General features: G+C 34.8%; 7 protein-coding genes across 9 annotated transcripts in view; 6 read left to right on the top strand and 1 right to left on the bottom strand.

Moving 5' to 3' along the window:
- Positions 1-3,072, top strand: part of LOC108487317 (uncharacterized) — a 3,490-nt gene extending 418 nt beyond the window's left edge. The window contains exons 2-6 of one of the 3 annotated variants that reach the window (XR_001871624.2): positions 749-862; positions 1,603-1,682; positions 2,172-2,296; positions 2,630-2,770; positions 2,850-3,072. Coding sequence is in view for 1 of the 3 variants with exons in the window: in XM_017791626.2 (XP_017647115.1) it covers positions 749-862; positions 1,603-1,682; positions 2,172-2,296; positions 2,630-2,701 (391 nt within the window). In the remaining 2 variants the exon portion in view is untranslated. Of the gene's footprint in view, positions 1-748; positions 863-1,602; positions 1,683-2,171; positions 2,297-2,629 lie in introns of all 3 variants that reach the window. The other 2 variants (XR_001871623.2, XM_017791626.2) reach the window with 2 other exon arrangements.
- Positions 3,073-26,704: 23,632 nt separating this feature from the next.
- Positions 26,705-27,326, top strand: LOC108488963 (SPX domain-containing protein 2-like). The gene is made up of 2 exons (XM_053020236.1): positions 26,705-26,990; positions 27,114-27,326. The coding sequence occupies exons 1-2, from the start codon at positions 26,790-26,792 to the stop codon at positions 27,324-27,326; spliced, it is 414 nt and encodes a 137-aa protein (XP_052876196.1). The 5' UTR covers positions 26,705-26,789.
- A 1,384-nt stretch (positions 27,327-28,710) lies between these two features.
- LOC108489629 (DEAD-box ATP-dependent RNA helicase 15-like) lies at positions 28,711-33,920 on the top strand. Its single transcript, XM_017794300.2, has 12 exons — positions 28,711-28,958; positions 29,088-29,201; positions 29,320-29,420; positions 30,038-30,210; positions 30,330-30,561; positions 30,667-30,785; positions 31,114-31,170; positions 31,502-31,686; positions 32,641-32,785; positions 32,872-32,955; positions 33,047-33,110; positions 33,499-33,920. The coding sequence occupies exons 2-12, from the start codon at positions 29,089-29,091 to the stop codon at positions 33,507-33,509; spliced, it is 1,284 nt and encodes a 427-aa protein (XP_017649789.1). The 5' UTR covers positions 28,711-28,958; position 29,088; the 3' UTR covers positions 33,510-33,920.
- Positions 33,921-36,452: 2,532 nt separating this feature from the next.
- On the top strand, positions 36,453-38,819 carry LOC108488725 (probable polygalacturonase At1g80170). Its single transcript, XM_017793013.2, has 9 exons — positions 36,453-36,772; positions 36,868-36,990; positions 37,080-37,217; positions 37,317-37,511; positions 37,577-37,784; positions 37,873-37,954; positions 38,037-38,145; positions 38,239-38,355; positions 38,436-38,819. Exons 1-9 carry the CDS (start codon positions 36,770-36,772, stop codon positions 38,667-38,669), a joined length of 1,209 nt encoding a protein of 402 aa, XP_017648502.1. The 5' UTR covers positions 36,453-36,769; the 3' UTR covers positions 38,670-38,819.
- An 864-nt stretch (positions 38,820-39,683) lies between these two features.
- LOC108488329 (probable polygalacturonase At3g15720) lies at positions 39,684-41,751 on the top strand. The gene is made up of 9 exons (XM_053020235.1): positions 39,684-39,815; positions 39,908-40,045; positions 40,121-40,291; positions 40,378-40,401; positions 40,489-40,696; positions 40,820-40,901; positions 41,005-41,110; positions 41,208-41,324; positions 41,412-41,751. The coding sequence occupies exons 1-9, from the start codon at positions 39,684-39,686 to the stop codon at positions 41,640-41,642; spliced, it is 1,209 nt and encodes a 402-aa protein (XP_052876195.1). The 3' UTR covers positions 41,643-41,751.
- A 20,297-nt stretch (positions 41,752-62,048) lies between these two features.
- Positions 62,049-63,742, bottom strand: LOC108488328 (uncharacterized). Its single transcript, XM_017792610.1, has 3 exons — positions 63,679-63,742; positions 63,312-63,535; positions 62,049-63,167 (listed from the first exon to the last, which is right to left on the bottom strand). Exons 1-3 carry the CDS (start codon positions 63,740-63,742, stop codon positions 62,049-62,051), a joined length of 1,407 nt encoding a protein of 468 aa, XP_017648099.1.
- A 5,214-nt stretch (positions 63,743-68,956) lies between these two features.
- Positions 68,957-70,474, top strand: LOC108488327 (uncharacterized). Its single transcript, XM_017792609.1, has 3 exons — positions 68,957-69,041; positions 69,140-69,712; positions 69,945-70,474. Exons 1-3 carry the CDS (start codon positions 68,957-68,959, stop codon positions 70,472-70,474), a joined length of 1,188 nt encoding a protein of 395 aa, XP_017648098.1.
- The last annotated feature ends 657 nt before the right edge of the window (positions 70,475-71,131 follow it).

Below are 71,131 nucleotides of genomic sequence, written 5' to 3'. Positions count from 1 at the left end.
ATGATGTTTGGCAAACACATGATCTGTTGCGGCTGTTCATGATCTATGAAGCCGGATTTATAGTTATTAGTAGAAACGAAAAAGAATGATGATGAAATGAGATAGATTCAGACAAATGATGTTGCTTTTGAGTTGATCATTCCACCATTTGCTAATGAAACCCTACCTTTTTTTTTTTCTCCTCTTCTAATCATTCCTGGGAAACATATTTGGGAATCTGAGCCTAGATTAAACCTCTGATATTAAACTCAGGAAACAATGTAAGAGAATACTATCTATTCCAAAGTCCAACTGAGGTCCAAAGTCAAACCAACTTTAAGAAAGGACCATTGTTTCAAAGGTCTTGGAGACTGATCACAACTTTTCTTGTCATCCATATGTCAGTAGTAGAGGTGTGTGCTTAGAAAGAGTAGCCAAAGGAACATGACCTGGTTATGTTTCTTCAAAGAAGGTCTGAAGAAAAGTTAACAGAAAAAGAAGCATTTGATGACATCTCCTCATTAAGTGGTTGCTCTTAGGACTTTATCCATGGTTTTGTATTTTTCAGTCTCAAGAATCCTACTAATTATAGCTTCAGTCCTGTGAGAGTGAAGTAGTTTGAACTCATATAAATTATTATTTGTAATTGTTTCTTTCAATTTTGATCTGTTCTTTTGAGGAATATGCAGTCCAACTTTCAAAGATTGATATTTTATTTCTTTTTCATAACATAATTGAGCATTACCTCAGGGATTATGTTTTATTGCAGCTTTAATGGAGTTCCAGCTGAGGAACGGCTGCATTGGAGATCTTTCCTAGTTAAACTGGGAGCAGATAATCTTAAAGGTGTTAAAAATGAAGAGCTGCTTGTTGCTTCTCACAAGTATGAATATCTTTCATCCATTTTACATTTCAGTATCTATCTTGTAGCTATAATGTATGTTTTCCGTCTCTAAATGCATTCTAGAATTATTCTGAGGAATGGATTCTGGAATGATTGGAAGGACTAAATCTGGCATAAATCAGGTCACACGGATTTTGCATCCTGTCAGCTGGCATTCAAATGATGTTTGGTATAACCTGGAAACTTGATTGAACCATGTGAAACGCTTGCATCTGCCATTAGCACAGAATTGATAGTTAATTGCTCAAGTCTTGCATGGACCGCAATGAGCACAGCATTCATTTTTAGTTCTTATGTAAATGTTTTAAACATGTAGCTAAAGTTTGTTAAGTTGCAGATAGTCTAAAGTATAAACAATGGTTCAACAGGCCTGATTCACTGGATTTCTTTCCCAAACTTCCATCTTTGCTCACGTGGCCTGGTAACTTTCATGAGTGGAAAAGCCATTTTGAGAGTAAAAAGAAACATAGTCTGTAGGATACGTTTTAAACTGGGCAATGGGTTCTTCTAATTCAAAATACAGCAGTAGCATAACCTTTTTGCTTCTGTCATGTTTTATTTTTTCCCACCCTGAAATTAAGTTAATTCCATGAGTTAATTCATCAGGGCCACAGGTTTCCTGTCTTTGTTGATTGTGGATGAATCTGTTTCCTAAACCTTAATTAAAGCCATCCTGAGATATCAGTTTAAATAACTGAACAAAAATGTTCTTTTATCAGGTCTGTTTACATTGTTTACACGGTGCTTGGAGATGTCAGTGTCTATGTTGTTGGCAAAGATGAGTATGATGAACTTGCATGTAAGTATATCTTGCCCTCTTTACATGTACAATCTTAGTTTGTGAGATTTAATAAAGCTACAAAACTTGAAACTTGACTAAAGTATGCAGTTTTCATGCTGTATGAGGTGAGAGAGCTTGAATGGTTCATAGGTTCTTTGAAAGAAATGTTCTGAATGATTTGATATTAAAAAGCACTGGCTTTTCTGTATTGTGACTTGCACATATCTCTCTGCTCTTAGTTACATAAGCTTCTCTGTGATGTTTAACATTGCTTGCTCATAGTGCGATCCATTCTTATGGTCTGTAAATTAAAATAAATATTGCTTCTTCTTCTTTTTTATCTTTTGAAATGTAATTTAGCACTCCATAGAATTAAAAAGAAAACAAAATTAACACCGATAATTGTAGTGCATTTGAAAGGGAATCAAATATATCATCTAACATGGTGCATTAGGTTACATACTTGAATTTTATTACTGATTAACTTCCTGAATGGTTTTGCTCTAGTGGCAGAGGTGATCTTTGTTATAACCTCAGCTGTAAAGGATGTATGTGGGAAGCTACCAACAGAGCGCCTTTTTCTGGATAAATACGGAAGGATATGCTTGACTTTGGATGAAATTATTTGGAAGGTGAGATCACAAGTTGGTATTCTAACTATAGTTTTGGCATGCTTCCTTTTGATTAGAAGCTGTTGGTACTATTTGTTTTAATTTGACTTGCACCACGTCAATGAGGCTTAAGAAAACTAATTATGATCTTTCATCTGGCCATGATTATTAAAACGCTAGAATTAATGTAGCATGTGGCAACTCACTTTCTTGTGCTGCTTAAGCACATCTAATATCTCTGTGCCAGGAAACTGTGACTTTTTGTGTGATTGTCAATGAGCATCCTTTTGCATTTTCTTCGATGGATACTGCTGCTAACGTTTTGCCCCACCCCTTTTCTTAAATATTCTCAAGGGATATCTGGAGAACACAGATAAAGACAGGATCAGGAGATTAGTACGTTTAAAACCTCCAACCGAGTTTTAGGCTGAGAACACCCTACTGTCACAACCCATTTGGAGGCAGTAGATTCAGGGTCCTGTACTCAACTGAAAGGCATGGTATATCCTCTGCTGTAGTATGTATTTACTATGCGAGTATTGTGTAATATCATGCTTCCTATTCTGCATTACAGATATTTTTCAGTTCTGGGTTGGAGCTTATGGAACTGTTAGATGGACATTGTGATATCCTCGCATTGATAGGATACCAGTGATTTTTTTTTTTATTTTTTTTATTTGAAGTTGTGACTTAAGATCAGTTTGAAGACATAATTGTACTTTATTGTTATTTTCATGACCTTACTAACTTGAGAATATATATAACACAAATAATTTGGTATTGTGCTTTCCCTGTAACACATATGTACATAAATTGTTACGTTGTTTCAACTGGAATTATTTGACACCTGCATCTTCATGAAGTGCTTATGAAATGATACCAATTGGGATTTAGGACTTCTCTCTATCTATAGGTTTTTACTTTTTAGTATTTATGATATTTAATTTGAAATTGGAATTATCGAAAATCGCTAAGGTGATACATTTTTTTTCTTTTATTACTAATTGATAGAGTTGAAAATAGAAATTGATTGTTTAGTAAAATGGTGGGTGGGTAAAACAGATGAGCAAGTAAGAAAAGAAGAAATTAGGGTAGAAATAAGATGTTTGTTTATTAAATTCAAAGAAATAAAAATAATAAAACTTCTGGTATAATAAATAAATAGACGCTAAAGTTATAATAATCTATAAATTTCAGATTAAAATTAAGATAATGATTATAGTATTTGATGTTTTAGATTCACTTCAACAAAAGGTAAAAGTGAATATGTAATTTATGAAAAACAATTGGAAATAAGAATTGGGTCTGGCTAAATGCACTTTTTATTTTAAATATGAAATTTAGAAGCAGATATTAAAATTATTGATTGTCAGAATGACAAAAGGATGGAAAACAACTGGTTTTAATTTCATTCTTTTAAATCACTTTTTATATGTATCACCTACCAAACCAATTTAATATCAAAATTTTTAACTTTTAAAATTTATTTAAGAGGCACACGTCAAATCATTATTTTAAATAAAATTTTTAGGTTAAATTATATAATTAATTTCCATATTTTTCGTTTTAAATAATTTAAAGAAAATTTCCTTTATTTTATCTTAACTTTTTTTCTAATTCTCTTTTGCTTCTCTTTTGTTTTCTTGTCTTCTCTCTCTCTTTTAACTTAAATTTTTCTATGTTTTCCATTTGTTAAAACTAGTTTCTACATTTTATTTTTTGAAAAAATTTTAAAAGGTAGACTATTTTTTTAATTTTGAGAAAAAATTATATTAGATTATTGTCTGCCTATTAATTTCAATAGTTTATTTAAGAACTGAAAATTTTAAGAGGTAATTATACCCTATTAGTATCAATGGTTCTTTTAGAAACTGGAAATATATTGTATGCCTATTAATTTGTTTTTATGATTTCTACATAATTTTATAATTTTCGAGTCAATTGATAAAATATATAATTATTGATGGTCAAATTTTTATTATGCTCACTAGAAACATGTCATTATTTTCAAATGTCGGTAATTAAATTATAGCTTTTGATGATTAAGTAATTCAAAAGAAAGCTTGATTAACTATATAATTTATCCATATTTTTTTTAAAGCATTACTTTTTTTTTTAAATTTTTACTGTTATTGAGTAAAAATCTTCATTGATTAGAAAAGGAGAAGGAAGAGAACGATATGGAAATGCAATGTGAATATCACGGAGAGGATCTCTGGGAGCAACCGGTTGGGGAGGAGAGTGAACTGACTGTCCGTGTTTCTTTTAAGGACATGTTGATTGGGTCCAAGAGATCGGTAGGGTAGGCAGTGCAAGACAAGGATGAGGATGATGTTCAGTTGCTTGAAGGCAACGTGATTGTTGGAACAACGGATGGTATGTCGTCGATAAGATTTTCTAATCGTGTTCATCAAATTTTGTATAAGAACATGTCAATGACGATTGTCATGAAACTTCTGGGTAGAAAGGTTAGTTATTATGCACTATCTAATAAGATCTATAGTTTGTGGAAGCCTTCGAATCCTATAACGAGCATGGATCTAAAGAATGATTATTATTTAGTTAAGTTGCAAGAGGAAGTGGATTACGCTCGAGCACTTACTGAAGGTCCATGGATAGTATTTGGCCATTATTTCACGGTGCAACCTGGGTCCAAATATTTTTCCACAAGTCAATTGTTCCCATCTAGTGTTAAGTCAATTGGGGAAATGATTGGTCGAGTCATCAAGCTAGATGATAACACAGGGAGTGTTTTGTGGAGTAGGTTTGTCTATTTGGCAGTTATGGTTGATCTCAATAAACCATTAGTATATAGGATTAAAGTGGATGATCGGGTGTAGAGAGTGGAATATGAATCTCTTCCTAACATGTGTTTTATGTGTAGCCACTATGGTCATATGAAAAAGTCATGTACGACTTTGTCTTTTCAGGAGAGGCAATGAGGTGATGATGTTGTACTGCATTCGGAAACATGTCCTTGTGGGCTTAAGGCTAATCACGAAGGAGTTGTGGAGTATGGTCTTTGGATGATAGTTGATCGGTGGTTAATGAGAGCTGATCGGAGTAAAGGATCCAGCAAGGAAGAAAAGAAAAGTGCGAATCTTCAGGGATCATTAAGGGAAAATAATTTAGGGGATGTTCAGATTTTAAAGCCCAAGATTATTGCTAAATCTAAGGGAAAAGGTTTAGCCATTTATGATAATCCATTAGGGGTGGTGAATCAATTTTGGATCATGATAATGTGAAAGGGGGTTGGGCTATGTGGCTTGGTTAATGCCTCTGAGATTATTAATAGGAAAGTTCATTTTATTGGTGGCTCGTCTAAGGGGTTTAGCGGGTCCATTGTTAGTTTTGAGATTAATAAGGGAATAGGCCAGATTGGGAATGACCTGATTCTTTTGGTAAATTTGAGGGAACTTGTAGATAAGGGAACTTCGATGCAAGATAAATCTTCTCGAAAAATTGAACTGACAATGATTGGAGGGTTTAGTTTCTTGGTGGAAAAAGTCATGAAAACCACGGATAATCATCCGGTGGTGGCTTTTATCGAAAATCAAGATCCTAACTTACATGTAGATGTGACGATGGTTAGTGACCATTTGGCGATGCCTTTGGGTTTTGATTCTAGGAAGTTGGTTCAGACGTAGGGGGCCCAAGCGTGTTGAAAACCTTCCTAATATTTTAAAAGGTAAAAGTGTTAAATTTAAAAATAGGGGTCTGTGCGATTGCCTATTTCGAAAGCAATGAGTTGTATCACTGATGGCATTGGAAAAGGCAATTTCTCTCTCGACTATTGATTTAGGGGATGGAAGCATATTGGCAGCTGATGAGGATATTACCGTTGTTTGATGTGAGATCTATTTCTTTCTTCTTCTTCTTTTATATTAATGCCAAATTTGTTTGTTTGGAACTATCAAGGTTGTGTAGGTCCTAAATTCATTAGGGTGGTTAAAGAGTACTTTGTTAAACATGAGGTTGAGATAGCAACATTCTTTGAAACTCGAGTCAGTGGACCTAAGGCAGATAAAATTATCGCCAATCTTGGGTTTGATTTTTCTCATAGAGTTCAAGCTCAAGGATTTTCTGGGAGAGTTTGGGTATGTTGGAGGAATGGTACTCAGATCTAGGTGCTTAATAATAATCCCCAATTTATTCACTGTTACATTAGGAAGCAAGTGGGTACTTAAGGGTTGTTTGTCACTTTCGTATATGGTAGTCTAGATAAGCGATAGCATAGGGACTTGTGGAACTAGTTAAATAGAATTACTCTCTAACACCCCCTAACCCTTATCCGTCGCCGGAATAGGGTTATGGATCATTACTGGACTTTTCAGATCATATACGAATGTTTCATACCATTTAACAAAAAATATTGTAAATAAATCATATTATCCCTTTTATGAGCTTTCGAGGCCCAAAATATGTGTTAGAAATAAATCGGGACAAAACCGGGTATTCAGAAAATTTTTTCGAAAACATCAAAAATTTTCATAGAATTAAGGGACACACGCCCATGTGTCTAGACGTGTGGACTCAAAATGAACCTTAAACATCAAGCAACTCAAAAACCATTTATTCAACCAATCCAAAACACAATCAAATACATTTAAAACATGTCAAATTACGAAACATAGATGTCTATCTAATGTTTCTCCATAAATTCCATACTTATATTATCAAAACATAACATCAAAACTTAAATTTAATCCAAATTATAAGCATACTAATTTCAATCAAATTTTACCCTATTCATGAACATTTATACTCTAATATAAAACATGCCATACTATAGTTTTAACATAACACATACTCATAAGTATAAAACCAACCAATATCAACTTATAAATCTTATTTACAATCAATCCATATAATACTTAACGTTTAGACACCCTAGGTACATGCCGACACAAAAAGAAACATACATCACTATGTTTTGAGTTCGGGATCGTTGATGGATGCTGAATCGGCAATCTGACTTTAACCTAACCTGCACACGGAAAACAAACCGTACACTGAGTATAAACTCAGTGGTATTTCTATAATCCGAATGCTTAAATGAAAAATAAATAGTCATACAATTATTCAATTCATAAATAAGGTAATTATAACACATTTAGTTTTTATCATTTGCTATCCAGATAGCTTTTCACAATATGAACACAAATCATTTAAACAACAATATTGTTCATTCATATTCAATTCATAAATATACAAATCACGTGTCTTTAACTATATTTCAAATCACCATTCAATATCAATCATAACACTATTTTATTTAATAACCCTTGTTAACATGACACAGACTCAGACGGATACACAGATACAACCAAAACACACCAGTTTGGCACCCAGTGCCTCATGGGATAATTCGAAGCAATAAGTTGACACCCAGTGTCTCATTGGCTATGCCGAAGTAAATTGGTACCCAGTACCTTATCAAATATATCCAAAGTAATAATTTGACACCTAGTGTCTCATCGATCGGAGTCGAAGTATCCCTGAACTCTTCCAATTCTATAGCATGCCATCTATATTCGACTTAGCCCGATGCAATTAATAGGGTTTCAATTCACTTTTTAAATGCCACAATTATCCAATAGTCAATTATCACATAAATCACAATTTCACATACATTCAATTCAACATAAAAAATGCTAACATTTACCTTATTTACTTACCATAAGCATTTGAGTCAAAATATAACAACAATTAATAATTAAATTCAGATTATAGAAATACAAACCAAAATTTCTGAGCTACTCCTCGTAGACTTTATCTTTTCCTTTCTTAGTCAAATTTTCCGGTACAGCGTTAGCTATGGAAATTAAAACAATTAAAATTCATCAATACAATACAATTTCACATTAAATATTTCAATTTTTATTCAACTTTTGCCTAAATTCCAATTTAGTCCCTAAACCAAGACTAACTTTATTTCTTCAAAACTAATTCCGTATTTTCATTCAATTTCCACTTTAGACTAAATTCAATTATCTAACTTCACTCAAATCTCTAAATTTTGAAAATTTTACAATTTAGTCCCTAATAGTCAAAACTTATAATTTATTTTACAATTCAATCCCTTTTTTCATTTCTAACTTAAAATTCTATCAATTTAATCTCAAATACTTAAATTATTCAACATGAGCAACATCTAAAAGTTTAATATTTTCTAAAATTTCAACATAGGTTAAGTAGTATTTAATACTAAGATTCTCAAAACATAAAAATTATAAGAAAAGAGACTAAATTAACTTACCAATTAAGCTTTGAACCCTTGAAAACCCTAATTTTTCTCCTTTCTTTCTCTTTTTTTCTTTCTTTCTTTCCTTCTCTGTTTCGTTTCAATGTTTGTTTCTTTTTCTATTTCTTTTCCTTTATTTTTTCAGTTAATATAATATAATATAATATATATACTTAACATTTAAGTTTTAATATTATAATATTATAATATATATTTTAACTCTAAATTTTATAAATATATTCATCCTTATGTCGCCTCATTTAATGCCAATGGTATAATTGCTTATTTAGTCCCTTAAATTTTTCTTTAATCTATAATTCAACTTTTATGCTATATGCAATTTAGTATTTTTTCAAATTACTCTTAATTCAAGTTAATTCACTTAGCCAAAACCTAATTAACTACACAACTAACTTCGTAAATATTTTTATTAAATATTTACGAATCCATTTTCTAAAAATGAAGACCCGAAAATACACTTTTCGATACTCGTGACTATCAGGTTGTTACATACTCGATCTGTCAATGGTCCTTGGTTATTGGTCAATGATTTTAATGCTATCTTATCCCCGGATGAGAAAAGAGAGGGGCGACCGATGTATTTGGGTTGTAAATTTTTCTAGGATTTTGTCCAAGTTAACAGTTTCAAAGACTTTCAATTCAAGGGTCCGCAATTTACTTAGAAAATGGGGTCAAGTTTGAAAGATTGGATATAGTTATTAGCAATGTTGATGGTTTTGACTCTTTTAAGATGTTTTGGTTTCTCATTTCCCTCATTTGAAATCAGATCACAGTTCGCTTTTATTATCCAAGGGATATCCTAAAATGAATCAATCGATTAAGCCTTTTCGATTTTTGGCTTCTGAAGTGCAACTTGAGCAATTTGTACATGATAATTGGAAATATGAGTAGGATATCTCTGCTAGTCTAGGTTATTTTTCTTTGGAGCTTCAGAAATGGAATAAAATAGTACATAGGCATATTGGTAGACGAAAGCAAGTTCTTGCTCATTAGGGGCGAAGCTAGAAAAAATTTTTAGGGGGGTCGGATGAAATTTTAATTTTTTATAGTTTATATCTTTATAATTTGTAAAGGATTAAATCAAATTTTTATAATTTTAAGAGGGCCAAAATGCAATTTTACCTTTACTAATTTAAATTTAAAAAAAATTAATGGTCTAAAATGCAATTTTACATTTTATGAGGGCCAAGGCCCATGCCAGCCCCCTGGCTTCGCCTCTGTTGCTCATCGAATTGGAAAAGTCCAAACTGCACTTGATAGGAAGTATTCAAGATTTCTTTTAGAATTAGAATTGGAGTTGCAAGTTGAGTATGAAAAGACTTGTAACGCCCCAAATTTTGTAATTTCGGCTTTTGGGATATTTGTTGTATTCTGCCCTATATTTGACAAATATATGCCTGCTTATGTGATTGAGTGCTTTGGGGTGTGTTGGGGAGGTCACAATCTCAAGTCCAGGCTTAGGCTAAAATTGGTTTTTATTTGGATAAAGCATGACTTGTGGTTAGTGAGCTTATAAGAATTTATTGGTAGGAACTTAACAGAATGGGCATATTGATCTAGTAGTTAAGTGGCAAGGGATTATGCTTGAGATCTTGAGTTCGAGTCGTAAGTGAGGCATTAATTTTACTGATAAGTCGTGCGGACGTTTGAGTTGGATTAAAACACTAAAGGAGGGGTAGGGTTTATGAGATGTTTGCCTAACCTGTTTTCTTTTTGGCTCTCTCTGTCATTTTTTTTCTTTCCAAAACCCCCTTGCTGCCGAAATTTTATTCCTTTTTCCCCTCTCATCCGTTTTCTTTCCTTCGATTAGTTTTGGCGTACTGCTAACGGTTCCGTCGACTAGGTAAGTATGGTTTTGTTAGATTATAAGGGTTCTTTTGGAGATTGTTTAAGAGAGATTTAAATTACTGTTTAGGGGGCACTCGAGGTTCTGTGGATCACTAAACGGGGTTCTATACAGTGAGTAATTGATGTTGTTCATTAAAGGTAAGTAGATCTTTCGTTTTGGGATTTGTCTATTCTGAATTATTCGAATCAATAGACTGAAATTTTGGCTTACGATTGTCAATAATAGATTCTGGAATGTTTGAGTTTGTGTTAGGCTTCAAACAAAACTAGCCCATGTCACACGGGCACGGCGGATACGGGTGTGTGAGGCTTGCTGAGCCGCGTGCGAAGCATGGGCTAGACTAATTGGGCCGTGTGGGCCACAAAGCGTGTGGTCCCACATGGGTGTGTGAAAATCTGGGCTAAGCCGTGTGATCCACACGGGCAAGGCCAAATTGGGCTGTGTGAGCCACACGGGAGTGTGAGCTCACACGGACAGGCTACATGGGTGTGTGAGCCAATAATTTGATTTGTTCTGGAAGGTTGCACGGGTCACCCTAATCGACTGTGACCTGTTAAAGGGGTCGATAATCGTTACTTAGGCACTGTTCTGTGGTATGATATTGAGATGTATGCATGCATGTTATACTTAGCATGGGTATAAATGTTGATATGATCTGAGTATAGTACGCATAATATGTTTACTGTTTGAAAGCATGTCATGACGTTATTTATGTTGCATTGCATTGGGTTAGGTTTGATATTGAAGAGAATAAAGACTGAAAGGCTCTTTAGTCGCTATCTGGTAGCTTTGCTGCAATCATTGATATATTTCATTTTACAGTACCTCTTTGTGTGTAAGGTTGGATGGGTTGATTTTATCCCCATACTTGGTGTGTAGGGCTGGGTGGGTCGATCTTATCCCTACATGGTGTGTTGGGTTAGACAGAGATGGTGTGCAGGGCTGGTGGGCATTACTGTTCTGATTGATATGCATGCATGTCTGTATGGGCTAAAGCCCGAATATATCTGATACTGTTCTGAGTGGGCTAAAACCTACACTGATTCTTTTGAGAGCTCAGCTCGATTATGACTGTTTGACTGCTATCCGTTTACATGCATGCTTTACTGTGGGGATGTACACAGTGAGTTTTCGAAAACTCACCCCTTATTTTATTTGTCTGTCAAGTAATCCCTAGCAGTAGGTGGATCAGTGCATCGGAGGGCTCGACGGTGACCACTGCTACATACACTCTGGTGTTAAAGGTTTTTAATGTTTTTATTATTTTATTTGCTAGAGTTGAGGGTAATTATGTAATTTCTGGTTTCATGCTATTTGGCTTAAGTTCAGAATCTTGAAATCCTGTTTACAAATTTTGGAACTGTAACTTTATTTGTTCTTAAACTTTCACAAACTAAGAAACGTTTTCAAGCAAATTAATCAATATATATGTTTTCTGAGTTAAGTAAAAGGTGGTAACTAGAACAATTTTTGGGTAAACACGGTTTTAAATACATTCTTATGTGACTTCGCTAGATTCGGCCATAACGTCTAGGCCGGGTTTAGGGTGTTACAAGACTCTTGATGAAGAAAAATCTTTATGGAGTCAAAAATCAAGAGTAGAGTGGATTCAACAAAGAGATCATAATACTAAATATTTCCATACCAAGATATTGAGGAAGAGGAAATTTAATAAAATATTTGCTTTAAAGGTTGATGGAGAGTGGTGCTCTCATGATTGGGTTCTTCAACGGGAAGTGATTTGTTTTCTAAGACCCTTTACTCCCTGAATGACCAAAGGCATGTTTTGTTTCCCTTACATAGTTTATTTCCAAAGATTGATTCGATTAGGTTGTAGGTTATGGCTAGGGATGTAACAGATGGGATTTGAACTTCTCTTTTTAGTATTGGACCGTTGAAGGCTCTAGGTTCGGATGGACTCCATGCTTTATTCTACTAAAGCTAGTGGGAGATTTTTGGCGAGGATATGTGTTCTTGGATCAGGGAAATTTTTGCTGGTTATCCCATTAATCGCTCTATTAATAGAACCTTGTTAGTATTTATCCCTAAAATAAAAAGTCCAAAATCCTTGTCCCAGTTTCATCCTATCAGCCTTTGTAATGTCTTGTACAAGATTATTATAAAGATTATTGTTACTCATTTTAAGCCTATGTTTCCCAAGCTTATTGCTCAAAACCAAGTAAGCTTCGTAGTGGGGAGGCACATAATGGATAACATAATTATTTTCCAAGAGATTGTTCACTCGATGACAACCAAGAAGGGGAAGAAGGGATGGATGGCCATTAAGGTAGATCTGGAGAAGGCTTATAACAAACTCAGGTGGGATTTTATTGAAGACACTGTTTCATACAAGTATCCTTTATTCGCTGTATAGGATCTTAATGGATTGCATTACTTCTGTGTCTATGTAGATTGCTTGGAATGGGAGTCTTTCAGAAGGGTTTAGTCCGATGAGAGGAATTTGTCAAGGATGCCCTCTTTCCCCTTATTCGTTTATTTTTTGCATGAAGAGATTGGGTCAGTTTATTCATAAACGAGTTCAAGACAATACTTGGAGGCCTATCTTGATTGCAAAGAGATGCACCTATTTTTTGCCAATGATCTATTATTTTTTTCGGAACCAAATGTCGATTAGGCACTGTAATAGCCAATTTTGGCCCAAATCACCTAAACAAAATAAAACCCAAATAAATAATAAAAGGTCCAGTACATTAAAAGTCCATTTACAAACAAAACAGGCCCATTACCCAGTTACAAGCCCAAAATAGATAAACCCTAGCCCATTCTTAACATTTTTCAGCAAAGAAAGGAACCCTAGCATTGTAGCCACCGCTCAGACCCTTACGCGCGCCACCACCGCCGCATGTTAGCCCCCTCCATGCGCCTGACACTTCTCTGACACCTGCAAAACAAAGATCTACATGCAACAGAGAAACAAACAAAAAGAAAAACGAAAAACACAAAAAAACAAAAAGAAAACAAGCCTTGTATTCGGCTATAAAGGCTGTAATCTATCTCCTTGTATGTTTTTTTATGCACACTAGCAAATCAAAAGAGAAATAAAACTGAAGTTTTAAAAGGTTTTACTTTGTTCTTTGTCTTGTTTTCTTTCTTTCGTTTTCTGTAGATCTTTGTTTTTTATGTTTATTCATTTATCTTCTTTTCTTTAAAAATCTATTTTAACAAAAAAAGAGGCAAAGCTTTTTTTTTTAAAAAAAAAAGGAGGGCGTACCTGAGGGTTGCGTTCTACCACCGTACACGGCGGTCACCGCCGTCGTCGACCGGTGATTGCGTTGGACCACCGAGCAGCCCTATAGGCCAAATGTGTGGGAAGTATTGAGAGGAGAGAAGATGCTTTTTTTTTTTAGTGTAAGGTTACAAATAATTTTTTTTTTTTAAAAAAAATTGGGCTTATATAGCCCCCTGAAACGGCGTAGTTTCAGACCCTCCCCACACGCCTCAAAACGGCGTCATTTTGGGGGGGTATCCAGGAGCGACCCGACCCGATTTAAAGGGGATCCACGTGTTTTTAAGGCCCAAATGGGCTATTTGCGATTTGGGTCCCTCCTTTTCGCAGCACCATTCGATTAAGCCCTATTTTATTTTCTTCGACTTCTAATTTTACCCTAAAATTTGCATGTCATTTCATTTTGGCCTAGGATGAAGCGCAGTGCATTGAGAGATCTGAGGTATTTTCTGTTTCCCCCTCACATTTTTAGCTTGCTGCGATTTGGCCCTTTGCTTATTTTTGTTATTTCAAATTTATACCCTGAATTTTGGTTCATTTTCAATCACGTCTTAAATTTATTTAATTAATTTATTAACCTTTTTTTAAAAAAAAACTCGTTTCATTATATGTTATTTTAAATATCTTATATGTTATTTACTTTACATCTATTTTAATTTATTTTAATGCATTGTTTATTCAAATTATTATTATTTATTCTAACTTGCTTTATATACTGTTTATTCAAAATTGTTTTATTATGAATTTTAAATTGCCTATATATATATATATACACACTTATTTCTAAACTATTTTATATATAATATTTATTTTAGATTCTTTCCCCATATTATATACATATTGCTTTTCAAATTTTATATATATATCGTTCTTTTAAAATTGTTTTGTATGCCATTTATTTCAAATTTCTTTTTACATATTATTTTAAACTTTCAGTATATAAATTTTAAATTGACTTATATTACTTATTTTAAATTATTTCATATGCCTTATTTTAAACTCTTTTCATTTATTTTAAATTGTTTTACTTTAATATTCTTTATAATATTTATTTTACACTTTTATATTTATATATATTATCTATTTTAAAATTTTATATATATAATCTATTTTAAATCGTTCTATACATAGTTAATTTTAATTTTTTTACATTATTTTGGAAATCATTTATTACCATTCTTGAAATCGTTTTACATTTTATTTATTTTAATTTACTTTATACTTTTTTATTTTTAAGATTGTTATATATATTATTTAATTCATTGGTTTTGATTATTAATGTTGGTATTTAATGATGTATGTTGTGTGATTATTGCTATTGTGTATTTTAATTTGTTGATTTCATTTTTTGTATTATTGCCGTTCACTTGTATAATATTTTATTCATGTATCATCGTTCCATGTCGCACTATATTTTTATTTTATATCATCGCCTCATGAATCAAGCCTCGTTGCATTTATCCAATAAATCGTTTTATTTTAATCCAAACAAATAATACACGTTGTTTAAATATCGTACTCGCTATTGTTTAAAAACAAAAAAATTTCAAAATAAGGTAATGTTTCGCGTTTTGGAACATCGAGGAATTGTGGCCTAACTTACGGGGTTTCGATTTTCTCATTGATCCTAAATGGCCAAACATCCTTTCGAGTTTTAAAATACATGGAATTCCAATGAAAATTAAAGACAAACTTGCACTCGGGAGTTCATGGTATCGCGTCCTAACTTACGGGATGTGATACTCTGATATCTCGAGACGAGGAAATCTTTAGCAATCATTTTGATCTAATCGACGTTAATAAAAAAGGAGATCGTATTTTAAATCTGTTCCCGATTTTCAACTTTCATCATTAAGGCACTAACTAATCAATTCAGTACCAATTTTAGGCGTGACGAGGGTGCTAATCCTTCCTCGCACATAACAGACTCCCGAACCCGTTCTCTCGAGTTTCGTAGACCAAAAACACCATTTTAGTAAACTAAAACGTTTTATTAAAACAAAGGTGATCCGATTACACCTAATAAAGATCGGTAGCGACTCCCGCTTTAATTTTCATTTTAAAACAAAATCGATTCCCGTTTTCAAAAAAAATAGTTTCGACAGCTTGGCGACTCCGCTGGGGACATTTGAAAGTCAAGCCATAAGTTGATTAGTTTTTGTCTTTTGTCGAAAATTGAAAATCTATTTTAAATTTACGATTACTTCATTGCATGTTATCTGTTATTTTCGTGGTTTTCTTCATAATATGTTTGCTTTAAGTGGTTTAATTCTTGTAATGTATCTTTGCATACCGCATCGCATAAATTTGTCGATTTTACCCTTTAAGTGGGAGTAAGAAACTATTCCTTCGTGAGGTCTTCACCTCCGTATAGGATAGTGGATCGTTTCCGGAATACATTCGTACCTATGTCTTCGTGAGATTTTCATCTCCATATAGCCGTAGGGAAATGTATTCCCCTGAACTGAACTTGATCCATATGAGCCTATAACGGGTGAGGATCGAGGAATCTGTTGGTTCAGGTACCCTTACTCTAGAACCAAACCACATATAGAGAGATCTAGGAGCCTACCCTAGGTAGAGCCAATCTAAACCCTAGTAGTCACCCAGATAAGTGTTCTATTTTGTTGTTTATTTCTTCTGTACTAACGTATTTTGTTTTGTTTTGTTTTGTCTATGATTGCATTGCATTACATCATCATAGAAAGAAGGTGTTGATTCATATTCGATTGCTAAATAGAAGAGCTTGTCATAGGAAAATAGATTTTTTGATAAAGTGGATTATAATACGGTTATCTGAATATGGTCTAAGTAAACACAATGAAAGAAGGCTGATAGTCTGTGGAGCAATACAAAACTTTGTTTCATTGCCCGAGGATTCAAGCCAACAAAGATTATTCGAGAGCCGTCACGTCTTAACTTTCTTAAATGAGCTGACGAGTATCGTAGGGATAAGTGAACAATGAGTCGCGGCTTAGATCAAGCAAAAAGGAGTTAATAGGGACATCTTTTGGAAAATTCGCAAGACTCGACCATGACATCAGGATATGAATAGGAAGATAGGTGTCTTCGCCTGGAATATGAGGGCAAGGCCGCATATGTAATCCGTTTTATGTAAAGGAATTTATTTTCTAGAAAAGTTGTTCTAATGAAATTGAATTTAGAATCAACGCATCTCTTTCCTTTGCATTCATCCCATGCATTTGCATTGCATTGCATCATTTGTATTGGACTTTCATTAAAGGACCCTAATTAGGTATAATTATTTTAGTTAATCTGGAAACCAACAAGAATCAACCAACCGAATACTGCTACAATACCCGTCGCAAAACCAAAGTAATGGATCAGAGATTAGAAAGATTAGAACAGATGCAAAAGAATATGCAAGAGCAATTACAAGTGCAAATGCAAGCTGGAGAAAGAAACTACGATGCTTTTTGTCAACACTCTGAAAGCCCCGTTCATAACCCATAAGTTGGGAAGCGCCACCATGAGTTTCTCGGATATAGTAATATCCGATGAGATGATTGAAAATGCAATAAAGAGCGAGAAGATAGACGCAGGAAAAAGTGCCAAGAGGTCAACCTTAAGGAGAAATGAAAATGAAGTGAATAATATGAGCAAAGGGTATTCTAAATCGGTTACTGTAGACCAGTCGAAGATAGTAACCACCAACCATCAGGCCCCTCTGAGACAAGCAGAAAGGCTCCAATTCACACCCGTCCCGATGACATACAATGAGCTGTATCAGAATCTGTTTTATGCACATGTAGTGTCTCTGTTCTACTCTGAACCCATGCAACCTCTGTTCTTAAGATGGCATGATACGAATGCTCAATGTGAGTATCACGCGGGAATAACGGGGCACTCAATTGAAAATTATACTACGTTTAAAAAATTGATCGAAAGGCTCATTAAAATAGGATTTGTGAAGTTCGATGATTCATCAGAACCTAATCGCTTTGACGAGGCAGTAAATGCGATAATTGAAGCAGGTGGCAAGAGAGTTGCGATATCTTGAAAAAGAAGCCTGGAGGAAATGTCGAGGAATCTGGAGCTTAACGACGTATTCGAAGAGAGAACTGAGGAATAAAGGTTTCTAAGCCCTTGCATACTTTGGAGTGTTTTGAACAATAGAACTGTGGAAGAAATCCCCGTATTTGTTAGAGCTAATTCGGAGTAATGTCCAAAACACGCCTATTGTTTTAAGCCTAGGAGCAATAAGAGGTCTTTTGTGAAATAAGCTTATGTCCAAAATCTTTATTTCAATAAAATGCATCTTTGATATCATTTTGAGAAAATATTCTTTTATTCTTTCCATTTCATTCATAATCATACTATACCGACAATTATTCCCAGATTCTTTTGTCTTTTAGACTTTTCTTCCAATACTCTTTCATAAATAATTATTTTTTAGATTCATTTATTCTTTGGAATGTTCTTTTGTACCTACAATAGGTACCAATATATCAACGACATGAGCGACACTGCTACTAACCCAGAATCTTATTTTGAGCAAGATATGTGTCTAGAGGGATCTCAAGACTTTGAAGATGACAAAGATTGCAACATATCTCCTGATTTGTTAAGTATGGTAGAACAAGACGAAAACAGATCATACCTTACAGAGGGCCAGTGGACATTGTGAGTCTAGAAGAAGAGAAAGAGGTGAAAATCGGATTCTGTATCATCACAAAGACAAAGTGAGACGTCATCCCAAGAATTCCAAGATGTTTTCGCATAATCATATCAAGATATGCCTGGGCTACTAAGATGGTGGATACTGTCAAGGCTAAGAAAATCTTAGAAAATGTCCATAAGGGTGTTTAAAAAACACGTGCTAATGTTTTTTACAATGGCCAGGCAAAACATGAGATTTGGGTACTGTTGGTGTACCATGGAAGGGGATTGCATCAGTTATATCAGGAAATGCCATGAGTGCCAAATTTATGGAGATAAGATTCATGTGTCTCCTTCATCTCTTTATGTTATGACTTCTCTATAGATGTTTTCCATGTGGGGCATGGACGTCAATGGGCCGATTTCGCCAAAAACTTCTAGCGGGTATCGATTCATCTTTGTGGTCGTCAATCACTTCACTAAACGAGTACTTCATTTGCCAATGTTGCAAAGTCAACAGTAAAAAAAAACACAAAAAGAGATCGTGGGGAAAATGATTGACTCATAAAGATAAGCATCCATCGAACATCGTTAAAAGACCTCCATCGGTGCAACACATTTCTCATTAAAATGGAAGCAGTGTTTCCCATTAGAGTCGAGATTCTCTCTCTCCAAATTTTGGCTGGGCCGAAGCCGGATGAAATAGAAGAGATTCAATCTCAACCGGAACAGTTAAATTGGACCGAAGAGAAGAGGTTAAAACTATTCGCCATGGTCAAATGTACCCAAAAAAATGAAATGACACGAGCTTACCAAAAAGGTTCGCCCTAGAAAAATCCATGATAGGAACCTGATATCAAAGAAGATCCTTCACATACAAAAGGACTTCAAAAAAAGGTGGATGTCAAACTGAGAAGGACCTTGTGTGATAAAGAAGGCCTTATTTGGAAAATTATCACTTATTGACCAAAAGGGATAATAAGGACTTTCCTAATCCTATGAGTTCAAATCACGAAATACTTCGTTTTTTTTTTAAAAAAAGGAGAGGCCAAGGTAAAAACCCGTAAAGGGCTCCTTGAGACCAAAAGGATTTTTAGTTGAAAACCCGTAAAGGGCAATTCAAATTTTGATAAAAAGAGGGGCATGTGGTAGTCTTGCTATGCCTGAATTAACAAGGAGGAATGATGCTACATCTTGGGGCATCAACAAAGTACTCTAGGTCTTCTAAACACATATCAAGTTCAAAGGGTCCTAGAGAAGTTTTTTGCGGCGAAGCTCATGCTGCGATATCTGGGGCACTTATTTTCATCTTATTCATTTGGTATTCTAGCAAAATTTGTTATTATGATAAATTCATTTAGAGCTTTGCTCTCAATAAAATTCCATCTTGTCTATTATGATAATTTTTTTCAAGTATTTTTCATTGAAATAATGATTGATGGACTAATAATATTCAAGCAAAAGCAGTTCTGCATATTAACGAGACCACTAGACAGAACTGACCAAATTTAAGGGTGGGAAACATTGGGGAAATAATAGCCCAAACTGTAATTATTCTTCGAGTTTTCTGTCAAAGATACCAGCTGAACAAGAAGGCAGGATAATGCATTAGTGATAGAACCTTGATGAACAGCGAGCAATGACAACCCAAACATTAAAAATGGATCATTCTCATGACATTCTGTATTTATGCAAATATCATTCATACACATCTAATTAGGAGCATTTGAATTATTCTAATCATGACATCCTAATCATTTGGCATAAACATACACCATGAAACCGATTCTACAGTTCATGTCCCCCAGAGGATGGTGCAGCAAGATCGGTGAATCTACAAGTCTTATCTCCTTGAAGTTATAGTGGAGCAGACTGAATATTGGTGAATCTTATTTCCTTGATGTTGCAGTGGAACAAATTAAAGCTATGAGTTACAAGTCCTATACCTCTGAAGTTACAGTAGGCCAAATCAAATCTACCATAGCAAATCTTATCCCCCTGAAATTACAGTGGGGCAGATTGAAGCTACAAATCACAAACCTTATCTCCCTGAAGTTGCAGTGGAGCAGGTTGAAGTTACAAGTCTTATCTCCCTGAAGTTGCAGCGGAGCAGACTGAAAATAGCGAATCTTATCTCTCTGAAGTTGCAGTAGAGCAAATTAAAGCTATAAATCCTATACCTGTGAAATTGCAGCAGGTTAGATCAAATCTACCATGGCAAATCTTATCTCCCTGAAGTTGCAGTAGAGCAGATTAAAACCACAAGTCTTATCTCCCTGAAGTTGCAGTGGAGCAGGTTGAAGTTACAAATCTTATCTCCTTGAAGTTGCAGTGGAGTAGATCGAAAATTACAAATCTTATCTCTCTGAAGTTGCAGTAGAGCAGATCATAGCAAACCTTATCTCCCTGAAGTTGCAGTAGAGCAGGTTGAAGTTACAAGTCTTATCTCCCTGAAATTGCAGTGGGGCAGACTGAAGATAGCAAATCTTATTTCCCTGAAGTTGCAGTGGAACAGATTAAAGCTACAAGTTACAAGTCTTATATCTCTGAAGTTGCAGTGGGTCAGATCAAATCTATCATGTTGAATCTTATCTCTCTGAAGTTGCAGTGGAGTAGGTTGAAGATACAAGTCTTATCTCCCTGAAGTTGCAGTGGAGCAGACTGAATATAACAAATCTTATCTCTCTGAAGTTGCAGTAGAGCAGATTAAAACCACAAATCTTATCTCCCTGAAGTTTTAGTGGAGCAGGTTGAAGTTACAAGTCTTATCTCCCTGAAGTTGCAGTGGAGCAGATTGAAACCACAGACCTTATCCCCCTAAAATTGCAGTGGGGCAGGTTGGAGTTACGATTATTATCTCTCTGAAGTTGCAGTGGAGTGGATCAAAGCAACAATTCCTATATCCCTGAAGATGCAGTGGGATGGAATGAAACTACTCGAAGAACAGAAGCACCAAAGAAGTCAAGATTCGGTGAGACTAGGCAAAATTGGCCCTTTTGAAGTCTTTGTTCCATTCTCGTTACACGACAATGAGTAAAGAGAGGCAGTTGTAATAGCCAATTTTGGCCCAAATCACCCAACAAAAAAAACCCAAATAAATAATAAAAGGTCCAGCACCTTAAAAGTCCATTTACAAACAAAACAGGCCCATTACCTAGTTACAAGCTCAAAACAGATAAACCCTAGCCCATTACTAACATTTTTCAGTAAAGAAAGGAACCCTAGCATTGTAGCCGCCGCTCAGCCCCTCACATGCGCTACCACCGCCGCACGTCAGCCCCATCCATGCGCCTGACACTTCTCTGACACCTGCAAAATAAAGATCTACACGCAACAGAGAAACAAACAAAAAGAAAAACGACAAACACAAAAAAACAAAAGAAAACAAGCCTTGCATTCGGCTATAATGGATGTAATCTATCCCCTTGTATGTTTTTTTACGCACACTAGTAAATCAGAAAAGAAATAAAACTGAAGTTTTAAAAGGTTTTGCTTTGTTCTTTTTCTTTTGTTCTTTCTTTCGTTTTCTGTAGATCTTTGTTTTTTATGTTTATTTATTTATCTTCTTTTCTTTAAAAATCTATTTTAACAAAAAAAGAGGCAAAGTTTTTTTTTTTTAAAAAGAGGAGGGCGTACCTGAGGGTTGCGTTCCACCACCGTACACGGCGATCACCGCCGTAGTCGACCGGCGATTGCGTTGGACCACCGAGCGGCCCTGTAGCCCGGATGTGTTGGAAGTTTTGAGAGGAGAGGAGAGTGCTTTTTTTTTAGTGTAAGGTTACAAATGATTTTTTTTTTAAAAAAATTTGGGCTTATATAGCCCCCTGAAACGACGTAGTTTCAGACCCTCCCCACACGCCTCAAAACGGTGTCATTTTGGGGGGGTATCCAGGCGCGACCCGACCCGATTTAAAGGGGATCCGCGTGTTTTTAAGGCCCAAATGGGCTATTTACGGTTTCGGTCCCTCCTTTTTGCAGCACTATTCGATTAAGCCCTATTCTATTTTCTTCGACTTCTAATTTTACCTTAAAATTTGCATGTCATTTCATTTCGGCCTAGGATAAAGCGCAGTGCATTGAGAGGTCTAGGGTATTTTCTGTTTCCCCCCTCACATTTTTAGCTTGCTACGATTTGGCCCTTTGCTTATTTTTGTTATTTCAAATTTATACCCTGAATTCTGGTTCATTTTCAATCACGTCTTAAATTTATTTAATTCATTTTTTAACCTTTTTAAAAAAACCCATTTCATTATATGTTATTTTAAATATCTTATATGTTATTTACTTTACATCTATTTTAATTTATTTTAATGCACTGTTTATTCAAATTATTATTATTTATTCTAACTTGCTTTCAGACTGTTTATTCAAAATTATTTTATTATGTATTTTAAATTACCTTTTATATATATATATATACTTATTTCTAAACTATTTTATATATAATATTTATTTTAGATTCTTTCCCCATATTATATACATATTGCTTTTCAAATATTATATATATATATATATATATATCGTTCTTTTTAAAACTGTTTTGTATGCCATTTATTTCAAATTTCTTTTTACATATTATTTTAAACTTTCAGTATATAAATTTTAAATTGACTTATATCACTTATTTTAAATTATTTCATATGCCTTATTTTAAACTGATCTTTTCATTTATTTTAAATTGTTTTACTTTAATATTCTTTATAATATTTATTTTACACTTTTATATTTATATATATTATCTATTTTAAAATTTTATATATATATAATCTATTTTTAAATCGTTCTATACATCGTTGATTTTAAATTTTTTTTACATTATTTTGGAAATCATTTATTACCATTCTTGAAATCGTTTTACATTTTATTTATTTTAATTTACTTTATACTTTTTTATTTTTAAGATTGTTATATATATTATTTAATTCATTGGTCTTTGATTATTAATGTTGGTATTTAATAATGTATTTTGTGTGATTATTGCCATTGTGTATTTTAATTTGTTGATTTCGTTTTTTTGTATTATTGCCGTTCACTTGTATAATATTTTATTCATGTATCATCGTTCCATGTCGCACTATATTTTTATTTCATATCATCACCTCATGAATCAAGCCTCGTTGCATTTATCCAATAAATCATTTTATTTTAATCCAAACAAATAATACACGTCGTTTAAATATCGTACTCGCTATTGTTTAAAAACAAAAAAAATTCAAAATAAGGTAATGTTTCGCGTTTTGGAACATCGAGGAATTGTGCCCTAACTTACGGGGTTTCGGTTTTCTCATTGATCCTAGATGGCCAAACATCCATTCGAGTTTTAAAATACATGGAATTCTAATGAAAATTAAAGACAAACTTGCGCTCGGGAGTTCATGGTATCGCGTTCTAACTTACGGGATGTGATATTCCGATATCTCGAAACGAGAAAATCTTTAGCAATCGTTTTGATCTAATCGACGTTAATAAAAAATGATATCGTATTTTAAATCTGCTCTCGATTTTTAACTTTCGACATTAAGACACTAACTAATCAATTCGGTACCAATTTTGGGCGTGACGAGGGTGCTAATCCTTCCTTGCACGTAACCGACTCTTGAACCCGTTCTTTCGAGTTTCGTAGACCAAAAACACTATTTTAGTAAACTAAAACGTTTTATTAAAACAAAGGTGATCCGATCACACCTAATAAAGATCGTTGGCGACTCTCGCTTTAATTTTCATTTTCAAACAAAGTTGATTCCCGTTTAAAAAAAAAATGATTTCGACAGGCACGAATGGTGAGGAAAGTAGTAGATGTGTTTGGGGCTGCCTCGGGGCACAAAATGAATGCTAATAAGACAAATGTGTTTTTCTCTAAAAATATTCAGCCTTATGAAGTACTAGAAATTTGTAGTATTCTTAGTTTTGCTGAAACGAATGATTTGAGATCTTACTTTGGCATGCTATTGTTTCATCGAAGGGTGACAACGAGCACTTTCAAGTTTATAGTGGATACAATCAAGAAGAAGTTAGATAGCTGGAATGCTAAAATGCTTTCCATGGTAAGAAGAGTTACTCTTGCGCGGTTGGTTCTCTTGTCGATACCCAATTATTTTATGTAAAATGCTAAAATCCCTATTAGTGTCTGTGCTAAAATTGAAAGAACTACATGGAGATTTATTTGGGTTAAAGACAAAAAGAAGGAAAAATATGTATATGGTTAAATGGTTAGATTGTTGTCAACCTCTCATTAATGGTGGACTTGGAATCCAAAGTCTTACGGAGCAAAATGACTATTTTTTTTTTTGTTTAAGTTGGGGTTTAATATTCTCACAAATAAGCAAGCACTGTGGGTTAAGATTCTTAGAGCCAAATACAATGTTACAGAGGTGTGTCCTGAAGATATCTTGAGGGGGTTATGCTCTTTTGTTTGGAGATCCTTGTCCAAGATTTGGTCAATTGTACGTCAAAATCTTCGTTGGACAATTGGCGATGGAAGTCTTATAAAGGATTGGACTGTGATTATTAATGTGAATACTACCTTAAGGGAAGTTTTGTTGGCAGAATGTAGATGGGATTGTAATTACTTGAACTATTTTTTTTTATATAATAACATCTTTTCTTATATTGCAGGTGTTCTGCCTCCAAGCCCTTTAGTTGGACAGGATGAACTGGTCTCTAACTGATCCGTCTATGGTAAGCTCACTGTTAAATCTACTTATAAATTCCTTATACAAAATTCTTTAAATCTAGAAGATAACAAATAGAAGCTAGCTTGGTCTTTTTTTGGTCTTCAAATAGTAAGACATTTTCTATGGTTGGTGCTTAAGAAGCACTTGCTGACCAATGTCGAACGATGTAGAAAAGGTTTAGTTAAAGATCCTTATTGTGCCCTTTTTGAGAATGTTGAAGAATCCATTATTCATGTTCTTTGAGATTGTTTTAATGCACGAGAAGTATGGAAGCAGGTAATCCTTTCGAGGGTTCTGGTGCAATTTTTTTCTGTTCCATTGATGGAGTGGATTTCGATGAATTTAAGGAATGAGTTTAGTTTAGTTTTTACGGAAGTTGAATGACAATATTTATTGGAATTACCTATTGGAATTTGTGGAAACAAAGAAATTTGTGGGAACAAAGAAATTTGTGGGTGTTTCAAGGGGAAGCTTTTAATAGTTCTCACATTCTCCGATAAGCATGATGTTGGGCGAGTTTCATCAGACATAGACCTGAAATTTCGACAGGTAGCATTACAAGGAAGACACGAGATCAAGTATGGACACCTCTACCTTTGGGATTCGTAAAGTTAAACACGGATGGAGTGAGGGACCCTATCTCGAGGTTTGCATTGGTAGCTACTATGGCAAGAGATGAATTTGGTACATGGCATGCAGGAGTTAGGAGAAACATTAGTAGATGTAGTGTAGTGCAAGTTGAACTTTGGGCAATCTATGATGGACTCCTTATGGCGTGGGATGCTAATTGGGTTAATATTATTGTCGAAACAGTTTGCACTTAAGCTATGGAAGCCATTTTAAATAGGTATTGTGGGCAATTGTACATGTATCTAATCTTGAGAATCCAAGAGTTTTGAAGGAGTCAGTGGAGGGTGGTCATAAAACAGATTTCAAGAGAAGTTAATATAGCTGCACATACGCTAGCTGGAATGATGAAAGCGTCCCCTTATGATCCGATAGTGTTCTAGGAACCCTCGAAGGCAATCGTAGAGCATTTACGGTTGGATGATCGATTTATTCATGTTATTACCAGAATAATGTTGTAATTGTTTTCAGTTTTAATCTAAAAAAAAAAGCATTAACATGAAAAATATTCATCTGGATTGATTTCTTTTCTACCAAAGCATATATATATATATATATATTTAAAAAATCCAATTTCCCACCGCATCTTTGTGGTTTTTCAGCTTTCTTAAGTAGTTTATCATGGTACGGAAGACTTTTTGCAGTAAATGCAAAATTAGTAATGTGTAGGGAAATTTTTCTGACGTGGGAAACAACGAAAACATTGAAGAAACGTGGAATGAAAAGCTTATACCAATGCCAAGTTGCCAACATTTTCACTCATCAATGCATGAAACATAAAAGACAACCCTCCCTCGTCGGAGATTTTGTATTTATCGCTACAATCTCTTTGCCAAGATTTTGGAAGCAGTCAACTGATTTACCGTTCGTATATCCTAAAGGATAATGCAGTATATTCTTATATTTATATAAAAGCAATCGCTTTTCTTTTTACCTATCTAACCAGTATTTCGGGGTTTTGCGATACTTTAGAGGAAGATATATACTTTAGATCGAATATTATATATATATATGAATATGAGTGCTACTGCTAAGAAAATATTGACAAGGCAGCTTTGTAAAAATACTCGAATTCTTCCAATGGCATCAAGGGAATATCCCATAATCTACCTCGGTATTATCTTCATTGTTCCAAACTTCACCGATATGGTCTCCTAAAAGCTATAAATATATGTACAAATTAACCCTCTTCTTCACCCACCATTGGAATATTAACAGGGAGAGAAGAAGAGATGAAACATGGAAAAAGACACAGAGCTGAGATCGCAAGAAGCTTACCTCAATGGGAACGCAAGTTTTTGTGTTACAAGGCATTAAAGAAGAAACTGAAACTGAGACAAGACATGGGCTTCAGACACTCATTAGGCAGGGAACTCGATAAGGTCAATGACTTTTTCATTGACAAAGAGGAAGATTATATCATCCTCTTCAGGGTAATACTAATTCTTTCTTTTCATATCTGATTTTCCCTTGAAAAGGAATTAAAATCATAAACTTGAGTTTTTTTCCCCCTTCATTTTGGTTCAAAGAAATTGTTATACGTTTTGGTGTTTCAGGAGCTTGAAAGCAAGGCTGAAAACATAAATGGCCATGAAGAAATGTTGGAATTGCTCAAGGAAATTTTGGCTTTTCATTCAGAGATGGTGATGCTACTCCATTACAGCGTCATTAACTTTGCAGGTAATACACCCTATTTTTTAATCATGATTTACATTCGAATCTTTGCACTTGCAACCATTTTTTCAAGCTGTGAAACAAAACAGGGTTGATGAAGATTGTGAAGAAGCACAAGAAAAGAGCAGGTGGACGAGTTTGCGCATCCTACATGCCCAGGGTTCTGCAACAGCCATTCTTCTCTACCGAGTTGCTTTACAATCTCATTAGAGGGTGTGAAGCTATACTTGAGCGCCTCTCTCCGCCACAATGATCCGTAATAAAGACCAATTTTTCTGTAAAACTTGGTTTAGCTTTTGATGGCATGACAAGTATTTTACCAGCTATATAGCAAAGGCATGGCTTAACACGGTTACGGAGCGGAAAGGAAAATGATGCTCCATTGCCTTACACATCCCTGTTTTATATATGAATTGTATGTTAATGTTGTTGTTATAAATGATTGAATATTCTCCTCTTATCTTTTCGTTTTCTTCAATTACAACGCCCAAATAGAGGTAAATTTGAGTCTTTAATTTTAATTTAAAGAATGAAGCATATTAAAATTCATTTCCAACCCATTAATCCCATTTCTCAATCCCCTCTTCTCCTCCTCCATATTCCCTCCTTTCTACACCAACTTTAATTGGAATGAACTAAAACAAAGTGAATGGAAAGTAAGATCCTTTCTACGCCACTCCATTTTTCCTTTCCTTTCAACTACTTGGGTCTCGGTTTTCATTGCATTTGGAATTTCTAATTTTTTTTTTCCATTCTACAAACTAATGAAAATTATCTGATTTTTGGAGTCAAAGCTACTGTGTTTTTCTACTTGAGATATACATATTTTGGTTTTTCATTTACAAGTAAGAAATATTTATATTAACTATTTAAAAGATATGTAAAAGAAAAAAATTTAATTTTATATTTTATGTATCACTATGTTAAATTATTTAAATATTCTATATATCATTATATTAAATTATTTAAATATCATTTATTATCATATTTAAAATTTTAAAATATTTTGTAAATCATTAATTTTACAAATAATTTATATTTCATGTACCATTATTTAAATATTATATAATTTAATTAGTTTTTATTTTTACTATAATGTCTATAAAAAATATTATAACCTTCAACAACAATTTTTACAGTACTAGAAAGCAGCAAAAGTTAATAAATTATATTTTTCACAATATTTTTCTATCACATTTTTCTTAAAAAGTACAGATGAAAATACTTTTCAACCGTAACATTTATATACAACAAACCTTTAATTTTTATTTATCACAATTTGGGGAATGTTGAGAAAAATAATTTTAAGATGTGAAATACTATTTTTATCCTTTAAATTATTTAATGAAAAGGATATATGATTAAATAAATAATTTTATACCTTTATTGTATTTCTTTAAAATTATTTAATGAAAAGTGACAAGCGGATGAATGGGACGTATTGGGTGTCGTATTAAATTTTAAATAAATGAATAAAACTCTCAAAATATCGGAGGCTAAAGTTTGTCCAAATAAAAATCCTAGCCTAAAGTGGTAAGGCCAAATCCGTCCCTCAACAAATTATTTCCTCTTCAAACCCTAGATCTGGGGTTTTATTTTATCTTCTCCCTCTCTATTTCCCCCCTCCCTTTTCAAAATTTTCATTTTGTCCCCTGTTTTAGTGTTTTTCGACTTATCAAAATCAAAGTGCAAAAAAAGAAAATCTCATCTTTTCTTGAATCTCAGAGGTACGGATTCTTCTACATTTCTGTTTCTTTCTTCTACAATATTTCAAAAACCCAACTATGATTTCGTTATTATTTTAGTTTTTGAAATAAAGCTTGATTCTTTTTTGTTTCATTTTATTGCTTGATTAGAATGGGGGAGATAAAGGACAACGACGCCTACGAGGAAGAGCTTCTCGATTACGAAGAAGAAGATGAAAAAGCCCCTGACTCTGCCTCCACTAAGGCTGCTGATTCTGCTAAGAAGTTAGTCATTTTAATTTATAAATATTTTTAAGGAAAACAATGTTCTAATATAATCTGCTAGTTTTAGTGTAAAGCAAATTGATTTTAATTTGTTTCATTTCTTTTTTATGTGGTGTAGGGGGTATGTTGGAATTCACAGTTCGGGATTCAGAGACTTTCTGCTGAAACCGGAGCTGCTTCGATCTATTGTGGATTCTGGTTTTGAACATCCTTCCGAAGGCAAAGTTTTAAACTCATGTCTGATTTTAACATTCGTGAATTCCATGCATTAAGTCATTTTGTTTTTCTTGCTTTTAGTGACTTATAATTGGGCAGTATACAAGTTTGGTGCTTTATTCTTTTGATTTACTGTTTTGGATGAAGCATTTGTTGTTACAGGATATGCTTTATAGTAATCTTTGAAATACTTTGCCTTGAAATTATATTTTCTCAACTTAATTTGTCTAGGCATGAAAGTCTTCAAAATTATCATAGCTTTTCTTTTCTGTTGATTCAAACTGTTCATTTAAACTCTTATTTTATTTTATTTTTATATATACTGTTTTTAATAAAATTTTTAATAATTCATTCATTCTAAGTTAGTTGGACTTGCCTACGGCTGAACATACAGTTTATATATGAATATGCTTCATCTGCTTTGCCTGATTCGCTTGATCTGGTTTGGTTGTTCTTTGATTCTGACTTGTTCAAGCTTGTATTATTCAGGTAATCACGATATCTATATTCATCATTACGACACGATAACTGGTTTGGTAATCTTTCCATTAAAGGATCAAGAAGAACATTTATAATTTACTGAGGGTTCGTCTACTACGGTTTTATTTTCTTTTCATTAGTGCAACACGAGTGCATCCCTCAAGCTATTCTGGGAATGGATGTGATTTGCCAAGCAAAATCTGGAATGGGGAAAACAGCTGTTTTCGTTCTATCAACTCTTCAGCAAATTGAGCCTGTTGCTGGGCAAGTTGCCGCACTTGTTCTATGTCACACTAGAGAATTAGCGTACCAGGTGGGTTTTAGAGTCTTGAATTTATTCTTTGGAATTAGCATGCCAGTTGAGGGTGTTTCAGTGCCATTTCATCACTGAATTCATTCTTACCAAGTATTACTTCCTCTACCCTTTGACAGATTTGCCATGAGTTTGAGAGGTTCAGTACTTATCTACCAGATATTAAAGTTGCTGTCTTCTATGGTGGTGTCAATATCAAGGTTCACAAGGATTTACTAAAGAACGAATGTCCTCATATTGTTGTTGGGACACCTGGAAGGATATTGGCTCTTACCAGGGATAAAGATCTTAGTTTGAAGAATGTTAGGCATTTTATACTCGATGAATGTGACAAGATGCTTGAGTCACTTGGTATACTTTCTAGTTTCCATAATTCTGCTGCAAGTTTACTTTCACTGAGGCACTTTTTATTATCAATTGCCATTATTTCATTTATTTATTTTTCAAATTGTACAGACATGAGGAGAGATGTGCAAGAGATCTTCAAGATGACTCCACATGATAAGCAAGTGATGATGTTTTCAGCTACACTAAGCAAGGAAATTCGACCTGTGTGCAAGAAATTTATGCAAGATGTAAATACACTTCTTTTTTACTTTCTATCCTGTTGTCTCTTTAATTCTCTATCATATGTGGGTAATATGTTGTTTTTATGTTCCTTTGTTAATGTAAAGGATACATACTTTTAGAAATTGATTGCTTTTGAAATATAACTGCTATTTACACAACTTCATGCTAGAAATCTCTGGATTTTTTGCAATGTACTATTTTCAGATTCTACTATGTTTTTAATGGTTTGAAGTCTTGTGTTAGTGGTTGTTTTGTCATTTTTTGCTGTCTGCGTTGGGCTGTTCTAGAAATATATTTCTCCTTTGATGGTCTGGTTTTATGTTTTTGCTGCAGCCCATGGAAATTTATGTTGATGATGAAGCCAAGTTGACTCTTCATGGTCTGGTACAGGTATGCATGCTGCTAATCACTGCATTTTTAACAGGCTTTGTTTGAACTGGAAGGTAAGGTAAAGGGTGTAGAGGTGACTTTTTGCTTTGATAATTCTCTGCGGTCAAGAAGGGATCTGGATCTAACCCTTCATATCCTTCAAATCAGAAGGATTTGTGAATGGAGATTCCTCCTTGAAAAATTCTGATTGGCTAGAAGAAATTCTCTTTCATTTTCTCAGCATCCAAACAAGGAAACCTTGATCTTTGTTTTCTCCTATTTTCCTCTTTCCAGCCCTTGTAGTTCCTATATAGGCTCATTGTTTAATCCATATTTTTTTAAACTTGTGCAGCATTACATTAAATTGAGTGAGCTAGAGAAAAATCGCAAGTTGAATGACCTTCTTGATGCCTTGGATTTCAACCAAGTAGTCATTTTTGTCAAAAGTGTGAACAGAGCAGCTGAGCTCAACAAGTTACTTGTGGAGTGCAATTTCCCCTCTATCTGCATCCACTCTGGAATGTCCCAGGAAGAAAGGTATGTATGCATTCTCTAATTTTTGGAGCGCATGATGGCCAAAGTATCACTTATCTATGACATGCATTAATTTTGGTATATTGACTTTCTTTGTGGCATCAATGCCTGGTTTTTTGCGATATTTTCGCATTAGTGTAGAAGTGAATTGAGAAGCCGTTTTTAGTGAAGGCATAATATGTATATGTATGTGTGTGTATATAAATATAAAATAATATAACATATAACTCCAGAAGACTTGTTCATTTTATATCCAAAACATGCAAAATTTTATTTTAGTTCCGTTAGTAACATTCATAGTAGTTTGACATTATTCCCCCTATCTTAATGGTAAGGGTACACCTAATGGAAAAAAGTAAAGAAATTAAAGAGAACCCCAATTAGGCAGTTTTTATTTAAAAAAAAATATGCTTATTTCTTATAGAAAACTTTGCTTTGCACGATGCGGTCTCAGGTGCTTCTGTTGTCCATTGCTAGCTAATGTGCAAAGCCTAGGCACACTCCCTTGACAACATGAGGTTGTCTTGGGGGTATTTCTTTTTTCTGTATTATCCTTTTCGTGCAGTTGTGTGCGCTTTGTCGTTGGAAGCGGATGCATGAAGTTTTGGTATAGAGGGTACTTGTATCATGACTTGTACTTCTATGCTACTAGTAACAAGATTATTTAATTATTAATATGTATTTTGTCAGTCGTAGCTGTGTCTACCGAATCATTTCTGCCATTTCAAAGTTCTTAAAGCTCTTGTTTCCCTAACCCTGATCATCCTTTGGTGAAAAAGGTGTTAACCTCTAGGACAGTAGTGTTGATGAAGTTGATGTGTAAATGAATATTTGTATATTGATGTCATTGGCATTAACATTCAGTGATTTTCTTTTAGTATGAAATTTCTTTATGGAATGGGTGTTTGTGTGATTGTGGCTATCCTTAAAGAGGCTATTTGTTTTCTATTTTTTAAGGTTGACACGATACAAGAATTTCAAGGAAGGGCATAAAAGAATTCTTGTGGCCACAGATTTAGTTGGAAGGGGAATTGACATCGAGCGTGTTAACATTGTAATCAACTATGACATGCCTGATTCTGCTGATACCTACTTGCATAGGGTAAGTTTATTTCTGGCTTTGCAATTGAACTAAATTCATCTTCACCTCGACTTTCTATCACTTTCTGTGGTTCTCTGTTATTGCAGGTGGGTAGAGCCGGCAGGTTCGGCACCAAGGGGCTTGCAATTACATTTGTCTCATCAACATCAGACTCTGATGTCCTTAATCAGGTACGTGATTTCTGTTTTTGGTTTTCTGTACTTTATCTCCATTTATATAATCCCTTTTGTTTAATAACTATTTATTCTTAAATGGTTTCAGGTTCAGGAAAGGTTTGAGGTCGATATAAAGGAGCTTCCTGAGCAAATTGATACTTCGACATACAGTAAGAAATTACCTACTATGCAATGTTATATGACTGATGCACTCGTGCATAATAGTTTGCTAAGTTGAGTATGTCAAAACATATTACATTCATGGATATGGGACTTTAATTACAGTTTCTAGGCACAGTTCATTTAAAATAATGCTTTAGTGTACAAGATTTGGTCACAATGTATTTGCATATAGTTACAAATGATTTGAAGACCATAAAGAAATGAAGCTAATATGAATTGGGTTGGAGGAAGTTATGTTTGAAAGTGGTGCAACTGGCTATTATGTTGCTTGTTGAATGAATGACGTGGTACTAAAAATCACAAAATTTGTTTTCATTTGCTTCTAAGTTTCTCCTTCTGTTGGCTGTTTATTAGATTATATTTTCTTTTTTGTAGTGCCATCATGATAGAAGTTGTTGCTGCTAGACATTCAAGCACTCTTTTTGGCTGGCTGATTTCGATTCGGAGATGAAAGGGCTTTGCCAGAACTGAGAATTGTTGTATACTATAGGGTGTTTTTATAAAGTCTTGATGTTAATAGGTGAGAGACATCTGCTCAAATTATCATTTTTGTTCGATGTTCTACTGATTATTTTAATTGTTGCAATTAAGACTGAATCTGTAGTGTACTTGGTGGATTGAAATTGGATTGGGGTTCCTCTCCTAATTTTGGGATTTTTCTTATCAATGAGTACTGTTGGTTCCAGGTTGATCTGAGGTTTCTGTTTTGTTTTATATTTGATAACCCTGTATTATATAAAGTTTGTATATATGTTCTTTTAAATGTATCAAATCATAAGCAAAGTATTTGGGAATCATTCTACATATTAACCCTATCTTAATTATTAGAATTAAGAATCTAGAAATGTACCGATCATTTCTCAGTCTGTTGGTCTAGCAGCACCAATTCATCAACAATTGGTATCTTCTATCAAAAGCTATAGATGGCAATGTTGATATTGCAGGCTAGATTAAGCTAGCACAAAGTCAATGTTGAGGCTATTTATGTGATTTGGATTATAGTATGGTCTTTATGTACTAACTTTTGGGTGTCATTTTCTAAAATCCATAACATGTGGTATTAGAGCATGTTAAACACTCTAAAAAAAATAGGTAGGATGTATTAATCTTATATCAGAAAGTAGAGTGAGTCTTTGGACGTATAAACCAGTGCGTATCTTGCCAAACATATCCTTGTCAAAAAAGAAAAAGTTATCCGATTATGAAGATTCTTAAGAATTAATTTACTTTTTCATGATTTATTGACTTTCACTCGTAATAAAGATTAATTTTATCAAACTTTACATAATTTCATTCCTAGCCAACTAGGTGGACCAAAACGCCAAAGCACAAGCTCGATCCACCAACGCTCCAACACCCTTTTAAGTTTCGCCTCAATCAAATAAGTAAAATTATTGTCATCCCTATATTTGGTAAGAAATATGATATCTGAATTTCTGAAGCTCTTTAATCTATCTTATAGCCTTTATTGAGGTTTGCAATGTCATTGATTCATTTGGTTTCATATTAGTTAGAAAAGTTTAAAATAAATAATATGAGGAATATGTTCTCGCATTGCGGGATTGGCTTTTTACGGTTTGACAATTTATTTGTTTTTCAAAAAAAAATTTTATTTTAAAAAATAATTTTATTCTTTAATTTAAAAATTATAAAATATTATGTTTGTTAAATGAAAATGAAAATGAAAATATGATACTTATTTTTCACAATAAAAACATATAAAATAATTACTAAATATAATCAAATTAAAAATATGATTTTAGATAAATAAAATGTTACTAATATAATAAAATAAATTAAATAAAATTATTTATTTTGTTTTTAAAAATGTTTTTGATTCTTTAATTTTAAAATTAAAAAATCATGTTTGTTAAATGAAAATGAAAATATCAAAATGCATATGATACTTATTTTTCACAATAAAAACATGTAAGCTAACTACTAAATATTAAATTAAAAATTTATTTTAGATAAATAAAATGTTACTAATATAATAAAAATAAATTAAATTAATTAATTTTATTTTTAAAAATAATTTTGATTCTTTAATTTTAAAATTGAAAAAATCATGTTTGTTAAATGAAAATGAAAATATGAAAATGCATATGATACTTATTTTTCACAATAAAAACATGTAAAATAATTACTAAATATAGTTAAATTAAAATATGATTTTACATAAATAAAATGTTACTAATATAGTAAAAAATAAATAAAATAAACAAGAGGTATCTAATCAAAATAAAATAATTTGTATTTTTAATGAAATAAAAATAGATTTTATTGTTAAAAATGTTTTGCATTTATATAGAGTTGAACCAAGTTGAAGGATGTTGAAAGAAAATTGTGCAAACCAATATCAATTTATCAATTAAAATAAAATTTTAAAAATTTTGTTTTAAACTTTTAATTAAGAGATATTTTATGTGAGAGATATTATCTATATATACTATATTTTTTTAATTAAGAGAAAGATTAAGTCATTACGTTCTCATTAATTACACCATCAATAGCATTTAAAATCAAAATATATCTAGAATTAAATCCCAAAAATGGTAGCCAACATAACATAAAAGCTACCATTGCTAAGGTATGAGCTGCTCTATTACCTATCTTATGAGTCTAATGGAAATAAGATTTTAATATATGAACAAAAAGTTTTTGTTTTTTTCTTTTAGAGACAGAATCTTATGACCAAGAAATATAATGTTTAAATTTCTGAGGCTCTTTAATTTGACTTATAACTTTTACCCAGAAGGCATATACACTTTTTTTGGAATGTATTTTTTTACATTAGAATAGTTTAGCTTTAATGGCAGGGGCAAAGCCAGAAATTTTTTTTAGGAGGGCCGGATAAAATTTTAATTTTTTATAATTTATATCTTTATAATTTATAAAAGATTAAATCAAATTTTTATAATTTTAGAAGGGCCCAAGTATAATTTTACCTTTATTAATTTAAAATTTTTAAAACCTAAAATTTTAGGGGGGCTGGGGCCCATGCCAGCCCCTGGCTTCGCCCCTGTTTAATGGAAAATAATTTTTTAAAAAAAATGAATGTTAGATCACCGGTTTATTGGTCCAACTGATTCAATTAAAATTAAAAAAAAATAAAAAATTCGGGTTCAACCAATTTATAGTGATTTTTAATCAGAGGTTCAAAGCTGCTTGTAAAAACTACCAACTTTATTGGACAAATAAAGACATGTTAATCAACTTGTGCATTGGAATAGCTTGGCTAATGAAATAAATGTTTAAAATTTGTGATTTTTTTTTAATATTTAAAAACTGTGAAAATGAACTACCTTTAATTGACATATGATTTGGTTTCTGATTTTGGTAAGATGATGGCATGAAATTTCATTTTGATTAAGCAAAAACAGAAAACTATGAAAATGTAGAAAGAGATATGAGAGCCATTATAAATATATATCGATCCAATCTGAATCACTGAGCCATGTAAGGAAAATTTACATTGCAGCTGTAGGCAAAATCTATAACTGGAAATTTTGGCAGATTCTAGATTAATGATATGTCCAATTCAGCATTTCCTTCCTTAAACCAACAATCGAAATTCACCTTATAAATAATCAACTTTTCATAAGAACCACACAGGCCTGCCTTCCCCTCTCTGTCTTTGCGTACAATGGTAAGAAAATATACTCTCTACATTTTAAACCCAGTCTGCTTTCATAATCTAACTGGTTGGAAATCCCATTTTTTTTCTTTTAAAATTTGTTGCAGGATTCATTATCAATCTCATATGCTATTTGCGTGGTCTCACTGTTAACAATTTCTATTAGTGCAAAAGAGTTTAACGTTCTAAGTTATGGAGCTTCTGGCAATGGCATTACTGACGATTCTTTGGTAAAATTTTTTCCCACTTTTCAGCTTATGAAATCTTGAATTTGCTTATATGTTTTCAGCTATTTTACTCAGAATTGTGTGGAATTCAGGCGTTCATGAAGGCATGGAAGGACACATGCAGTGAAGCAGCAAGTAGTGCTTCCTTGGTTATTCCAAAAGGAAAACAATTTTTGGTGCATCCATTAATATTCACAGGCCCCTGCAAGTCTGGCACTATAAATGTCATGGTAAGTGACAATAAACACTATTAATTACAAAGATTCCCACTGAAATCCAAAATATTTTCCCAGCGTAACGTGAGTAAATTGGCAATAAAACCTGTGCAGCTCTCAGGAACTATCTTGGCACCCAATGGTCCTGATCAGTGGAACGCATCCGATTTGTCAACATGGTTAGCATTTGAGGGCGTAAACGGTCTATCAATTTCTGGCTTTGGCACCATAGATGGACGTGGCAAGGGCTGGTGGGACCGATCATGCAGATATCATCCTGGTCAGGGATGTTTCACACTAGCACCAACGGTAAGCATGTCTAAAAAAGCCTATTTGTAATAGCATATAATGACTATATTGTGTTTTTCTTGTAGGCCCTCAGATTTCAGAACTGCAACAACCTTAAAATGTTGAACACTAATTTTCACAACAGCCCCCAAACACATGTATTACTGTTAGGATGCCAAAATGTCGAGTTGGGATTCTTGAATATACAATCACCCGGAACAAGCCCCAACACAGACGGCATACACATTCAGTTCGGCCGTAATGTTTCCATTCATAATTCACAAATTGCTGACGGTAATTTGACTGTCTTTTTCTTTGATTACATTGAAAGAATGGATGGCTGCAAGTGATACTTAAACATTTTTCATCCTTGATGAAACAGGTGATGATTGTATTTCCATTGGTGACAAGACTTATGATATCAAAATTAATGACATTAAGTGTGGTCCTGGTCATGGTGTAAGGTAAGATGCATTTTGTATTGAAAGACCAAAAATAAGATTAACTTTGAGGTCCATTTCAATGGGTTTGGGTTTGGGCATGTAGTATTGGAAGCCTAGGAAGGGATGGAGAAGCAGTTCAAGTAAACAACATTAAAGTGAAAAGAGTAAGCTTCCATGGGACAACTAATGGGGTTCGAATCAAGACATGGCAGGTAATAAATTTCGTAACAAAATTCAATAAAAACTCAAAAAAATATGAGTGAGTAAATTGTAAAGTTAAATTTGTATTCCACATATATATGCAGACAGGCAGAGGTCTTGTTCAAAATGTGACATTCACCAACATTAACTTCACGGCCGTAGAAAATCCAATTATCATTGATCAGTACTACTGTGATAAGCTGGATTCATGCAAGCCAACGGTGAGATGTTCATATATGCATAAATTCAACTGTTGAATCTCTTGTTAAATATCGATATTTATAATTGAAAATCTGGACAGGACACCGGAGTTCGTATCAACGATGTAAGGTACTCAAAATTAATAGGGACATCACAGACGGAAGTGGCGATCAATCTGAATTGCAGCAATAATGTTCCATGCACGGGAATTACATTAGACAACGTTCGATTGGTGTCGGCAACTCATCAATTCAACCAATTGGTTTCTAGCTGTAACCATGCGTTTGGATTGAATAGAGGAATCATAGAGCCAAAATCATGTCTTAAAATTTGAGCGAGGGACAATGTGTGGATGGTTTTTGATTTGTAGGCCTGAATTGTATAATCATTCATCCAAGATTTTGAAAATAATTGGAATCTTTGTAATTTGTGGTGCATGCATGGTTCAAAATTGAAATAATAAGAAATCATTTCAATTGAGGAATGTTTTTCCCATTTTTATGTTTTTTTGATTAATTTGTGAATTTTATAAAGTAATGCCTAAATAATTTGAGTGATTTTTATAAATGAAATTTTGATTGTATTAGTAAGATTGAAGTCATTAAACTTTAAGCAGTAAGTTGAGTTTACTATAAGTTATTGATTTACAAAGCTTTATATAATAACACTTAAAAAAGAAGAAGGGACGATTTGACCTAAAATGGTTGATCCCCTCACAAACATTGGGCCGAGTATGATTTAAAAACCACTTCATGCAGCTTTGATCCCTACGACCAGTCACGTAGAGTGAAAATGGCCCGTACAACCGGTTTATTAAAAAATACTTTCCTAGTCTTAGGCTTTAGATTCCACACCAATTTTAAATTGCTTAAATTTAAGAGCTTGGCTTAGGGTTTATTGGTTATCAAATTAACGCATGGGCTGATGCAATACAGTTTAGACATGATATAAGAACCAGAGACTTGTTACACAGTTGATTGGTATTTGGTTATGCCATGTGTTTTCCCATCAATTTAGCTACTTCTCATGTTCAGCACCAGATCCAATAAAATTGTTGTTCTTGGGTATATCTTAAACTTAAGTCTACCCATTCACCAATCTTCGCTTGCATTAAGCAACAAGGAACTTGCACAAGAAGTTCATTCATTCTTCTTTTTACTAACCAAATTCATCTGCATCATTATATATATATATATATATATGCTCAATCTCTCCATATTGTTATCGTCATATATTATATTCCCCTACCATAGTATCCAAAATGGTGAGCTAGCTACGAGGATGTCTCTCAAACATAGATCTTGGCCATTTTTCGACTGCTAAATTAAATTGATAAAGATTATGGTTGATGCAGGAACTGATCTTCACCGTTTTTATTACAATTTCGTACGTCCTCACACCAGGAGCAAGTGGTGCAACAAGTTTATTTAATGTGGTAGATTATGGAGCAGTGGGAGACGGGAAAACCGATGATTCTGCTGTAAATTCTTCCACTGATCTTATCATTTCCTTTATTTATGTTAGCTAGTTATTCAATTATGGGTTTAACATTGTTTTGGATAAAATTCATAGGCCTTTTCCAAAGCATGGAAAGCTACCTGCAATGCTCCTTCAAGAAATCCAATCCTCATTATACCAGCGACGAAGATATTCTTACTGAAGCCTGTCACTTTTAGCGGTCCCTGCAAACCCACTTCTATCCATGTATTGGTAAATATAATCAATATATGTATATATCTTGTACATGTAATGAATGGGGCTCATATTGAAAACTTGACACCATAGATGTCAGGAAACATCGTTGCACCCAATTCCAAAATGGCATGGAAAGGTTTTCACATTAACAGGTGGCTTGCCTTCACACATGTAAACGGACTTACCATCATTGGATCTGGCACAATTAATGGCCGAGGGGCTGCATGGTGGTCACAGCCTTGTTTGCATAAGGTTCCAAAGGTAGGTCAATACTGAAAATAATTCATTATTCTTCCTTCTTGTTATCTTGGGAAAAATTCTTATATATGTGTACTTTCTTTCTCCAGGGTGTAACCTGCAAAGGACCAACAGTAAGCACAAACTTTCTTTTATGCTGATATTAATTATCTGCAATAACATTTATAATTAATTAATGGCTTATCTGTGTTTGTTGACAGGCACTGACTTTTTATAGTTGCAATGGGCTTGTGCTCAAGGGAATAAGACACATTAATAGCCAAAGAAACCATATTACTATATCCAATTGCAAAGATGTTACCTTCTCTAACCTGCATATAAGTGCCCCAAAAACAAGCCCTAACACTGACGGTATCGATATATCCGGTTCCAGCAACGTTCAGATACTGAATTCTTTCATCGGCACTGGTACTTTGGCTATATATGATGTTGACCATGAAAAACTTCTTTTTTCATATTATTGGATAAGCGCTAAGCAGTGTGGACTTTTTTGATATTGAACTTTGTTATCACTGTGTGCAATGGTGGCAGGGGATGATTGCATAGCTATTAGCTCAGGTTCATCCCACATCAATATTACTGGCATTGCATGCGGCCCTGGGCATGGCATCAGGTCAGTACGGAAAAAGAGAAATGTCCTGATTTTTTAATTTACACATCGTAGATCATATTCAAAATGTATAGATTTTGTTTGAAAAAGAAAGTACAAATTGCAGCATTGGAGCATTGGGTGCTCATGGAGAGGACACGGTGGAGGAAGTACATGTGCGAAATTGTACTTTAAAAGGAACCATGACAGGAGTCAGAATTAAAACATGGCAGGTATTAGATATTGTAAAGCAAAGCAAGCAACTTGGTCAACAAGTTAGGTATCTATCTTATTAACTTTTAACTAAAAACATTTTCATGTTATATGTAGGGAGGCGTTGGAACTGCACGGAGGATCTCATTCGAGAAAATCAGGTTCATTCGAGCTGATAGCCCTATTATTATCGACCAGTATTATTGCCCCAGTAGAGTGAATTGCAAAAACGAGGTAAGTCAACTTGAATCCAAATGCTTTGACTTTCATATGCATATTGATGGTAGCTGACAATTAGTTTTTTGAACCTAATTATGGTAGACATCGGGCATTAGGATCAGCGATGTATCGTACAGATCCATCATTGGAACTTCAACCACAGACAAGGTGATCAATTTGAGCTGCGACCAGAATGTTGGTTGCACCAACATTCAGTTCAATTATGTCTACATAACGTCCACGGTTCCAGGGAAGAAGGCCTATGCCTTCAGCTTCAACGCTCATGGAAACTACACCCATACCAGACCTGTTGTGAAGGGACTGCAAGCTTAACCAGGAGAAGAAGGTGGCTACTTGAAGAAAGATGGATGAAGGATTTGTTTGGTTATATCAAAACATTGACGCTGAATTTAATAAAAACATATATCCCGTATAATCCAAATCTAAACTTCTTTTTCGTTTCAAATTCATTGAATCTGTAGTATTATTTTATTTCTTTTCAGCATCTATCTTTCTTCCAAACGCTGACTAATACAACTAATATATCGCTCCAACCAGTGGCGGAGCCACGTTGAGGCGCAGTGTGCCATCCCCCCAAGTTTAAATTTTTTCAATTTAGTCCTTTGTAAATTTACACTATGACCCTCTCAAAAATATAAGTAGGTCCTTCCAATATTTTTATAGGATTAAAAATAATATTAAAAATTTATTCTTGATAAAAACAAAGAAAAATCCTAAATTACTACAGATCTAACTTTTGAATGATATTTTTGTTAAATAATAATAATAAATATTTATTTAATAGTTTATTTAACATAATAATATTTTATAAGTAATATAATAATATAAATAAAAAGAAAAGAAAAGAAAGGATGAAGAGACTTTTATAATATTTCTTCTTCGTATTGGTGCTTAGCAAGAAAGAAGAAGAAAAATTTATTTATCATTTTTCTTCAAATTTGAACTATAAGGTATGTTTTTCTTCAAACTTTTATAGATTTTGAATATTTGAAACTTGTGTTACATATATGTACCAATAGTTTTTGTTTTCTCAAGTATATTAATAGTTGTCATTAAAGGATATTGATGGAACTTGAAAGCTTATAAAATTAAGTGAAATGTGTATGCTTTTGGATAAAAAATGATTAGGAGATGGTTTCTAACTTGTTAGAAGTGTAAAAATGAAACAAAAATAGTTAGATAATGTTATAGTAAGTTTCAGTTAAAGTGAAGGGAAAGAAGAAAACCTTGATCACTTTATTTAAAATTATGTTAAATGATAGCTTGTGAAGTAGTGAACATTCCTGTGAAAACGGAATAAAACATGATTAACCAAGTCAAATAATAGCTATTTCGACTTACTTGTTGGAATACTGCTTCTTTTGAATATATTTTTTATATGTTTAAATCGATTGTTATATTGGAATATTACTTCTTTTGAATCGATTGTTTATATATTTAAATCGACTGTTACATAACACTTCTAATTTTAACTCCTCCCCTAAGATTAATATCTTGGCTCTGCCACTGTCTCCAACATATATTATTTCGGAATAACTTACATTAGGATGATTCTAAAAAAATTAGTTTTTAAGTACTAATAAAATTTTGTCACACCATCAAATTTTAAAAACATAAAATTATTATTATACATTCATCCATAGAGATTATTTTATGGACCGTTCCCACCATATTATTCACAGTCTCTTTCCAATTATTTAATAACATTTCAACAAAATTTTCCATGTGATTGACACATAATTTTGGTAATTTTTTATCCCAAATCTAGAACCCCAAACCTAAACTCAAACACCGACCATGTAACCTCGAACCCTTAATCCTAAACCAGAACTCTGAACTCCAAACTTGTAACCCATAACCCCAAATCCATGAACCTTGAACTCGAACCTCGAGCCAAAAACCCGAACCTTAAACCCTGAACCTCAGGATTCAGGTTTAAGATTTAAGGTTCAGGGTTCGAGTTCAAGGTTTGGGGTTCTGGGTTTGGAGTTCATGGTAAAATAATTACCAAAATTATGTGCCAATGATATGGAAAAATTGCATAAAATTACTATTTTTTAAAAAAATTGGTTGCATAAAAATAAAAATATTAATTTATGGAAAAAATGATTAAATTTTTTTAAAAAAGAAAAGATCGATGTTTGTTTATAATTTAAAAACTAATTATTTTAAGTAATTTAATTAAATTTAAATTAAGTTGGAGAATATATTAGATATAAATGAATGTATAATAATTTATCTTTAAAATTTAATAATATGGCACTATTTTTTGGTGCCTAAAACTACATCTTTTAAAATTATTTTCTAACAATAATTAATCATCTAATTGAATTTGATATAGAGCTAGGTTCCTCGCTTATTTTGTTGGGTTACTTTTGTTTTATACATACATACATACATACATACATACATACATACATACATACATACATATTTATTATATTTATAGTTAGGGTGAGTATTTAGGGTGAGTATTTAGGGTGAGTATTCGATTCAACTGAAAAAATTCGAGTTAGTTGAGTTGACAAGTCCTACTTTATTATCCTATTTCGATTTGAATTTTTTTTGAATCGAGTTGAGTGAAATAAAATTCAAGTCGAATTGAATAAATTTATTTGAGTTAAATAAAAAAAATAAATCGATACAATATGATTAAATTCTGAGTTAAAAGAACATAAATACCATAGATAGAGAGAGAGATTAAATCGATACAATATGACTAAACTTCACCAACAATGCATTCAACAACAATGCACACACAATATTCTCTCTCTCTAACTTTTTATTTCAATTGTAGTTTTATACTGAGTTTTTAGAGATAAGAAAATAAAAATGACAAAAAAAAAATCTTTCATTACGATGCCATAAAATTGGTGATGAATAATGTCACACCAAACACACACACACAAAAAAAAGTAAATAAAATTGTCTTTGCACATATAAGTGGATGTACTGTACATGTTGTCAATTTTTTTTTTTGAAAAGAGTAATGAGCTTGTGACATATGTATATGAATTAGACCTCAATGTCTTTGTAACATCTCGATTTAAGGTCTAGTCGGAATAGTAGTTTTGAGACCACATATCCGAAATATAAATAATTATTTCATGATTATTATGAGGTCTAGAATGAGAATGTATACTTGTGTAAAAATTTCATTGAGAAATTCTATGCCTAAAATGTTCAATTTGACATTAGGGACCAAATTGAAAAATATGTAAAACTTGAGTTCTAGAAGCTATTAGCATGAAATTGAGTTAGATTATAAATTAGAGGTCCTCAAATAGAAATTTGACCAAGTTATAAAAATTTGGACAAAAATGGCATGCATGGGTAAAAATTTAAAGAAAGGCCTTAAGGACATTTTGGTCATTTGGTTAATTAAAGAATAAAAAAGGGAAAAATCAAGAAAAAAATGTTTTAGCCATAGCTAGGGTTTTCAACATTTCAAGCTTGATTGTAAGTACTCCCTAGCCTCGTTTTTTATTTATTTTTTTATATTTTTGAGATCCTTGAAGCATGTTTTAGCCATTTTCTACCCTTATTTTATGCTAGGGTTCATGTTAAAAAACTTACCCATGTGTGACATGTTTGTATTTTGGTGTTTAATGGAGGAATATGAAAATTTGATGCATGATAAACATCTTTTGTCAAGTGGTTTTCCATGAAAACACCTAAAAAGGGACCAAGTTGTAAAAGATGTAAAAGTGGGTAGTAAAAAAGTAAAATAAAGGAAAATGTGGGCTATTATAAGCTAGAATATAATTCGGCTGGGCTTGGGAAATCAAGGGAATGCATGTATTTCATTATACGAGCCTAGGGACTAAAATGTAAAAATGTGCAAAGTTAGGGGTAAAAAGGTAAATTTACCATAAAGTAAGTTTATGGGCTGAAATTGAAGAATGTGATGAATTAATAATTTAATTTGTTTATATAGACTTGGAAAGACCAATTTCAAAAGTAGATCGTGGAAAATAAAAGGTTTTGGAATAGTTGGAATCCAAACCCGAAACATTATTCAGGTAAGTTCGTGTAACCTGATTGGATGTTTATGCATGATAACTTTAATTGTTGTGTTGAATTGAATGTAAAATGCATAAATAATGAATTGTATGAAGATGCCCATAATTCCGTAATTGATTCAAAATGGGTTAATATCTGTTTGAATATAGAATTTAGATTGATAGGTCACTCCTCACGAGAAATGGGATCCTGCATGTGTTGCAGAAAGGATTTAGCCCCGATGGGTAATCCATTGATCTTATTATGGAAAGGATTTAGCCCAAACGAGTAATCCTGAAATGAGCCTATCGAGTATACGTTTTAATTAGGATTTAGCCTAGACTGGTAATTCCTAGTTGACTAGATTTAGCCTGGACTGGTAATCAAGATTAGACTCTGTAGGAAATTCTTTGTCTTATAATAGATTTAGCCTGGAATGATAATCCGAGAAAGCCCTTGAAGTACATGTTACAGCTAGAATTTAGCCTGGACTGGTAATTCTGCTGTAAGAAATGCGACTCGAGAGTGTACCAGATAGGGCACTACTGGAGATAAATTGACGGTTAATAAAATAGTACACCTAGATCGTACTAAGTGATGAAATATCCATCGGGAATTTAATGATTCACCGGATAAAACATTTGTAAATGACATGAGAAATACGAAATTGAATATGTATATGATGTGATGAGCTTATCTATGGATCTTGAAAATTATGTGACTAACTTGTTCATTGAGTGCATGTGTTTAGGGAAAACTATTTATAATTGATGGATAACATGGCTTATTGTGATTCTGTGTTTAAAATGACTGGTAAGTTTACTTTCCGTTATATGAACTTACTAAGCATGTAATGCTTATCCCCTTTTTACTTTTCCCTTTCTTATAGAGCTTTTGGACTCCTGAAGGTTGAAAGACTGTGGGAGTTTGATCACACTATCGGCAATCTTGTTTTGGGTATAAAAGAACTATTCATTTTGATATAATGGCATGTATAGGGTAACTTATCTTTTGGTTATATGTGTCATTTAAATTAGCCAAGTGTAATGGCTCATGATGGTTGATAAATCATTTTGTATATGGCCATGAGATATGGCTCATATTTTACTATTGGGTTGTAACCCTTATTAATCATGTATGAATGCAAAGTGTTCATGTTGATGTGGTTACTTGTGAATGATGGATGTAAGGTATAGCATGTTTATTTGGTGAATGATCCATGATCAATAAGTATGGCCACAACAATGTTATAAATGTGTAAAGTTGGGAAGAAGGATATAAAAACATAAAGGTTATGAATTGGTATGAAAAGCTTAAGAAATGCCTGTAAAAATTAAGATAATGCATGGAGGCATTAGGGGCATAATTTAATCATGGATTTGGATATTGGAGTAATTCAAATGTGTTGTGTTGTATGCTAAGAACATGTATAAATGAGTGAGTCTTAAAGCGTGGCAAAAAGGCTTGGAAAATAGCCTAGAATTTGTCCACAAGGGTAGACACACGGGCATATGTCTAGGCCATGTGTGACACACGGTCTGCCTCATGGGCGTGTTGTTCGGCCGTGTATCCCTTGCACCTTAATTTTACAAGTCAGAATGCCCAGTAGTAAACACACGAGCTAAGACACGGGCATGTGTCTTAGCTATGTGAGAGACACGGTCTAACCACATAGGCGTGTACTCTGGCCGTGTGAAGTCTGTACCATTTTATGAAAAATCATTTAATTTTATTTGGCCATACGCCATGTAACCTTATTTTGGTGGTAACATCATAGTTAGAGAGTTACACGGCCTGAGGACACGGGCGTGTTAGGAGCACATGGGCGTCTCTCCTTTCTCACACAGGTGTGTGACTTTGTATTTAAGAAAATTTCCCTAGTTATTCTAAAGTTCCTGGTTTGGTCCCAAACTATTCCCAATGTATGTTTTGGACCTCGTAGGTCCATACAAGGGATGTTTTGCATATGTTTGAATGACTTTTGAATTGAAAGAAATTTTATAGCTTGATTTTGCATGAACATTTGTATGCATGTTCGGTAATGCCTCATACCCTGTCCCGGCCTTGGGTACGAGTAAGGGGTGTTACAATGTTGATTTGATCATCTTTAAGCTATAGATGCTTTAATGCATCACAAAATATTTTAATGCTTTTGTTGTGGGTTAAATGCACTTATTGTAACACCCTTCACATGTCCTCGTCACTAGAATCGAGTTACGGGAGGTTATAGTACAAAACAAAATAGTTATAAACAATTAACAATAAAAAAATCAATTACTTTAATCAATTCAATCATGTAATACCATTTAAAACTTTTCTCAATTCTTATATGAGCTTACATGAGCTTTAGAGTTGGCTCGAGAACAAACAATGATCAAATTGCAACCTGTTCAAAAGTTAAAGATAATCATACAAAATAAGGGTTAAATAGCCGTATGTCTAGGCTATGTAACTCCCTGAAGCCTTGTGGATCAAATTACAAAATTTCATCAAAAGGTACACAATCGTGTGATTGGGTCGTGTAACAAACTGAGACCGTGTGAAAACTAAATGACCAAATCTACAGTACTCACACAGGCGTGTGGCCAGCTGGTGTGATAACCGGGAATTGTGTGCTTCTAATTCTTCCTATTATCCAATAGATACACAACCGTGTCTCCATCCCGTTTATGACACCCGACCATATGGATAGGTCGTGTGGTACAAAAAATGCAATTTGGTACATGTTTCAATTTTCAACCTAAAAAGATAACTTTAAAACACAATTAGGCCAATGGTAAACCTATTCAAATTAATCCAAAACAATCCAAAAACATACTATATCAACCCCTTAATTATCAAACCAATATGTCTCAATGGCACCATTACATAATAAGGTTATAAGCACATCACAAATCATACAATTAAATTGATTTCATACCACACCATCCATCCAACTTAAACATTTTACAATGAGACATACATGTACTAATTAATACGAAGCATAGACACATTTATTTTGTCGCAATTTGAATAAATTTAACGACAATCTTGCATAGAGTATGGGATCAAAAGCTCACTAAGTTTCATAATCAAATTCTATAATAATATTTATAATTATCACCAGTTTATTTCATTGTGCAAAATCTTCATGACAAGATAAAAAATATCTCAAAACTCCCACTAGATACATAAATTACTTATAATCTTAAAAAATTATCACATAATAAAATAAAATATTTATATAAAAACATATCTCTAATCAAATTTCATTTAAACCCTAAAATTTTAAAGTTTTAGTAGTAAAAAAAGTCATGAAAATACTTTTTATACCCTAAAAAACATGTCTTTAACTTAAATTTCTAGTGTTTCAGATAATGATCTCCGCGTTGATGGTGATCGAAATACCAAGAAAGTAAGATTCAAGGGTGCTATTGATGGGGAGACCACAAACATGGTTGTTGACTCTGTGCAACAACAGAATATGTCTTTTAAAGACAAGCTTTTAGGGGGAAGTGGAGCCTCGGATAGGGATCTTGAATGCTCTTTTGGAAAAAATGAGGGGGATTTTGAATTGGTGGAAGGGGATGTGAATACGTCCATGGTTGACGGGATTTGGACAATTGCCTTCTCAGACCGTAATAAAGACATACTTTTCAAAGAGATGGAACTAACGATCATTCTTAAGCTTTTAGGGCGTATTATTGGATACAATGTACTTCACAATCACATTCTTAATCTCTGGAAACCGACTAAAATTTTTCATCCTATGAATATTACTAATGGATATTTTTTAGTTAAGTTTCAGGATTTTGATGATTATAACAGAGTTTTAACTCAGGGTCCTTGGATCATTTTTGGGCAATACCTTACTGTGCAACCATGGACGCAAACGTTTAATCCAGCACAGCCTTACCCTAGCATGGTGATGGCTTAGATTTGGTTGCTGGGGCTTCTGAAGTACCTGTACAAATGAAAGATTATTGAAGCTGTCGAAACCATTCCTTGATTTAAAAATTTTAAAATTTTAAAAAAAGGGTAATCGACTTTTGAAAAACAAATGCATGGAGTCGCCACCGATCTTTTGTTTTGGTGTGATCGGATCACCTAAAAAATTGGTTATTTTAATAAAACATTTATGATTTACTAAAACAACAATTTTGGTCTACAAAAATTTTAGAAAACGGGCTCGGGAGTCGGTTACGCATGAGGAAGGATTAGCACCCTCACTACGCCCAAAATTGGTACCAAATCGATTAAATATTGTCCTTATGTCTAAAATTAAAAATGTTTTTGAAATGTGGCTTTTTTTAATAAAAGTTGAATAACCCGAGTTAATCGTCAAAAATTTTCTTGTTTCGATGTCCGGAAATTTATAATTCAAAAATCACGAAAGGATGCTCAACTATTTAGTCCAACGAAAAATCGAAACCCAGCACAGTAGGGCACGATTCTTTGAATTCCCAAAAATTGATCATTGCCTCACTTTGGAAAATACGAGTGAAATCCCCGAGAGATAATTGATTATTTCGGTCAGACGGGAGATTGCAACCCAGCACGATAGGGCACTATTCCCCGAATTGCCCAAACATCAAACACTTCTTTCGTTTTAAAGGGTTTTTAAAAAATGTGGATGAAACTTCAAAGGGATCTTCGATTGCTTAGAATAAATGAAAAAGCGCAACCCAACACGATAGGGCACGATTCTCAAATATCCAATCATCGAACATCCTTTGTTTTGAAAGGTTTTTAATAAGCATGGGTGAAAACCTAAAGGAATATTCGATTGTTTTTGAGCAAACGAGAAATCACAACCCAGCACGATAAGGTATGATTCTCGAATCATCAAACACCGAGTATTGCCTTTATTTGCGAAAAATCCTATTTCGAGGTAACAACATGTCATACCCGGTAAGTTAGGGCACCACACCTCGTATCTCCAAAAATAAACATTTTTTTAAAACTTACATTGTGATTAAAAGGAATATTCCATTATTTAGGTTAAATAAAAAGAATCGAAATCTAGTAAGTTAGGGTACGATTATCTCGAATTACCTAATACGGAATATTACTTTTATGAAAGAATTGTTTTAATATATTGAGTAAGAAAAATAACATGATTTATAGTAAAACATAAAAGCAAATTATAATATTAATGTGAATAATAACATAATAGGTGCGACGATTGTCAAAAACGATAATATGAGTAATTATAAAAGATGAAGTAATAGCAAGACTAGTAATATGTAAATATAAACAAATGCATGAGGAAAATGAAATGATCGAAGACATAAGCAAATTAACGAATAAATAAAATGAATAAAACATGGAACAACAAAATGGCAATAACAATGATAATAATAATAATAATAATAATAATAATAATAATAATAATATAACGTAGAAAATACTGATAATAATATATGAATTTAAAAATATATATATATACATACATATACCAAAGACATATTCATAATAATAGTATTGAATATTAAAAGTATATATATAATAGAGACAAAAATATGTGCAAAATATAGTATTGAAAGTATTTACATGGGATAATGTATAAAAAACATATGAATAATGTGATATTAAAATATATACATAAAAATATAATAGATATATATATATATAATATACATAATATAGTATTAAAAAATATATATAATACATACACATTAGAAATAATAATAATGTTACAAAACAATTATTAATAATACTTCATAAATATATACATACATATATATATGTTAAAAATAAGTACATATTAATATTAAGATGATGATAATATTAAAATAACCATTGATAACTTTACATATAAATATATACACATATAAGTATGATAACAGATAATTATAATACTAATACTAATAATAAATACAATAATAGTAGTAAAATAAACACATTAATAATCATGAAAATAATGTGTACATGAAAATAATAATGATATGATAAAAAAACGATACAATATAATAATAATGTAAAGAAAATAAAATAATAATATTTATAATAAAAGAAAATAAAAGAGTGTATTTAAAAGCATATATATAATATTATTTGAACTAATATTAAAAATTAAAGTAGCAAAGATAATATAAAAATTAACTTAAATTAAAAAAGAGACTAAATTCGAATTAAAAACGAAGTTTTGGGGCAAATTTTAAAAAAAAAGAAGAAAAGGACCTATTTAAATGCGCGTGAAACAACAGAGGGCCTAAAGTGCAATAACCCCCTTTATAAAATGCACAGCATCAGCTAGGATTAAATTGAAAATTGCGACAAATTTTGGTGCCAAATTAAAAATAAAAAATAATTTAATTGCAAAGTAATAAAAAGCGGAGGGGCTAAACGCGCAAATAGCTCCTCCAATGAAAACACGCGGATCCTGAAGTTGGAGCTGGTCGGGTTGCGGGTCGGCCATGGGTTAAGAGCCAAAATGACGTCGTTTTGGCATTAGTGGCTTAAACCCAAAACGACGCCGTTTTGATGGGGCTATATAAGTCAAAATTCTTAAAAAAAACTCATTTTTCCCATTTCAAAAAAAAAAACTAACCCCTTTCTCTCAAACTCTCTCAAGGCCTTCTCCCTCCGACCAAACTCCGACTCCGTCCGTCGCCATCAGATCATGCAAGCCACCATCGTCGTCGGCCACCGCAAGACGGTGGCGAAAATTTCAAAAGGGTTTTTTTTTTTATATATATATTTCTTATATATATACCTTGATATATTTTAATACATGAATGAGAAGAGATGGATTCGAATAATAAAATAAAAAAGAAAAGAAATAGAAAAGAAAAAAACCTTAAGCCGGTTTGCACTTCTTTTTTTTTGATGGCTTTGTTATTATCTTTTTTTTTTTGTATTGCTTGCTGTTTTTTTTTTAAGAAAAATCTTCAGAGAGATTACACTTTTTTTTTTCAATCTCTTTTTTTTTGATAAAAAACCCCCTTCCTTTTTACAATATTCTTGTTTTTGTACCAAAAAAAAAATCTGGGATTTCAGGCTTTGTAGCCGAAATACCATGGATTTGCTACCTACTTCCTTGTTTTCTTGCTTCTTTTCTGCCCCTTTTTTAGTTTTTTTCTTCTTTTGACTTTTGCAGGTGTAAGTGGAGCAAGTGGAGGTGGCTAGGTTTTTTTTTTTTTACTGAAAATTAGTTAAGGTTGTGGGCTAATTGGGCTTTTAGGGTTTTAATATTTGGGCTGTAATTGGGTATTGTATTTATTTATTTGGTTTATTGGGCCCCGGGCAAAATTTGGGCCTTACAGCTGCCCCTCTTTGCTCATTGTCGTGTAACGAGAATGGAGCAAAGACTATAAAAAGGACCAAATTTGCCCGGTCTGGTTAAATCTCAGGATCTTGCTCCTCATCTTCCCTAAAGGTATTCTGATGTCTTCAGGAGTGTCAAATTTGCTATCTTCAACTTACTTCTTGAAAACTTAGGAACACCGATCTGTTATTTTCGATCTGCTCTTTACCGCTACAGAGACTCCAAATCTGTTATCTTTGATCTGCTCTCCGCCGCTACAGAGACGCCAAATCTGTTATCTTCGATCTGCTCTCTGCTGCTACAGAGACGCCAAATCTGTTATCTTCGATCTGTTCTCTGCCGCTATAGAGACGCCAAATCTGTTATCTTCGATCTGCTCTCTGCTACTACAGAGACGCTAAATCTGTTATCTTCGATCTGTTCTCCGTCGCTACAGAGATGCCAAATCATTTTCGATCTGTTCTCCGCCGCTACAGAGACGCCAAATCTGTTATCTTCGATCCGCTCTCCGCCGCTACAGAGACGCCAAATCTGTTATCTTCGATCTGTTCTCCGCCGCTACAGAGACACCAAATCTGTTATCTTCGATCTGCTCTCTGCCGCTACAGAGACGCCAAATCTGCTATCTTTGATTTGCTCTCCGCCGCTACAGAGATGCCAAATCTGTTATCTTCGATCTGCTCTCCGCCGCTACAGAGATGCCAAATCATCTTCGATCTGCTCTCCGCCGCTACAGAGACGCCAAATCTGTTATCTTCGATCTGCTCTCCGCCGTTACAGAGATGCCAAATCTGTTATCTTTTTCAAGGAAGGTCAGATCTACTATGCTTTAGCATGTTACCCTACTGTTTAGGGGATAAAGGCGCATCGATCTTCATTGTCCCTTGAAGGACTTAACCTGTATAATGCATATGAGTTCATGCCTAATGATTAGGATGCCATGACTCGAATGAGCCAAATGCTCCTAACTAAATAAATGATTACGAATGTATAAATATCATGAGAGTGGTTTCTTTTTAAATGTTTAAGGTATCGTTGCTAATAGTTCATCCGGGTTCTATCATCGATGCACTATCGTGTCTTCCTGCTTTGTCGTTATCTTTGATAGAAGATTCAAAGAAATAGTCACAACTTGGACTATTCTTTCTCCAATGTTTCCCGATTTTGAGTCTGGTTAATTCCGCCTAGTGGCCCCGCTTGAGTCCTTGTCTTTGTTTAGAAACTTTCCGAGTAATATCGTAACCTCTTTTATGTGAATGTTATAAGTCCAAAATCGTGATTTCAACAAAAAATGCTCGAAAGAGATTATCATAATGGACAAGATGGAATTTTATTGAGCAAAACTTGAAGTGAATACATTAAACAGGACAACAAATCTGGTAAGGCTCAAAATAAAATGAGGAAAAGGTGCCCTAGATATCGCAGCACGAGCTTCACTATTCTAGTTTCTCAAAGGCTCATTCGAACCAAATGTGTGTTCAGGAGACCCCGCGTCTTTTGTTGATTCTCCAAGGTGTAACATTCTTCTGTCTTGCTAATTTTGGGAGGACAAGACTGTCATATGCCCCATATTCAAAATTTGATCTGCCCGTTTTCGGGTTTTCAACTCAAAGGCCCTTTTGGTTCCAAAGTGCCCTTTGCGGGTTTTCACCTTTGCCTCTTTTTTTTTTTGCCAATTCAGAGCGCCCTTTGCGGGTTTTCACTCTGGCCGCCCTTTCTTCAGGTGAAATACTTCTTGACCGAATCCGAGTTTACAGGATTGGGCAAGTTTCTACCGTCCATCTTGGCTAGAATCAATGCTCCTCCAGAGAAAGCTTTCTTCACCACGTAAGGCCCTTCCCAATTAGGCATCCATTTCCCTCGAAAGTCCTTCTGTATGGGAATGATCTTTTTCAAAACCAAATTTCCCTCGTGAAATTCTCTAGGGCGAACCTTTTTGTCATAAGCCCGCATCATTCGCTTTTACATCTGACCATGACGGATAGCTCTTAACCTCTTTTCCTCAATTAGGTTCAATTGATCATATCGAGACTGGATCCATTCAGCTTCTTCTAACTTTAACTCTGACAACACTCGAAGAGACAGGATCTCGACTTCGATTGGCAACACCGCTTCCATTCCGTAGACCAAAAAGAAAGGGGTTGCCCCAGTTGAAGTTCTGACTGACGTTCGATAAGCAAAGAGGGCAAATGGTAACTTCTTATGCCAGTCTCTGTAGGTTTCAGTCATCTTCCCCACAATTTTCTTAATGTTTTTATTGGCCGCTTCCATTGCCCCATTCATCTTTGGGCGATATGGTGACGAGTTGTGATGTCTGATCTTGAATTGACTGCAGACTTCCGCTATCATACTATTGTTCAAGTTTAATGCATTGTCAGATATAATCCTTTCTGGCATTCCATATCGACATATAATCTCCTTTTTCAGAAACTTGCTCACTGCCGACTTTGTCACACTAGCATACGAAGCGGCTTCTACCCATTTGGTGAAGTAGTCGATAATCGTGAAGATTAACCGATGCCCATTGGAAGCTTTCGGCAATATTGGTCCAATCACATCCATGCCCCACATAGAGAATGGCCATGGAGAAACCATGACATGCAGCGGTGAAGGAGGCACATGAATTTTGTCTCCGTAGATTTGACACTTATGACATCTCTTAGCGTAATTGACACGGTCTCCTTCCATGGTGGACCAATAGTACCCGAATCTCATAATTTGCCTGGCCATTGTAAAGCCATTAGCATGTGTCCCACAGATGCCTTCATGGACTTCTTCCAAGATTTTCTTAGCCTCTACAGCATCTACACATCTTAGTAGCACTTGATCCTTTCTTCTTTTGTATAGGATATCTCCATCTAAGACATAGTCGATGGCCAATCTTCTTAGCGTTCTTTTGTCATTCTCGCTTGCCTGGTCCGGGTATTCACGATATCGTGATACCAATGGTGATCATCTCTCTCTTCATCTTCTTCAATATTATAACAGTGGGCCGGAGTTTCATAAATGCTCATCCGGATGGGTTTGACATCTTCTTGTTTGTTCACCTTGATCATGGAGGCTAAGGTAGCCAAAGCATCAGCCATCTGATTTTCATCTCGTGGAAGGTAGTGGAAGGTAATGTCATCAAACTCTTTAACCAATTTCAGGACCAGCTTCCGATAATCGATTAACTTGGGGTCTCTGGTCTCCCATTCTCCCTTGAGTTGATAAATCACTAGCGCAGAATCTCCATATACCTTTAGCACTTTAATCTTGCATTCTATAGCTGCACGGACTCCCATGATACGCACCTCGTATTCCGCCATGTTATTCGTACAATCAAAATCCAATTTACTAGTGAATGGATAATGATCTCCATTTGGGGATACCAAGATGGCCCCGATTCCATTGCCCACAGCATTTGACGCCCCATCGAAGTTCAATTTCCAAGGAAGTTCTTCCAGGGCACCTTCTTCAATGGTAGCAACACACATTAGGTCTTCATTCGGGAAGTCAAAGTTCAAAGGCTCGTAGTCTTCCAAGGCTCTACTGGCCAGAAAATCTACTATTGCACTTCCTTTTACTGCTTTCTAGTTCACATAGACTATGTCGAATTCAGAAAGTAGAATCTGTCATTGGGCCATCCTTCTATTCAAAGCTGTTGACTCCATCATGTACTTTAAGGGGTCCAATTTTGAGATAAGCCAAGTGGTGTGATATAACATATACTGCCTCAGTCTTCGGGTTGTCCAAATTAGGGCACAACACAACTTCTCTATCGGCGGGTACCTTACCTCACATTCTGTGAACTTTTTACTGAGATAGTAAATAGCTTTTTCTTTCCTCCCCGACTCGTCATGCTGACCCAATACGCATCCTATGGAGTTCTCGAATACTGCCAAATATAGTATCAATGGTTTATCGGGGTTAGGTGGCATCAGCACCGCGGCGTTGGATAAATACTGTTTGACCTTGTCGAAAGCCCTTTGGCATTCTTCATTCCATTCACCTGGGTTATGTTTCTTGAGGAGGCGAAAGACAGGGTCACATTTCTTGGTCAGTTGTGAAATGAACCGAGCAATGTAATTTAATCTTCCTAGAGAGCCTCGAACTTCTTTACGAGTCTTGCCAAGGGATAGCTCTTGTATGGCTTTAACTTTGTCTGGATCAATCTCGATCCCTTTCTCACTAACCACGAATCCGAGCAACTTTCCAGACTTGGCTCCAAAAGTACATTTGGCGGGGTTGAGTTTTAGCTGAAACTTCCTCAACCTCAAGAACAATTTCCCCAGGACTTGTATGTGCTCCTTCTCTGTTCGAGACTTAGCTATCATGTCATCAACATAGACCTCGATTTCTTTATGCATCATGTCGTGAAAAAGGGTTACCATGGCTCTTTGATAAGTTGCCCTTGCATTCTTCAGTCCAAACGGCATCACCTTGTAGCAGAACGTGCCTCACATAGTTACAAATGTGGTTTTCTCCATATCTTCAGGATGCATCTTAATCTGGTTATATCTCGAAAAATCGTCCATGAATGAAAACAGTGAGTGTCCCGCCGTATTGTCCACTAGGGTGTCGATATGAGGTAGTGGGAAATTGTCTTTTGGGCTGGCTTTATTCAAGTCTCTGTAGTCCACACACATTCGCACTTTTCCATCTTTCTTAGGGACAGGGACGATGTTGGCTACCCAATCTGAGTATTTTACCACCTTCAGAATCCAAACATCAAAGCGCTTTGAACTTTTTCCTTTATTTTTAGCAAGACGTCGGGCCTCGTTCTTCGGAGTTTTTGCTGAATAGGCTTACACTCTTCTTTTATGGGGAGTCGGTGCACCACGATGTCAGTGTCCAACCCGGGCATATCTTGGTATGATCATGCGAAGACATCTTTGAATTCTTGAAGTAATTCAATGAGGTCTCGCTTTATCTCTGTGGTGATATATGTTCCGATTTTCACCTCTTGTCCTTCTCCTAAACTCACAATTTCGACTGATTCTTTATGAGGTAGGATTTGTTTCTCGTCTTGTTCTACCATCTTCAACAAATCATGAGATAGGTTCTGACCTTGGTCATCTTCAAAATCTTGAGAATCATCCATACACGCATCCTTTCGAAAAGAAATTCGAGTCGCTAGCGTTGTCACTCGTATCATTAATATGGGGACTGTTATGAGGACGAAGGGATACAAAGAATCAAAAGAATTCGAAACATTTATTTACGTGATATGATTCTGAATGACGAATGAAAGAATATTTAGAAGAATGTTTCAAAAATAAAAGAATTCGAAAGTAATCATTTGTATGGTTATGAATGGAATTGAAAGGACGAGATAACATTTGCTGAAAAATGATAATAACCGTGCATTTTATTGAAATGTCGTTTTTAAACATCGGCCTATTTCATAAATGATTCTTATTACTCCTAGGCCTAGAGCAATAAGTGTGTTTTGGACATTACTCTGAATCCATTCTAAAAGCTACAGGAATCTCTTCCGCAGTCCAGTTGTCCAGAACGCTTCCAGGCTTGCAGAGGCAAATACCGGACAAATTCTCTTTTCCGGTTTCCTCTTCGCATATGAAGTTGATGTCCAAGCTTTCTAGCCTTTCTTCTATAGCTCCTGTCATTGGTGTGTTTCTCTCGGGATGAATAATTCCCCCGGACACAAATGTTTTCGATATATGGGGGAATGTCATTGGTTCCCACTTGATTTCCTTCCCCGTTAATCGAGCTCTTCTTCTTTCTTGCTTCTTTTCCAGCTCCCTTCTCTTTTGTTTTGCATTCGGCCTAAATCCTAAATCGAAGCGGTCTCTCTTGTCTTTCGGCATTGACGTTTTAACTCTTCCTTGCAGATGTTTCCTAAGTCCCCTTCCGGGTAGGGCCCCTCTTCTGATCATTAGCTGGAGGCTCATCCTTGTGGTTTTGGACAATTTTGGCACCAGAATTTTGCTTCCCTCGGCGATGAACATCGTATTAACAAATTCCAAAGATCGAAATAAGCATTCGATTGCTTCGTCATCTGTCTCCAAATAGGGTGCATTATTGCTCACAGTTGCAATAATATCCTCTTCAGCCTTGATCGTTATCAATCTCCCTTCTGATACTAGCTTCAATTTCTGATGCAACGAGGAAGGCATTGCCCCAGCCGAATGTATCCAGGGCCTTCCCAACAAGCAATTGTATGAGGGCTTGATGTCCATTACGAGGAAATCCACCTCATATGTGTTTGGCCCAATCTGAAGAGGTACCTCGATTCTGCCCATCACCTTTCTCTCCGTGCCATCAAATGCTTTTACGATGTTCTGGCACTCCTTAATGTGAGAGCTGTCTATAGGTAATCTATTCAGCGTGGTCAAAGGCAGGACGTTCAAAGCCGACCCATTGTCAATCAGTACGCCTAGCAGCGTGTACCCTTTACAGCGCGTAGTGATATGCAAAGCTTTAGTCGACCCCATGCCCCCGGATGGTATCTCGTCGTCATTAAAGAAGATATAATTGTCGACACTTATGTTGTTCACCAAATGGTCCAGCTTGTTAACGGAGATGTCATTGGCAACGTATGTCTCGTTTAAGACCTTCATTAGCACGCTACGATGAACTTCCGAGCTTAGAAGTAAGGCCAACACCGAAATACGGGCTGGTTGTTTACGTAGCTGTTTCACCATGCTGTATTCGCTATGATTTAGGAATTTTAAAAACTCCTTGGCCTCATCTTCGTTAACTGGCTCATTAATAGGTTTGGTTGCTTTTCCCTTCATTTTCTCAACCACTTGGGTTTTTCCTTTTGTGGGCTGCACCTCCTCATTCACCGTATCGTAACCCCTCCCGCTATGTGTATAGAAACCCTTGCCTTGGTCCCCTCTTGAAGCGTCAACCGGGCTCTCCTTTCCCGGTATCATCACATTGCAATCATAATTCTATGGGACCTTTTTGCTGTCTTTGTAAGGGAAAACTGCAGGTCTTTGGATTATGACCCTCGGTGGCATTTTTACTCCAGCTTCATTATTTTTGGGTCTCGAAATGATCACCACGGGATAGTTAAGCGTTCGATTTTATGCCGTCGATTCTCCCTCCGATGCACATATATCTCCCTCTACGGGGTTTTCGGTCTCTTCATAGAATTCAATTTCTTTATTGTTCATCATGTTTTGTACTAGGGCTCTGAACTCCACGCAATCTTGGATTTCATGCCCCACCTTGTCGTGAAACTCACAGTAGTTTCTCTCTTCTTTGGATTCTTCCCTCGAGTCCAACACAATCAATCCTCTCTTGGCCATTTCCTTCCATACCCGCCTCAACGGGGTCCTTACTTCTGCCACCCCATATTTGGTCTTCTTGTTCAAGCCTTCACTTATCCCATTCACTCATTGGTCAGTATGATTGGGGAGTGGGTTTCCTACTACATTGGGCGTGGCTGGGTCATCAAATCTCACAATCCCCACCTTAATGAGTCTTTCGACTACTTTCTTGAACGCAGTGTAATTCTCGATTAAGTGCCCGGTAATTCCCGCGTGGTATTCACATTGGGCATTTGTGTCATACCATTTGGGATACGGGGGCTGCAGTGGCTCTAGGTAGAAAGGGGATACTACATGAGCGTTGAATAGGTTCTGGTACAACTCCCTATATGTTATGGGTATAGGGGTGAATTGTGGCCTTTCTATGTTCTTTCTCGAATTGGATTCTTGTCTTACAGAGCTTTGTTGATTGGTAGTCACCGTTTTGGGTTGATTCACGGTAATTGACTTGGACTGCCCCTTGTTGAATGTGCTCGTGTTGTTCACTTTATTGTCCCTTTTCCTTGGGGTCGACTTTCTGGCACTCTCTCCAGACTCTATTTTGCCGCTCCTCACAGCATTCTCGATCATTTCCCCCGTCATCACTATGTCGGAGAAGCTTTTTGTGGCGCTTCCTAAAATATGGGTGATAAAAGGGGCTTTCAAGGTGTTGATAAAGAGCATTGTCGTCTCCTTTTCTAGAAGTGGCGGCTGAACTTGTATGGCCACCTCTCTCCACCTTTGTGCATACTGTCTAAAGCTTTCATTTGACTTTTTTTTCCATATTTTGGAGAGTGATTCTGTTAGGGGTCATGTCCATCACATGATTGTATTGCTTCATAAAGGCCTGAGCCAGGTCCTTCCATGAGTTAATCTTGGCTCGGCTCAGTTGATTATACCACTTAGACGCCATTCCAACCAGACTATCTTGAAAGCAGTGGATTAATAGCTGGTCATTGTTAACATATCCCGTTATTCGCCTGCAGAACACGGTGATGTGGGCTTCAGGGCAACTTGTTCCATTGTATTTCTCGAATTCAGGCATTTTGAATTTAGGGGGGAGGACTAAATCTGGGACCAGACTCAGATCCTTGGCATTAATCCCTTGATGATGATCCGCGCTCTCCATAGCTTTGAATTTTTCCTCGAGCCATCTACAACGTTCTTCCAATTGTTTTTGCGAATCCATCCTCACCTTTTCCTCTTCAGCAGCTTCATCCTAGTCGGGAACGGGCAGATAGTTCGGGTTGTTGACAAATTTAGAGCCTGAGCCGGCTTGGAAGTTCATCAGAATTGAAGCTCCAGCCTGAACTTGCTGGGGTATGATTTTGACCGATGGTTTTTGTAGGTTAATCTCGGGCCTCATCGATACATGCGTCGGAGTAAAGCCAGGGGGTATTGGAAATCTTCATTCGTTTCCTCAACTTGGTCCATGGGGCCCTTTCCCTTATCCATTCCTCCCAACAGCAATTTGGATAACTGGGACATCATTTCTCTCTGGGACTCCATCATTTGCTCTTTCATCTCTCGTTGAATCTTGGCTAGCTGCTCTTCTATCTGAGACTGCATTTGTTCTTGCATGTCCTTTTGCATTTGCTCCAATTTCTCGAGTCTCTTATCCATTGATTTTTTTCTTGTACCGTAAGAGTGCGTAGTTGGTTGGTTTTCGTTAGTTTCCAGGTTACTGAAATAATTTTTAATTAATTAATTAGAAAACTCTTATGGCCTTTAATGCATAATGATATGATGTAATGCAAATGCATGAATGTAAAGGAGGCATCAATTTTGATTCATTTGCCCTTAGAAAATTTCACTCGAAAATAAAATCTTTTACATAAAGTCGAATTACAAATAAAATTTCGCTCTAACACTTAAAATCCTAATTTTTCTAAGCAACGAGGCCAGCTCTTGTCCGCGATCCGACTCCAACTCATACTTCACGCTCAGTATGTCCACTTGAACCGCTAAAGTTTGCAAGTAGTCTGCTACCTCCCGAATTTGGGTTATGGCTTACCCCATAAGGTAATCTCTGTTTCTGACTTGGTCTTGCACATGGTGAAGCTGTTCTTTCCAACGATCCTCGTTTGCCTTGAAAAACTGGATCCGTATCTCACAGTTCTGCAGTGATGCCTCTAACTCTCCTATTCTTCCTTTCATCTCTTCTATCTGGCTCAAGCTTGCCCTCAGCTCTATTGTGGTGTTGCGGTTTCAGTATTGATGCAGAGACTTCTCGAGTTCTGCCACTCTAGCCCTTAGTTCACCTCGCTCGTTTCTGCTTTTCGACAGACTCTTCTCCAAATCTTCGTTTCGTGCCTGAGCTTCTCGAAATTTACTTTCCCACCTATCGGTATTGGCTTTTTCTTCTCGAATTTCGTGGCGCCATTGTTCGAAACTCTTATCTAAACCCGCAGTCTTCATAGATAGGCGCAGCTTCTTGTAGTCTGTCTTCAAGCTGTTTAGGTCTTCTTCGGCCTTAGTTTTTCCTTTTCTCCATTTCTCAGCCTCTGACCTCTGAACATCAGCGTCTAACCTTAGATGCATCTTCTCTTCTTCTAACTGTTCGATCTTCTTCCTGAGCTCCGAACTCTTCTTCTCGAAATCTTGCCTTATAATTTCCAATTCTGATGGGGCGATTTGTAATTGTTCCCCGATAGGTCGAGCATTCTTCATGCTTGGCCTAGGAATATTATCATTAATCCTCTTTCTAAACCACTCGCTATACTCGGGCGTTACTATGGAACCGACGACTAACCTCTTCATCCAACAAGTTTGCTTCCAAGCATCCGATAACTCCCGAACTCTCTTCTTATAATGAGCACCTTTAAATGAGAATTCACTCTGAGCAAGCCCATAAGTCGTGGGTACAAACTGCCTCGACTTATATTGCCTCAAGGCTAATAGTAGAGTATACCCGGTAACTCTCCAAATTCCTAACAATGGCACCCAATCGAAGTTACCGCATCGGTACATGATCTCGTCAGGAACCATCCAATAAGCTCTCCACTCGATATCCCCCTCCTTGAGGTTATGAAGAATGTCCATCCACTTTTCCTCTGAAATATCCTCTCTCCTCTGTATAGCTGCTTCTTCTTTCAATGGGAAATAACCCTCGGAGAAGACTCGATAGGAAACTTTGTCTACCTTCCAAAAGTGCCCATGAAACCATGCCATCAATAATTGTGCACATCTAATGAATCGCCCCTTGCCTGTCTTTCTAATTGAGCTCAAAGATCTGAACGTTTCTGCCAATATTGCCGGTACCGGGGTGATTCCCTTTTCAAGGCGATCAAACAAGTCAATGACCGCCTCGTCCACGTGCCTCAAAGCCTTAGGAAATATCACTAATCTGTAGATGCTTAAGGCAAATATATCAACCCTCTTTCTTTCATCTGGATGTGTCAAGATCAAATCTCGCAAATTCTCCCAAGGGATACATTTGCTATCTCCTTTTTGCTGAATTCGAGTAATGACCCAAGGCTCGCTCATCCCAGAAATGCTCATCAGTTTCTTCACGAAAGTCTGACTACTAAAAACCCAAGCATAAGTCTTCCGGACTTGAATTTTGGGACACCTGAGCAAAGTAGTGTATTCCTCCATGGTAGGTACCAAATCCACTTCTCCAAAAGTGAAACACTTGTACGCAGAATTCCAAAACTGCACCAAGGCTCGAAACAAATTCTTATCCACTCTAATGTCTAGCAGGTAGGATACGTCACCATAATTTTGGTAAAACAATTGCTTGATTCCTTCATTCCAACTAGCCCAAATGTCTCTCAACTCTTGCAGCTCGTTCTGTACTACATTGACGCGAGTGAAATCTTGCAACTCCGATACATACCCTTCTGCCAAGCTATGCCCTCTCTCCGATTGCAGCCTCTGCGACCATGCACGAACGGCCGCATTATCCTCGACTTTACTAAGAAATTCATTCTCCATGTCAAATTTTCTAACTTAGTAATTGAATACGGATTAACGCCTCCTTTAGTATGTAATGTTATGCAAAGAAGATAAAACCAAACAAAACACCGGTTAGTGTCAAATAATAGCGATAGAGTGCAAGCACATAAACGATAATTATGACGCATATAGAGGTAAGTACTAAGGCTCGGCGCGGCTTCATCCAAGGATGGTTCCTAAGGTTTACTATATGCGGTTTAGTTCTAGAGATACGGTACCTGAACCAGCAGATTCCTCAATCCTCACCCATTATAGGCTCATATAGACCAAGTTCAGTTCAGGGGAATACATTTCCTTATGCCCATGCGGAGGTGAAAACCTCACGAAAGCATAGTTTCTCACTCTCATTTAAAAGGTGTGACTACAACGGTCGTGCAATGCAATGCAAAAGTATTCTATAGGACTTGAACCAAAACAAATGAAGTAAAAAGGATCATTTGTTAAAAACCAAAATTTAAATTTTCGACAAAAGGACAAAAAAAAATCAATTTTGCGGCTTGACTCTCTTATTGTCCCCAGCGGAGTCGCCAAGCTGTCGAAACCATTCCTTGATTTAAAAATTTTAAAATTTTAAAAAAGGGGTAATCGACTTTTGAAAAACAAATGCATGGAGTCGCCATCGATCTTTTGTTTTGGCGTGATCGGATCACCTAAAAAATTGGTTATTTTAATAAAACATTTATGATTTACTAAAGCAACAATTTTGGTCTACAAAAATTTTAGAAAACGGGCTCGGGAGTCGGTTACGCATGAGGAAGGATTAGCACCCTCACTACGCCCAAAATTGGTACCAAATCGATTAAATATTGTCCTTATGTCTAAAATTAAAAATGTTTTTGAAATGTGGCTTTTTTTAATAAAAGTTGAATAACCCGAGTTAATCGTAAAAACTTTTCTTGTTTCAATGTCCGGAAATTTATAATTCGAAAATCACGAAAGGATGCTCAACTATTTAGTCCAACGAAAAATCGAAACCCAGCACAGTAGGGCACGATTCTTTGAATTCCCAAACATTGATCATTGCCTCACTTTGGAAAATACGAGTGAAATCCCGGAGAGATATTTGATTATTTCGGTCAGACGGGAGATTGCAACCCAGCACGATAGGGCACTATTCCTCAAACTGCCCAAACATCAAACACTTCTTTCGTTTTAAAGGGTTTTTAGAAAACGTGGATGAAACTTCAAAGGGATCTTCAATTGCTTAGAATAAAGGAAAAAGCGCAACCCAACACGATAGGGCACGATTCTCAAATATCCAATCATCGAACATCCTTTGTTTTGAAAGGTTTTTAATAAGCATGGGTGAAAACCTAAAGGAATATTCGATTGTTTTTGAGCAAATGAGAAATCACAACCCAGCACGATAAGGTATGATTCTCGAATCATCAAACACCGAGTATTGCCTTTATTTGCGAAAAATCTTATTTCGAGGTAACAACATGTCATACCCGGTAAGTTAGGGCACCACACCTCGTATATCCAAAAATAAACATTTTTTTTAAACTCACATTGTGATTAAAAGGAATATTCCATTATTTAGGTTAAATAAAAAGAATCGAAATCCAATAAGTTAGGGTACGATTATCTCAAATTACCTAATACGGAATATTACTTTTATGAAAGAATTGTTTTAATATATTGAGTAAGAAAAATAACGTGATTTATAGTAAAACATAAAAGCAAATTATAATATTAATGTGAATAATAACATAATAGGTGCGACAGTGTCAAAAACGATAATATGAGTAATTGTAAAAGATGAAGTAATAGCAAGACTAGTAATATGTAAATATAAACAAATGCATGAGGAAAATGAAATGATCAAGACATAAGCAAATTAACGAATAAATAAAAATGAATAAAACATGGAACAACAAAATGGCAATGACAATGATAATAATAATAATAATAATAATAATAATAATAATAATAATATAACGTAGAACATAATGATAATAATATATGAATTTAAAAAATATATATATATACATACATATACCAAAGACATATTCATAATAATAGTATTGAATATTAAAAGTATATATATAATAGAGACAAAAATATGTACATAATGTAGTATTGAAAGTATTTACATGGGATAATGTATAAAAAAAACATATGATTAATGTGATATTAAAATATATACATAAAATATAATAGATATATATATATATAATATATACATAATATAGTATTAAAATATATATAATACATACACATTAGAAATAATAATAATAATGTTACAAAACAATTATTAATAATACTTCATAAATATATACATATATATATATATATGTTAAAATAAGTACATATTAATATTAAGATGATGATAATATTAAAATAACCATTGATAACTTTACATATAAATATATACACATATAAGTATGATAACAGATAATTATAATACTAATACTAATAATAAATACAATAATAGTAGTAAAAATAAACACATTGATAATCATGAAAATAATGTGTACATGAAAATAATAATGATATGATAAAAAAACGATACAATATAATAATAATGTAAAGAAAATAAAATAATAATATTTATAATAAAAAAATAAAAGAGTGTATTTAAAAGCATATATATAATATTATTTGAACTAATATTAAAAATTAAAGTAGCAAAGATAATATAAAATCAACTTAAATTAAAAAGAGACTAAATTGAATTAAAAGCGAAGTTTTGGGGCAAATTTAAAAATAAAAAAAGAAAAGGGCCTATTTAAATGCGCGTGAAACAACAGAGGGCCTAAAGTGCAATAACCCCCTTTATAAAATGCACAGCATCAGCTAGGATTAAATTGAAAATTGCGACAAATTTTGGTGCCAAATTAAAAATAAAAAATAATTTAATTGCAAAGTAATAAAAGCGGAGGGCTAAACGCAAATAGCCCCTCCAATGAAAAACGCGGATCCTGAAGTTGGAGCGGTCGGGTCGCTGGTCACCATGGGTTAAGAGCCAAAAGACGTCGTTTTGGCATTAGTGGCTTAAACCCAAAACGACGTCGTTTTGATGGGACTATATAAGTCAAAATTCCTAAAAAACTCATTTTTCCCATTTCAAAAAAAAAAACTAACCCTTTCTCTCAAACTCTCTCAAGGCCTTCTCCTCCGACCAAACTCGGCTCAATCTCTGCTGCATCTGCTGCATGGCCAATATCGTCGCCGGCCACAAGACGGTGGTGGAAATTTCAAAAGGTTTTTTCTTTTTTTTATATTTCTTATATATATACCTTGATATATTTTAATACATGAATGAGAAGAGATGGATTCAAATAATAAAATAAAAAAGAAAAGAAAAAAACCTTAAGCCGGTTTGCACTTCTTTTTTTTTTTTTATGGCTTTGTTATTATCTTTTTTTTTTTGTATTGCTTGCTGTTTTTTTTTAAAGAAAAATCTTCAAAGAGATTACACTTTTTTTTTCAATCTCTTTTTTTTTGATAAAAAACCCCCTTCCTTTTTACAATATTCTTGTTTTTGTACCAAAAAAAATCCGAGATTTCAGGCTTTGTAGCCGAAATACCATGGATTTGCTACATATTCCTTGTTTTCTTGCTTCTTTTCTGCCCATTTTTTTGTTTTTTTCTTCTTTTGACTTTTGCAGGTGTAAGTGGAGCAAGTGGAGGTGGCTAGGTTTTTTTTTCTTTTTTTTCTTTTTACTAAAAATTAGTTAAGGTTGTGGGCTAATTGGGCTTTTAGGGTTTTAATATTTGGGCTGTGATTGGGTATTGTATTTATTTATTTGGTTTATTGGGCCCCGGGCAAAATTTGGGCCTTACAGAAGCAATTAGAGGACTAATTGAAAAAGTTGTTAAGTTGGATTTGCAAACTGATAATAAAACTAGAGGTTGGTTTGCCCGTTTGGCAGTTTTTATAAATTTAAATAAACCATTGGTCTTTCAGGTGTTAGTGAAAGGTGTTGTTCAACGAGTCGAGTACGAGGCGCTTTCGATGGTGTGCTTCTCTTGTGGGAAATATGACTACGTCAAGGAGTTGTGCCTGTCAGTAGTGTCGACTCCGGTTTTGGGGAGTTCAGTGGGTGCGACGGTGGAGGTCTCCGGAGATAAAGTCAGCATAGGTGGTGGAGAGAAGAGTGTGATTTATGGACCGTGGATGTTGGTTGAAAGGAAATCACAGCGGGGTCAATGGGATTCTCGGGTTAATTTGGTAGCTAAATCAGGAAAGAGTCCATTAGGGTCTAGATTTTTGCCGTTGATTGTGGAGAATGTTTCTGGAGGTGATTTAGGCTTGGCTGATGGGGATTTGTCAGGGGAGACAGATGCTGGTAAGAAAGATGCGTTTGGGAGGGATTTTAATGTTGGGGTTAGCTCCAAAGGGGACTTGGGTTCGGCTGTGGATATGGGCCGTGGGCGTGAGGCTGGTCATAGGTCTTCTGCTGGGTTTGTTGTAGGTCCAAGTTCTGGTAGACTTAGGGTGGTTGAGACGGGTCTTGTTGAGGGAGCTCCTAGCCTTAAAACCTTGGAAAAGAGGCTTGTGGGGCTTGATAGGATTGAACAAGTTGGAAAGGATTTGGGAAATAATCTTATTTTTTCTAATGCTATTCTTCCATTTCATCTACAGGGTCAACGCATACTAGAGTGGCTGACACAAGACTAGTCGGGCTGGAGAAAGGAAGACCTGATGGGCCTATGGAATTTGGTATTGGGCTAGCAGGTCCATTAGCACCTGATTTAAATTCCAATGGGTTGAACAAAAGGATTTTGAATAGAAAAAAAATAATGTTTTGGATGAGCAACATTTTAGTGGGATTTTTTCTAATGGTTTCTTGGGAAAGGAATCAGTAGATGCTCAACCAGGATTTTCAAATGTTACGGGGGATAAGTTGGTGCATAATAATCCTATGTTTGATGGTCCTAGAGAAACTGCGATTAAATTGGATGCTAATTTATTAAACCTGAATCATTATTAGGTTGTCATTATCAATGATCATAATTTGTCAAAACCACTAAAAGGTAATAAGAAAATTTTTTTGGTTAATACTAACAGATATTTTTCTGTTTCCAGAGGGCATGGTTTTAAGATTAAAATAGGCAATAGTCGTAGTGGAGCTTCTCTTAATCGTACGTTAAAGGAAAAATGAGGTCGATTAAAAAATGCTGGAATTTCTCGAATTCCTTTCACAGAGGCTATGAGTTCTATGGCTAATCTCATTAATTCACAAGTTGGAGCAGATGTGATTGGTGGTAGTGTTGATGGACAGATGAATGGCATTGGTTCCGCATCTGCATAATATGGTGGTATTTTTATTTTTAATTTCAATATTTTATTTTTATGAATATGAATTTCTCTATTTTCTGCTGGAATTGTCAAGGTTGTGCTAGTTTGAAATTTCCTCCTACTTTTTGGGAATATAATAGAGAGAATAAGCCTGATTTGATTGGTCTTTTAGAGATTAGGGTAAGTGGTACCAAAGCTGACTCAGTTATTGCTAAGCTTGGTTTTGAGTTTTCGCATAGAGTGGAGGCTATGAGTTTTTCTGGTGGCATTTGGATTGGATGGAAGAATACAATTTTTGTAGATATTTTAGGTAATTATTCCCAATTTATCTTACTTAGAATTTCTGGGAATTCATATAGGCAATCGGTTTTGGTCACTTTTGTGTATGGTTGTCCTAATAGCCAAAAGTGCAAGCAGTTATGGGAAGTTCTTAAGGGTATTGCTCCGGTGGATGAGACTCTTTGGTTAGCGATTGGGGATTTTAATACTTTTCTTTCTTCTTGTGAAAAAAGAGGGGGTCAGATCATTGGGAAAAGATGTGCTCTTTTTAGTGATTTTATGGATTTCTTCATATTACATGATTTGGGGTTTAGTGGTCCAAAATTCACTTGGAATAGAGGTGGTGTCTTTGAGAGACTGGATAGGGCAATTTGTAATGGACTCTCAAGTTTCCTCTGTTGAGAGTCGTGCATTTACAAAAGCTTAAATTTGATCATAGACCTCTTAAATTAACTCTTTTTCCTAATGACAAGCCTTTCGCAGAGAGATATTTTCTTTTTGGGTAGGTTGGGTTGAGCATCCAGGGTTTGTAGGTTTTATCAAGAAGGATTGGGAGTTTCAGGGGAATTTGTTGGATACCTAAGATACTTTCAGTAATCAAGTGAAATTATGGAATAAAGATGTGTTTGGTCACATTATTCATCGGAAGAATCTTTTGAAAAAGAAACTTGATAATGTTCAGAAGGTGATTGATCGAAGGAGCTCGTCTTATTTGAATCAGGTTGAGTTAGAGATTCAGGAAGAATTGGAGTCAATTTTACATCATGAGGAACTTTTATGGCATCAGAACTCTAGGTGTGACTGGTTGGTGTTTGGGGATAGAAATACGAGATTTTTCCATAGGAGAGCTTTGCAGAGGAGAAAGCATAATCGTATTGTCACCTTAAAAAATCAAGTGGGAGAATGGGTTATGGATGAAGAAGAATTGAAGCAAGAAGCGGTCAATTTTTATAAGAATCTCTATGGCGAGCAACCAAGAAGAGCGAGTAATCTTGGTGATAGTTCTTTCCCATCTCTTGATAAAAAAGATATTCAATTCTTTAGTATGCTGGTTTCAGATGAGGAGATTAAGAAGGCCCTTTTTGACATGGCTCCTTTAAAAGCTCCAGGAAGTGATGACTTTCATGCGCTTTTTTATCAAAGTCAATAGGAGTATGTTGGTCCTTCGATTTGTGGGTGGGTTAAACAAATTTTCTCTGGGGAGAGCATTGATTTTTGATCTTATTAATTATCTTATAGTCCTTTTACCTAAAGTTCAACATCAGGAATGTTTCTGCAGTTTCACCTCATCAATCTATGTTCAGTGTTGTATAAGTTAGTGATGAAGATTATTGCTAATAGATTTAAAGTGGTTTTTTCGAAGCTCATTGGACCTGAACAAGCGATTTTTGTATCAGGTAGAAATATAAATGATAACATTATCATTGTGCAATAAGTTATACATTCTATGAGGAGCAAGCAAAAGAATAAAAGATGGATGGCTATTAAAATTGACCTTGAGAAGGCTTATGATCGGGTTCGTTGGGATTTCATTGACGCTTCACTTTAGGCTGCAGGTATTCCTAACATTCTTCGTAATGTCATTATGTCAGCTATATCTAGTTCCACTATGCAGGTACTTTGGAATGGTGTGCCATCACAGAAATTCAAACCGGCAAGAGGAGTTCGTCAAGGATGCCCACTTTTGCCTTACCTTTTCATTTTATGTATTGAGTGGCTAGGGCATAGTATACATGCAGCTATGGTGAACGCTAGATGGTCGTCTATTCGGCTGTCTAGATCAGGTCCGCCCCTTTCTTATCTTTTT

This window comes from Gossypium arboreum, chromosome 10 (genome assembly GCF_025698485.1).
Source record: "Gossypium arboreum isolate Shixiya-1 chromosome 10, ASM2569848v2, whole genome shotgun sequence".
In the NCBI taxonomy this organism is placed as follows: Eukaryota; Viridiplantae; Streptophyta; class Magnoliopsida; order Malvales; family Malvaceae; genus Gossypium; species Gossypium arboreum.
This window is presented reverse-complemented; position numbering and strand designations above follow the sequence as displayed.

Coding starts and splice junctions, on each gene's coding strand:
- LOC108488963 (XM_053020236.1), top strand. CDS start 26,790: ATGAAACATGGAAAAAGACACAGAGCTGAGATCGCAAGAAGCTTACCT. Junction 26,991..27,113: donor ATTATATCATCCTCTTCAGG/GTAATACTAATT, acceptor TTGGTGTTTCAG/GAGCTTGAAAGCAAGGCTGA.
- LOC108489629 (XM_017794300.2), top strand. CDS start 29,089: ATGGGGGAGATAAAGGACAACGACGCCTACGAGGAAGAGCTTCTCGAT. Junction 29,421..30,037: donor TTTTGAACATCCTTCCGAAG/GCAAAGTTTTAA, acceptor TCTTTTCATTAG/TGCAACACGAGTGCATCCCT. Junction 31,687..32,640: donor GGAATGTCCCAGGAAGAAAG/GTATGTATGCAT, acceptor CTATTTTTTAAG/GTTGACACGATACAAGAATT.
- LOC108488725 (XM_017793013.2), top strand. Junction 37,785..37,872: donor TAATTCACAAATTGCTGACG/GTAATTTGACTG, acceptor TTGATGAAACAG/GTGATGATTGTATTTCCATT. Junction 38,146..38,238: donor TTCGAATCAAGACATGGCAG/GTAATAAATTTC, acceptor ATATATATGCAG/ACAGGCAGAGGTCTTGTTCA.
- LOC108488329 (XM_053020235.1), top strand. CDS start 39,684: ATGCAGGAACTGATCTTCACCGTTTTTATTACAATTTCGTACGTCCTC. Junction 39,816..39,907: donor GGAAAACCGATGATTCTGCT/GTAAATTCTTCC, acceptor TAAAATTCATAG/GCCTTTTCCAAAGCATGGAA. Junction 41,111..41,207: donor TCAGAATTAAAACATGGCAG/GTATTAGATATT, acceptor TGTTATATGTAG/GGAGGCGTTGGAACTGCACG.
- LOC108488328 (XM_017792610.1), bottom strand. CDS start 63,742: ATGCGGCCGTTCGTGCATGGTCGCAGAGGCTGCAATCGGAGAGAGGGC. Junction 63,536..63,678: donor GGGCATAGCTTGGCAGAAGG/GTATGTATCGGA, acceptor CCTACCTGCTAG/ACATTAGAGTGGATAAGAAT. Junction 63,168..63,311: donor CTGGGATGAGCGAGCCTTGG/GTCATTACTCGA, acceptor ATATTTCCTAAG/GCTTTGAGGCACGTGGACGA.
- LOC108488327 (XM_017792609.1), top strand. CDS start 68,957: ATGAGTTCTATGGCTAATCTCATTAATTCACAAGTTGGAGCAGATGTG. Junction 69,042..69,139: donor TGGACAGATGAATGGCATTG/GTTCCGCATCTG, acceptor GGAATTGTCAAG/GTTGTGCTAGTTTGAAATTT. Junction 69,713..69,944: donor AATTTGTAATGGACTCTCAA/GTTTCCTCTGTT, acceptor TATGGAATAAAG/ATGTGTTTGGTCACATTATT.